Raw genomic sequence first — 72,089 nt, forward strand, 5'->3', positions numbered from 1 at the left:
GTTATGTTTTGAATATCAGTTGTGAAAAAAAGTTTTCTTAGATTCAAATAAAAAATTAAAAGATAGGTTTTTATTAGTTTCAAACAACGTCAAAAAAGGGAACCCTGTTTAGGTTCGAATAACCGATAAGCAACAAAATAAAGCCTTGGTTTCGAAACACGATCGAAAAGAAAGAAAAATGTTTTTCTGTTTCGAAAAATCCCCACCACAACCAATTTTTTTCACCAAAAAAATAAAATAAAAAGGAAAGTAGATCGGAGTTACCTTGGGTTGTCGGAGGCGTCACCGAAATCTGGGGAAACCAAAAGGTTTTGGGGGAGTTTCGAGGGATTTTGAACTGTTTTCGATGATTTTAGCACTAAAAAGGATATATGCTAGTGGATCTACATTTTGGGGTTGGTGTTTTGGGATTTCCGTCCGCCGTGTGGGGCAGTCGGAGCGGGTTCAGGTGGCCGGCCTACTGCCGGCAGAGGAGAGAGTGGAGAGCTCTCTCCGTTTTTTTCTTCTTTTTGCTTCAAATGAAAAAAAATGTTGTATTTATAAAACGAGTTAGTGGGAAATTGTGTTTAGGTCCCCCTAACTTACCCCGTATTTTTACAAAATAGCTACTAGAAGAGACCATTTTCATAATTTTCCTATTTTTGTTTTTGCTTTATAATTTTTGGGATATTTACTGTTTAATCACCCACTTTTAGCGTGTTTTTACAGTTTGGTCACCTGTAGGGACCAAAACTGCTATTTTCCCTTTTTTTTGCATGTCTTTATTTTTTTGGTTATTCGCATTTTGGTCCCCCTATATTGTCTTTATGTTTTATTTTATTTTAATTTAGTCACTATCTATTTTTGATTTAGCTACTGTTATTTTATTTTAATTTAGTCGCTGTTTATTTTTATTTAGCTACAGTTATTTTATTTTATGCAATTTAGTCATTGTTTATTTATGATTTAGCTGTTGTTATTTTATTTTTGTAATTTAGTCATTGGTTATTTCTGATTTAGCTAATATTTTATTTTGTTACATTTTAGTCCTTTATTCAATATTTCAATTTCGACCTTACATTTTTTGTTCGCTTCAATTTAGTCCTTTATTTTCATTCATTGTTTTTATTTTCCCTTCAATTTTAAATTCCTTTTAACTTAGCCCTTGTTAGATCATTTGTCTTTTTAATTAAACTTGTTTTGATTTTTATTTTAATATTTTAGTCCCCATCTAGATCACTTTTATTTTAAGTTTAGTCCTTAAATTAGGAGAAATCTTAATTTGGTCCTCGCCCTTGCTCGAGGTTCCAATTTAATTATTTAAATTTTAAAATTAATTTAGATTAATATTAAAGCCCCTATTTTTGTTCGATTTCAATCTAGTCTTTTAATTTAGAGAATAATTCGAGTTGGCCTTGGCCTAAATGCTCGAGGGACTATCTCGGTTATTCGATTCAATAATTGATTTAAAAATCAAATAGGGTTAATATTAGAGTTTATATTTTTAGGCTTGAGTTACTAGGTTCCTTAATTTTCATAATTTGACACTTTAAGCTAAAAGAAGCCTTAATTTTCCCTTAGCTTAATTAGAATGAATAAAAATTTGTTTGATTCCATTTTATTTTTTAACCTAAGGAAATGTTCACTTATCATGGAATTAATGGTATATCTCCCACAAGTATGCTCGAGGGTGACTACCGGTGATTCCCAAAATAAGTCGACATTCATTTCAAAAATTGCATCATGATTTCTAAAATTACGACAATATTCGGTTATTAGGCACAATAGTTGATCTCTCGCATTTATGCTAGGGGGCAAATGTTATCAACCTTAATAAATGTATACCCTTTTTAAACTTTACATTCGCAATGAATTTTTAAATAAAAAAAGATCAAAATCAAAGTTTCTAATTTTAAATATAGGATAATCAACTAGGTACAAATTTTTGGGCGCTTGTGGGGTGCTAATCCTACTCTACGCGTAACTGACTCTCGAACTTGATTTATGGATTTTCGCAGACCTTAAAACTCGGTATTTTGATGAAAAATGTTTTATTAAACTCACCCAGTTTTTATAGTGTCCTAATTGCACTTTAAATGATTGGTGGTGACTCCTCACATTTTAAAACCATTTTAAAAAATAAAACCCCCAAGTCGGTATCGGTCTTTTCCTGTTCTGGTTGAAAATGGTGTCAACAGCTTAGCTCCACTAGGGACTTTTGTTTTTAAAAAAAATTAAGAGTCACGCCACGAAATGGTTACCCTATATTTAGGATTTTTGGGAAATTATGAGTTCGATCTTATTTTAATTTACAGTTCGTTATGTTATTTCTAATAGAAAGATTTTCTTTCTGGTTATTGCTTACACTTCTGTTAATTTATTTAAGAATGTTGCATATCATAGCTCTAAACCCGATCTCCAACCCGGTTTACCTAAGTAGGGAGAAACGTCATACCTCAAGAGGAGCATTGAGCTTCCTTGTGTGGGTCTGATAAAATATCTTTGGAAAGCATTCTAAGTTGCCTATCCGGATATCAGATCTGAGGTACACTTTTAGTGGTGTGATCCCCTAAGAAGAATCTGATTCATAAGTATGTAATGAGCCAGAATCAGAGTCGACCTTAAGAGGTTGTGAAGATGGCTTGGGAACCCTTTGCTAGAACCCAGCCTCATGTAGAGAATTTAGTAAACCTACCCCGCTAGAGCCATGTGGATAACCTAGGAGAACTAGAAAACATGTGGTTAGGATTATTCATTTTCTTTGTATGCTTTATTTTTCAGTCTCAACTTTGATTCGAATTTAATTGCTAAGATTACATTTCTTTGACTAATCATTTCAACTAACTTGATTCTTTTTGTTTCTACTAACATTGATTTCCTTTTGTCTGGTCTTGTTGTATTTTTGCATGAACATGACATATCCTTCAAAGGTATTGATCCCTTAAATAACTGATCTTTTAAAAGGTTCTAGAAAACAATGCCCACAATAATGTCTTTCACTAGGATCGAAAGAATTTCAGAGATTCTCTACGTAGATCGAGTAGCGTTAAGAGAGAGTTTACGTACTAAGGAGACGAGCCAAGCGTATACATGCTGAGGTAATAAGTTGGACTCGAGAAGATTTGATGTTGAAGCCCACAACTAAATGTCATGAACCAGCTTGAAAGATTTCTAAAAATAGGAAATGAAGTAGAAGATTTGAAGATGATACAATACCCAGATGCTCGCAGGAGCTGGACAACTTACAGATGAACCATATTTTCACTTCCCTAATGTACCGAGACATTGTTGATTTTTCAAGAATTGTTCAAGGAACAATTATTTTGGGATCAATGTCTCTTTGCATACATTCATTTTGCATGACACTTGTATTACTTAATACATTTCCAAATCATACATTAAAACATTCATTCATGAAAACAAAAATAATGAGGTAAGGTTTCTGATCGTAGTGATCCTATTTCATAATAGTAGCAAGAACGATTAGCATTTGCATGACACAAGAAAAATGTCTAAGGAAATAGAGGATAATCTAGCCAGAATTGAGAGAGAACAGAAAGAGATACAAGAAGAAATGAGGAGCAAGTTGGCATAAATTGAGGTTAGTATCACAAACTCTCAGCTCGATATGCTGAACAAGGTAGAAGAAATATTTAGGAGAAATTTGACCATTGGAAAGACTACTGTAGAAGACCCCACACATCCTCTGGGTTTTACACCTGGTCACGTTCCTGAGAACACACCTGTGCATCAAGGAATCCGATCACTAGTCTATTTCACTATCGAGAACCCACAATATCAGGTTGGAGATTCATCTCCCACTGACTGTCTTGCTGCTTCAGGGCTGAATCCAAGTGAAAGTTGTAATGATAATGAGGTCCCTGACCTAAATGAATTAGCTAAAAAGGAAAAGATTACCCAAAGAGTGTAAAATTTAGAAGAGGTGATAAAATCTAAGGAGATTGTCAAGTCATTCTATGGGTTTGACGCCAAAGAGCTAAGTTTGGTTCCCGATCTGGTTCTCCCACCAAAGTTCAAGATTTCAAATTTCGAGAAGTACAATGGGACCATTTGTCATTCATCCCACATCACCATGTAATGTCACCGAATGGCTGGCTACGTGGAGAATGAGAAGTTGTTGATCCACTATTTTCAAGATAGTTTATCTGGATCGGTTTCCAAATGGTATAACAAGCTAAAGCGTACTTAAATTTGTTCTTAGAAAGACTTAGCTCAAGCCTTTTTGGGTCAATACAATCACATGACTAATATGGCCCCTGATCGAACAACGTTGCAAAGCATGGAGATGAAGCGTAATGAGAGCTTCCAACAATATTCACAACGATGGAGGGATGTTGCCTCTCAAGTGCATCCACCAGTGACCGAAAGGGAGTTTGCTACTATGTTCATCAATACATTAAAATATCCTTATATTAATCACATGATAGGAGTTGCCACCAAGAACTTCTCTGACATTTTTATGAGTGGAAAGATGATCGAAACAACTATAAAGAGTGGCAGGATAAAAAGCTTTGACAGTACTGACGTCAAAAAAAGAGCTGAGGTCAATACAATAAGGTCTTATTCAGCTAATCATATGACCAAACCTTATAGAATGACCCGAGAGAAGACTCATATTGGTGAAATTCCAATGACATGTGAAAGGTTTCTCTCACTACTAGTTGAGAAGAATCTTTTGACTCAAGTTATGTCTAAACCGAAAGAACTCTCATTTCCTGAAGGGTTTGATGCTAATGTAATATGTAGCTACCACATGGGAAGCATACTACCGAGAATTATGGGGCATACTACCAAGAATTGTGTGGCCATTGAAGCGCAAGGTTCAGAATTTAATTGATGCGAGGCATGAACATTCGATGAATGATAGGGCATTATGATGCAAACTGAGAAAAATTATTGCAGCCACTAGGAACTTTTGATGCACTCGTGTATTGTCTTGTTTAATTTTCTTTTCTTTCTCATTTCATTAAAAGGTGTAAGTCACTTGACAATCAATAATTTTAAATAAAATGCTATCTTTTGAGGTTATGAGCAATGAGTAATTTTCAAACTTGAAATTATTTAAGTATCCACTGAACTTAAACCTCTTTCAAAAATCAGAGTTATAGATATTTGATAAAATGACAAGATTGAAAATTAATAAAACAAGGACCCTTGACCTTATCCTATATGATACATTCGAACACAATACACTTCTCTTGCAGTGACCATTATAGCCTTCTCCTCGCATGAGGAAATGATCAAGAGGCTTGGCATTTAGGTATGAATAGGAGCAGACAACATGGGGTATCTCTTATGTATGACATTGCAAAACTACCTATACTACACTTCTGTTGAAGACGTTCAGTGGTGATACTAATCTTCGCAAATGGAATGGTGGAGTATACAAATTTAGTTTAGGTCATTTGTTTGGGAACTGAGCTCTAAATGTGAGATTTCCTGACCATCAAAGACACATAGACTATAACAAGTTATTTTTAATGAGCTTAAAAAATTCTAAATCTTAATACTCAAAAGGTTAATAAATTATTATAGAATAAAGCTAATTATTCCACTAAAGCAATTGGTTATAGAGGCAGCTCAAAAGCCCCGACTTTATTAATAGATTGCATTCAAACCATGACATTGATCGGATACCTAGCACTTCGGTGTTTGGTTCACTACGATTGTCAAGTCGAAGACTTTGTGATGAGATGAATCCTTTAGCTATGCCTAAATAAAGGCAAGTTAAATAAATTTCAATAAGTAAAGGCTATAATGCCTATGTTTGATTTAATAATGAGTCTCAATGAAAATGAACTAAGGGAAGTGAGGAACACCTGTTATAGTCGACTTCACACAAGCACTCGGGAATTTTATATTTTAGACTGATGTCCCTGAACTACCTCTGCTAAAGGAAGTCTATGAAGCTTGAACAAATGAAAGATTTCAGAGAACCAAAATAGAAGTGTTCTACCTACCCCATCATGGTATCTACTCAAACATCTTTTTATTAAAATAACAATCCTATTCGGACATGCTTCCTACCAGACATGATTTATTTCAAGAAATAAGTCCTTATGTCTACACGGATGGTTCATAAGGGCATGTACATCGGGAGTGATTCACTAGCCTGTGTGGAGGGCTACTCACAAAGTCACTAGCGTCTCACTTCCACCTAGCGGGTCAAAGCTCAATTATAAAGTTTATGATATGCAAATGCACGTGATGTGTGTGAGAAGGAACTCACACGTCTTTTGGGAAAAAACCAAGACTTATTTTCGAAAACCTTAACAAGTATGAAATCAAACATCAGTACAACAATTTACAAGAGTAAAAAACTGATGCATAATTATAAAAATTGAAATTAAAAGGATCATAATTCAAGTAAAGGTTCAAGCTTATAAAATTCCAACCACTCGGACAATGTATATTCGAATAAGATCTGACTCTCAAATAATCTCTAGCAGAGTTGTCAAGTTTTCATAACCATTTTTAAATAATTAATTTAGAAATAAAATAATTATGACTTTATTTTGGAAATTTTGGACTTTTGTTTAATTTGAAACTTGGTATGAATTTGGAGTCGCCATCGACCTTTGGGTTAGGTAGGTCAAATACATAAATATGTCTTCTAAACTATTTTAAGAAAATCGTTTTTAGACCAGAATTGGTTTGCACTTACCAAAGATTCATTTTTAAGGATTTGAGAGTCGATTACGCATGGGGAAGGGTGAGCACCCCCATAGAGCCTAAAATTGGTACCCTCGATTATATGTCGTTTAAATAGTGGAATTTTATATTCAAAATAAAAAATTTAAAATATGACCCTTTTATTTCGATGAATTTTGAAGCATGAGTGAATCTATTTTAAAACATTTCACTCGATGAACATGATTTAATTCACTCAATTTTATTTAAGAATGATGTCTCTTTACTGCCTAAATTGGAAAATAGTCATGTTGGATGTAATTTCGTTAACTCACAACGCAAGACAACATTGCATTTGATTAGTTAAAAAAACAAGTGTGTGATTTATGAATATAACAGTAATAAATGACATATAAAAGATAAATAAAATATCAATAAAATATAATAAAACTAAACAATAATAAATAAATAAAATAACTAAAGAAGGTAACTAAATAAATACATGAAATAAATATAAGAGAATGTTTTTACATTAAAATAATTATGTAAAAAATATTATATCTAACTAATATATATATACACACACATTAAAAAATAATATTTCTAATAAAAACATTAAAACAAATCTTAATAATAAAACATTTTACATACATATAATAAAACAAAAATGGCATCCTTAATAAAATATATAACTTACGTATAGTACTATATATACATATAATATATTAAAATACCTAAGCTGAAATTACCGTATGATATATGGAATCATTATAAATATATGTTAATTATTAAGGTAAAATAGTAAGGGTAAGTTGAAGTAAAATATGAATATGCTTACCAAATATAACTATTAAATATGGCAGATAATAAATAGCAAGGGCTAAATAAAAGGAAATATATATATACGGTAACACACTTCAATCAATAGGCTAAAATGAGGGGTTCAATTAATCTATGGAATTAAACCAAGTAAAAAAAATGAAAGAATGGTCACAATATAAATCAGTAAATATGGAAACTATTGTTTTGAGCAACAGTAAATATGGAAACTAAATAGTAATAAAAGAGGGACTAAAACGAGTTAAAAGTGAGCATCGACGAAACACGTGAATTAAATCTTCATCCTCAACATTACACAGAGAAAACCGAGCCGAACTTGCAATGCGTCTGCGGTTTCGTTCCAAATTCGTCAGTAGTTTACCGTGGAGGCATAGCCATAGAAAAGTTTTAACCTGGTGTGGTATATTTAATCGCCACATTATTCTCCAACACTCATCCCTTTCATCAGTTATTCTTGGAGTTAGTATTCGGTATGCTGAACGAACTGAAAAATTGTGATTCTATTCCTCCTGCCAAGCCGGAGTATTGTTTCCCAGTTCAGGCTGTGGGGGATATATAGCAGCTATGAGGAAGCATATATGCATAGGGAAGCAAGCTTTCAGCCTCTCACAATCCCATTCTCCAGTCGAGGTTGTTATATCACACGCAGGTACCGGTTGTGGCTCAACATCATGTAAGCAATAATTAGCTAGGGGTCCAGTACCATCCACCCAGACATCGCTCCAGAAGTCAGTATGGTGCCCATTTTGAATAATTCAAAAAAAATGTTGTTCCTAATCTCCCCCCAAATAGAACCGAGACCTTTCCAGAGTCGTGAACACATTTTTGGGGTAATAGACGTTGGAACAACTTCACCAATATTTCGCTTTCAACACTCGAATCCACAGTTTGTTCTCCACTCCAATAAGCTGCATCCGTATCTTCATCATGAACACTATGTTTTGTCGATTCAAATCTTTAATGACCAAGCTTCCGTTTTCATAGGAGCTTTAGTCGTCTCCCAGTCTACTAAGGAAATTTTCCTGGTGTCTCCATTAGAGTCCCACACAAATCTTCTAATCAACTTTTCCAGCGAATTACAAACCCCCTTTGGCAGCCAAGTTGATTACATCGCATACTAGGGAATCGCCTACAAAAGAGACTTAACAAGAGTAATACGGCCTGCTAGAGATAGAGTCTTTGCCACCCAACCAGCTAACCACTTTTCCACTTTTTCAAGAAGATACATGTTACCTTAGTCACCTTTCCATGCAGAAGAGGAACTCCTAGGTACGTCCCGAGGTTCGTCACTTCCTCAAACCCAAATTTTTGAGCAATCAGACATCTCGCATCAGCATTACAATTCTTAGAGAAGTAAATTTGTGTTTTAACATTACTAATTCGATGTCCCGAGCGTGCACAAAATTGTTCCATGGCCTCCTTGGTAACCCGTACTTGCTCCAAAGATGCTTCCGCGAACAGAGCTAAGTTGTCTGCAAAAAAGAGATGAGAAATTCCATGCCCAGTTCTTGACAGATGAATAAGCTACCAAGAACCATTTGCAGCTCTGCAATTTATTGCGTGAGACAATCTCCCCATGCAAAACAAAAAGATATAAGGGGATAGGTGATCTCCCTGGCGTATACCTCTAGTTAACATGAAATTTTCTGACACATCACCATTCCAAATAACCTGCGTAGAAACGAAAGTAATAAACGTCATGATCCACCTAACAAATCTATCAGGCATCCGTGTTGTTGGTAATGCTCAATCCCACGTACTATTGGAAACACTATTGGGAATGGTATTTAAGGCTTGGCTTTCCCACTTCCTTGTTGAGTGATGAGAATAAGGGGGACTCTCGCGCACCGCCGTCGCCGCTGTCAGTCTCGTCTCGGCATGGCACGGCTCGGCTCGGCTCATGGTCGTGGTCGTGGTCGTGGGTAGTTGACACTGGTGCTTCGAAGCATTTCTGCGCAAGGAAGGAGTTTTTCACCGAGTTCGAGGATGGGAACACTGGTGAATGTGTGTACATGGGGAACTCTAGCAGTTCTGAAGTGCTAGGCAAAGGCAAGGTTTTTCTCAAGCTAACTTCTGGTAAAACTCCGACTTTAAATAATGTTATGTATGTACCTGCCTTGCGTAGAAATTTGATAAGTGGTGGGCTTCTGAATAAGGCATGCATTAAGTTAGTTTTTGAGGCAGATAAACTTGTACTTTCCCGAAATTGTGATTATGTGGGGAAAATATATTTAAGCAATGGTTTATTTGTCATAGAAACTCAATTTAATGAAAATAAAGCTACCACTTCTGCTTATATTGTTGAATCCATTGATATTTGGCATGCTAGATTAGGACATGTGAATATTCATGCTTTAAAGAAATTAATGAATATGAATGTTCTGCCTAAACTAGACACAACTAGCTTTAACAAATGTGAGATTTGTGTAGAAGCTAAGCATACTAAACCTCACTTTAAGACTGTTTCTAATAGAAAGACTGAACTGTTAGAACTCATTCATACTGATCTAGCAGATTTTAGAAACACTGAAAGTAAAGGAGGAAAACACTACTACATAATTTTTGTAGATGATTATTCAAAATATACAAAAGTTTATCTCCTAAGAACTAAAGATGAAGCTGAAAACTTCTTTCTTATTTATAAGGCAGAAGTAGAAAATCAGTTAGATAGGAGAATCAAACGGGTTAGATCTGATAGAGGTGGTGAATATGGATCTAATTTCTTAAAATATATTTGTGAAAAGAATGGCATAATTCATGAAACTTCAGCTCCCTATTTTCCTCAACAGAATGGTATAGCCGAAAGGAAAAATAGAACTTTAAAAGAGATGATGAATTCTTTACTAATAAGTTCAGGGTTATTTGATAACATGAAAGGGGAAGCCATTCTATCCGCAACTCATATCTTGAACCGAGTTCCTCATAAGAAATTAGATTCTACCCCATATGATTTGTGGAAAGGATACGCTCCTGATTTACAATACCTGAAAGTGTGGGGGTGTCTGGCCAAAGTGGGTTTGCCAGACTTTAAGAAGTCCACCATCGGACCTAAAACTGTTGATGCAGTGTTTATAGGGTATGCTATGAATAGTGCTGCATACAGATTCATGCTTTTATAAGATTATTCTATTTGTGAGTCAAGGGATGCTGTTTTCTTTGAAAATAATTTTCCTTTAAAGGAACCGAGAATGAATATTGAAACACAAATAGAATATATTCCATCCACTTCTTCTAGTAATCCTGCTAGGTCTTCTGAACAAATTGATTTCGAGCCTAGAAGAAGTAAAAGGCAAAGAGTTGAAACCTCTTTTAGACCAGACTTTATTACTTCCTTTATTTCTGAGATAAATGATTTAGACTCCATTTCAGATCCTATAGCTCAAATTTTTCTGTTAGATGAGGATCCTAAAAATTTTGAAGAAGCTATAAGATCTATCGATGCTAGTTTTTGGAAAAGCGCTGTTAGTGATGAACTAGAATCGATAATGTCTAATCATACTTGAGAATTAGTTGACTTGCCTAAGGGATTCAAACCAATCTCCAACAAATGGGTCTTCCGGAATAAACTAAGGCCAGATGGTTCGATTCAGCGATACAAGGCAAGGTTAGTCGTCAAAGGGTTCACTCAAAGGTTTGGTTTAGACTACTTTGATACATATTCTCCCGTTACAAAAATCTCAACGATTCGTGCATTATTTGCACTAGCCTCTATTCATAAGTTGCAGGTACATCAAATGGATGTTAAGACTGCTTTCTTGAATGGAGATCTAGATGAGGAGATTTACATGGAGCAACCACTAGGTTTTGAAGTACCTGGTATGGAAGGCAAAGTCTGTAGACTCAAAAAGTCACTCTATGGACTTAAGCAGGCTCCTAAACAGTGGTTTGAGAAATAAAACTATTCTTAGTTTTGGTTTTGTTGTGAATGGTTCGGATGCTTGTGTGTATTCGAAGATGTTTGAAACTGAATGTGTTATCATAAGTCTTTATGTTGATGACATGTTCATTTTTCAGTTCTAACATTGAGTCCATTAACAAAGTTAAAAATTTCTTGTCCACTAAGTTTGAGATGACAAATTTGGGATAAGTAGATATAATCTTAGGAGTCAAAGTTACCAAAACTGAGAAGGGATTTTCTTTATGTCAAGCACATTATATAGAGAAAGTGCTAAAGAAATTTGACAATTTTGATGTCGTCCCTGTTCGAACTCCTTATGACCCTAGCATACATCTAGTTAAGAATAAAGGAAGTAGTGTTTCCCAAACTGAATATGCTAAGTTAATCGAAAGCTTAATGTTCTTAATGAACTATACTCAGCCTGATATTGCTTATGCTATGAGTAGACTGAGTAGATATACTCATAATCCGAGTGGTGAGCACTGGATTGCTCTTAAACGCTTACTGAAGTATCTTAAGGGTACTTTGGATTGGAAACTTGAGTTTGTTGGCTTTCCTGCGGTACTGGAAGGATATTGTGATACCAACTGGATTTCTGATAATGATGAGGTAAACTCTACGAGCGGGTATGTTTTTACTTTGGGTGGAGCAGCAATCTCGTGGAAATCATCAAAGCAGACTTGTATTGCTCGTTCTACTATGGAGTCAGAGTTTATAGCTCTTGATCTAGCTAGGCAAGAAGCCGAGTGGCTCAAAAGCTTGTTAGCAGATATTCCGTTGTGGGGAAGACCGACTCCTCCAGTTTCATTATTGTGTGATTCACAAGCTGCGATATGTGTGGCTAAGAACCAAGCTTACAATGGTAAGAAAAGACACATTCGCATAAGACATGAATCTGTTAGACATTTAATAAAGAATGGAGTGCTCTCTTTAGAGTATGTGAAGTCGGAAAGGAACCTAGCAGATCCACTTACCAAAGGGTTAAGTCGGAAGCTGGTCCTAGATTCGTCGAGGGGGATGGGTCTAAAGCCCATTGATTGAGGAATTCATGGTGGATACCCAACTTAGTTATCTAAGTTCCATGTGGTCAAACGAAACCATGGAAAGACTCATAGTGCACATTCCTACTGCCTATCCCTATGATGAATAATGTGCATGCCCAGGATGAGCTTAATTATTCTTAATAAATTCATAGCCCGGGCTTTGGGTGGTCTTAGTGAGAAAGACTTGATGAATTTACCGATTTTGGCTGAATATCTATTCTTAATAAGTTCATAACCCAGATTGAGTGGGTAGGAAATGATGAACTTACCTACAGAAAGGTTGAGTTTGTTAAACTCTTAATAAATTCAAATCCAAGTATTTGGATAGTTCTAGTGAGAATGAATTATTGAATTTACCAATAAATGAGGTTGAATATTTATTCTTAATGACTTCTTAGCCTAGAGTTTGGGTGGTTCATTAATAATGAACTTGAAGAAAGTCACCATACCCTTTATGAGGTTGAGCTATTATAAGCTCTTAATTATTTTATATCCCTTTTTAAAGGGTGGTTTATGTTGAGATAAACTTGATGAAATAACTTATGTAAGTGAGAAGGGTTAGCCGCCTTCTATGAAAAATGTTGGGCCATTTTTCTAGCACACTTACTAGAATCCTGAGGTAAGATGGCCAAATATATACTTTGTATATATATATATATCTTACACATCGAGGACTCAAGTGGATGAAGGGGTTAGTTGTGTGTTATGAGTTTACCCTGATCTTAGAAAGTTCCAGACTAGTTTCACTTATCTAAGAGAAGGATTGCTCATCATTATTATGTACTAGTTCCAGATACGTTCACTAGTGCTTAAGCAACTAATCTCGCTATTGCTCTTCTGGAAAGTTTGTTTTAGAGTTTCAGAAGATTTCTTTCGCATTAGTGGGGGAACGTTGGTAATGCTCAATCCCACATATTATTGGAAACACTATTGGTAATGGTATTTAAGGCTTGGCTTTCCCACTTCCTTGTTGAGTGATAGAGAACAAGGGGGACTCTCGCGCACCGCCACCGCCGCCGCCCGTCTCGGCTCGTGGTCGTGGTAATACGTGTCTTCGACACGTTCGCGCAGATACTATCTTTTTAGAGAAAATTCTTGAGGAATTTCTCTTTGAAAGAAACAAATGGAAAATGTGAAAGATTTCAACTGATATTTATAGGCTGTTGAGGACCGTTTAAATTTCAAATGATAACAGTTGATTTATGAGTTATCAGAAATTAAACAGTTTTTTCCTAAATTAAATAAAAAACGTTAAGATGTATCTGGACTGATTTCCAGCTTTGTACAGAGGAGACAAGTTGTTAATATCAGAAGTTACAAGAGTTATTTAATTTAATTCCAAGGGTTACATGATATAATTTCAGGAGTTATAACAGCTGAATAATGATGTAATGAACTTGGACTATTTTTGAGTCAGGTTCATCTAGACGTTTCAGCTGTTACAAAAGAAGATATTTAATCCTGAAATTTTATGGACGATATTAACCCTATTTCTAGCCTATAAATAGAGAGCTATATTTAGCTTCTCATCTCACTCTCAAACATTCACAATTCACTTACAAAAGTGTTTTATACAGTTCTCTCTGTGAGTTCTCTCTGAGTGCTTTCCAATCAAAAGAGCAATACCACCAGCAGTCCACTCCGGTTTCGAGTGTACGGAATTCGGAGCGACCGTGTTAACCTCGGGGAACGGTCCACCTACTGCAGCGATTACACACATTGGGGCTAATTCGTTTCTAAGACAGTGGTTTTTGCCACGACACGGTTTACGAATTTATTCCTTTTAATTACTGTTTATATTTCCAGTCAGTACTAACGGTGTAGTTTTGCAGTTCATATATCCAACAGGTGTTTCCATAAGAGTCTCCTCCATGAAAGTCCACTCGAATATGTCATAGGCTTTTTCAACGTCTACTCTAATTGCCATCCAAGTTGTCTTACTCGTTTTACTATTCATAGAGTGAATCACTTCTTGGGCAAGGATAATATTATCAGTGATATTCCTTCCCGAGACAAAACTGGACTGGTTTTCAGAGACCCAATTTGGCAGCAGAGGTTTCAGACGGTTTACTATAAGCTTTGTAATAACCTTATATGGTACCATGCATAAGCTGATCGAACGAAATTGTGAAATCTTCTCTGGAATCTCAACTTTAAGGAAAAGGACCAGAAGATTTCTATTAATCTCATCTAATAAGACTCCACTCTCAAAAAATTCTTGAACAAATCGAACAACATCATCCGCCAGAATACTCCAGTTTTTTCTAGAAGAAACCCGCTTTGTAGCCATCCACACGTGGAGCTTTCAACGGATCCATCATAAAAAGAGTCTGACGCATTTCTTCCAGATTATTGGGTTGGTTAGCACATTTAAGTGAGTCATATCAAACAACTTGAAACCCCCCTAAACTTTCTTGTTGCATTTTGTCGAGGTTCAGAGGTGAATAGCTTACGAAAGAAATTCACTACGTGGTTTCACAGCACTTCATGATCATCACACCATCGACCATCCTCCATCTGAAGCATACGAATGCTATTTTGCCTCCTTCTATTAATAGTAGTAGCATGGAAATATTGTGTTGCGATCTCCTTTCGTAATCCACTGACTTCTAGACTTTGATGCCATAGGCTTTCTTCTTGTTCAAGGACCACATTAATTTCATTCTTAAGAGCCTCGTAGAGGTCCAAAAGATATGTGGATTCACTCCGCTCCAGGGCGATTTCAACCCCTCGAATTCTAGCCAGTAACAGAGTCTTACGTCTGCCGATATGACCAAATACCTCATTGTTCCAGTTGCAACATTTACTTTGAAGATTTATGAGGCTATTAAACAAAGGATTATTCTTATTCCACGAGTTGGTCAGAAAATTTTCAAAATCCTAATGCTCATTCCAACCTGCCACAAAACGAAAAGGACGGTTATAATGCTGTACCTCTGGAACCTCGATTGACATTAGAATCAGCCTATGATCGGGTCCCATCTTCTGCAAACGCAAGACTTCAGAGGCAGGGAACGCGCTATACCACCTGTTATTACACAAGCAACGATCAAGCCTCTGACTAAGGTTACCCCGCAGCCAAGTATATTGAGGACCATTAAACCCTATATACAGTAAACCTGCTTCGAATATAAACTCGCCAAAATTCAGACAAATTCCCGTTCTACTGTGCGATCCACCCTTTCGCTCGACAGATTTACAAATAGCATTGAAATCTCCTCCAAGCAACCAAGGAGAGTTTTCATTCGGTGCAAGAGCTCTAATTTGATTCCAAACCAAATTCCGCATACTGCCATTTGGGCTCGCATAAACAAAAGAAACAAAGAAGCTTGTTGAAATTAACTTGTCAATACAATAACCATGGACATATTGATTCGAAGCCACCAAGAAATCCATTGAAATTGTATCATTCCATAGAATCCAAATGCCTCCCGAAAACTCATTTGCTTCGATTCTAAAAGAGTGACCGAACCCAGATTTTTGGTTGAACTTCTCCGCCTTAGAACCACTTACTTTCGGTTCAAGAAGAGCAACAATATCTAGTTTCTTATTTCTCATTAACATTTTGAAATAACGGTTAAACACAAGACTAAGAACTCCTTGGGTATTCCAAAAAATAATCTTAACCATAAGAAAGCAATAAAACTAATGAACCAGGATCAGAACTGTTGAACAACGCTTCATTCACCCTCGAAGGTAGTGTTTTCCCTCCATTGTACAGTTATAGAATTATCAGTTATCACTACCTAATTTCCTCAAATCAGAATCTCTTGTACGTGCTTCGGCATGGTTTGGTCGAGCTCCTTAGTCATGCTAGCAACCAGTCTTAGGATCGGCTTAGTCGGTCCTTGTTATTCTTTCTTCTTAGTTTTAACCCTTTTTTTTAAACCTTTAGCCAATGTCATATTCTTGATGCCAATTTTTAAGTTGTATGTGGCTAGCTTTTGGTGTATTCCTACCATTTTTCTCACGCAACGCACCCCCACGACTCTCATCCATAATGTGGATCGCTGTGTGATTTCCCACGTTAGAATTGTTAGTTTTTGGCAAAAATTGGCCAAATCCCACATTGGAAATGAACAAAGGATGGAAAAATTCTTAGCCTATAAATAGAACATTTGCCTTTGGTTAAATGTATGTCAATCACCAAAATACAAGTGGTGTACTAGAAAGCTATTAGCTATACTAGTAGAGAATTTAAAGGGAAATTCTCTTGGGGTGTACTTTAGTTTTTGGGCATGTGTGAGAGTTAAATATTTTATAGTGTGGTTGTAATAATTTTCCACATAGTAAATATTTTTTTTCTTGGTTGTCTTTTGACAACGTTTGTGGTTTTTTTCCATTTGGGAGTTTTCCATGTTAAATTATTGTGTTTTTCTCTTTTTTATTTTTCAAGTATTTTTTGTTAATGTTGTGATCTAAAGGGATTGTTGGATTACAAGGGGTCTATTTTCCCAACAATTGGTATCGGAGTCAATGGTTTGGTAAAAGATAAATTTTAAGGCGGGGTAAGAATTTCTTTAAAATTCTTAGTATGCTCTGTGGTTGTGGTTTTGTCCGATCTTCTACATCAGAAAAGATTTTTTAGAAATTGTTGTGGTCCAACTGGAGGTCCTTTAAATACGTTATTATGTTTATTGAGTGTGATATTGTGTAAGTAAGTGCAACCAAGAAAGTTTTGTCACAAAGGCTATAATCGCCTAAGGAGGTTGAGACTTAAGAGGTACCATTTGTGTCCCCCCAATCTTTCCTGGAAACTTTCTTAGTGCATTTTGTAGACACAATTGTTCACTCATTATTCACGTGTGAGATCACTGGAGCATTGTTGAGCAAAAATGAGTTTCAGATTTGATATTGAGAAATTTGATGGGAGAATTAATTTTGGGTTGTGGCAAGTACAAGTCAAGGATATACTAATCCAGTCTGGATTGTATAAGGCCTTAAAGGGAAAGCCAGCTTCTTTGTCCGAAGGAAAGGAACCAGATAAACCTAGTGACAGCAGTGGAGACAAGGGAAAATCCAAGATGAGTGAAGAAGAATGGGAGGAGTTAGACATGAGAGTAGCAAGTCAGATTCGTCTCTGTCTAGCAAAAAATGTTCTTGCTAATGTTGCTAGATGGTCATCAACAAAGGAGCTTTGGGAAAAGCTTGAGGAAATGTACCAAGCTAAAAGTCTTTCAAATAGGTTATATTTGAAGGAGAAATTTCACAAATTGCAAATGGAAGAAGGTACAAAAATTTCTGACCACCTTAGTGCACTCAATGGGATTGTTTCTGAACTGGACTCTATTGGAGTGGAGATTGATGATGAAGATAAAGCATTGAGACTTATTTGGTCTCTTCCATCTTCCTATGAGCACATGCAAACTGTTTTAATGTACGGGAAAGAGAATGTGAATTTTTCAGAAGTGACAAGTAAGCTGATTTCGGATAAAAGAAGGCTGAAAAATGGAGAGAACAAATCTTCTGAAAGTGGAGCATTGTCGGTTTGTGGAAATAGGAAGAAGTATAAAGGCTCCAAAAAGAAAATTATCTGCTAGGGATGTGGGCAACCTGGACATCTAAAGAAGGATTGCAAAAACGGTGGAGCTAATTCGGCTAATGGCTCCAAAAGTGATGCTACTAATGTAGTCGTCTTTGAAAATGAAGACGATGAATTTATTTTTTAAAGTAAGATATATATCCTCATGGCATGATAGCTACCAATTGAGTTGCCATAGAAAAGGATGTATGAAAAGGTAGCATGTCCACATTTACACATGGGCATTGGTTGACAGTTGATGCAAGGTGTGTGGTGAAATTGATGTCGATGGCTAATGAACTTCCTAGAAAGTCAATATTGGAAGTTGCACCATAACTTATTAGCAGTTTTTCGACATGAACTGGTCGAGGTAAAAATTCTTGGAGTTAGTGAATTCCAAGTGTGTATACTCTTATGGTGGAGTATGACAATTCTTGTTTTTAGAATTGTGACTATCATAGCTGATGGTGTTATTGAGGTAGCTGTTGTTTTTATGGTGAAGAATTGTATGGAATTTTTGCCAAGGTGGAGATTTGTTAGTTTTTGGCAAAAATTGGCCAAATCCCACATTGGAAATGAACAAAGGATGGAAAATTCTTAGCCTATAAATAGAACATTTCCCTTTGATTAAATGTATGTCAATCACCAAAATACAAGTGGTGTACTAGAAAGCTATTAGCTATACTAGTAGAGAATTTAAAGGGAAATTCTCTTGGGGTGTACTTTAGCTTTTGGGCATGTGTGAGAGTTAAATATTTTGTAGTGTGGTTGTAATAATTTTCCACATAGTAAATATTTTTTTTCTTGGTTGTCTTTTGACAACGTTTGTGGTTTTTCTCCATTTGGGAGTTTTCCATGTTAAATTATTGTGTTTTTCTCTTTTTTATTTTTCAAGTATTTTTGTTAATGTTGTGATCTAAAGGGATTGTTGGATTACAAGGGGTCTATTTTCCCAACAAGAATCAAATTGAATTTTCACCATTTTCTCCCTCGCCGCAATCATAACTAATTCTTTATTTGCTTCCTGTTTCTTCTTGGTTGCTTTAGCAATCCTCCTTGGCTTTGTAGCTGGTTCGACAGCTTTGACTTGAGGTATTGTTCTACTGCTAGAAGGATCCATAGGTCTATCCTTTCCCCCTTCCAACTGCCCTTCTTCCTCCCGCACTCCATGTCTTTTATCTACTGTATTGTGTTCCTTCGTAGCATGTTTATCTACCACATCTGTTGCTACTAACGCGTCAAAAACGTGACCCGTTATGATTATTATTGTTCCCAGCCGACCCTCATTCACAATTAACCACATTCTTGTTCAATATTGCCTTCTTTCGTTTGTTAACCACTTGCATCCATGGTCCGTAGGGATCATTCGGGGCCATTCTCTTCATTGTTTCCTGGTTATTTTCAGCCTGTGCACCAGTATTTTCTTTTCAGAAAGCACCCCTCGGATGTCCATACTTCCCACATAAATAACATGTAGTCGGTAGCCCCTCATACTAAACGCTCAAGTATCTTCCATCTATCATCATGCCTGGGATCAAAGGATTATCCAAGTTAGCAACAATCGCTAGTCTAGCAAACCTTCCTTGTTTACCCTCCGTAGTATTATAATCAACTTTCACTACTGCACCTAACGCACCAGAAATCGTTCGAAATAAACTTTTTGTATAATATCAGTATGGTAATCCTGGGAGCCGCACCCAAACCAATATCATTTTCGAGTGATCCTCCGAAGTTGATAAGCTCAACGAACAGGGTTGAACCGTGAGATAGCACCCATAAATCATCCAAGGGCCACCAGTATGACCCTATGGTAATCTTCATCCAAAGCAAAGCGAACAAGAAAATACTCATTGTCCAGGTCTGCAACGTGTAACTCACCAGACGACCTCCATAATAATTGTATACGGTTTAGCAGCGCTCTATAGCCAATCGACCTTCCTAAGAGCCGCACGATCACATACTTTGATAGCTTTTCGTCTATGGATCGATGTACCCGCTCTGAAAAATGAATGCCCGACACAACTCCTTCCATATCAATTCTAATATCCTCTAGAAGCAATTCAACATCTAACTCTGATACAGGGTTTACCTTTTGTTTCGCTCCACCTTGACCAACGACCATATCCCTAAACGATACCTTGCTCGTATTTTGAGAGGCATCCTCTTCTGGCATATCCCTCATGACCTCATTTGTATCTTGTACATGCAGAACAATCGAATTCTTCTCCACAACCATGGTCGAGTTCTCATGATTCCTTTCTTTTTTATCGGCCGACAAGTCTTCCTCTGGGATCGCATGTCCCCACCGTTCTAGGGTAGTCGCTATGGTGATAAGGTTCAGACCATCCGGCGACCGACCAGACGGAACAATTGTAGCATTACCAATAGGGTTTCCTATAGTTTCGGAGGGAATCTCAGAGAGGGTCAAAGATTCCATAATTTAACTACTGAATTTGATTTTTTTCAACATTACTATTTAGTTAGATCGATTGATAATTTGATGATGCAATACATTCATGCATTGATTATAGTAGAACTTATCATAATTTGTAGGAGTAGATCCTAATAAAATAATTTTAAAAAATTTAAATATATTAAATTGTTTAGAAAAAAATACTGAGAATTTTAAAAATTTCATAAATTAATAATTTAAAAAAAATGAGAGAGATGAAATACAATTTTTTTTAAAATTTTGAAAGGACAAGACCTTCTCTGACCTATTTGGTTCATCACTGACAATATGATAATTGTGTTAGGTACTTGATTCGTTGTCCAACTAACAAAAATTAGTTGAGGATTTAGAGGTGTAAAATGAAGATACGACCTGTAAAACTTACAGAAATTTATTTGAATTAAAATTATTTTTTATATGCGTTGTGACGATCCGAAATCGACTCGATTCGAAACTGATATTTACCTAAATCTGAGTTTGACCTGAAAATTGTGGATCTGAACTCGACCTGCACTCGACATGAGAACGACTTGAACCCGAATTGAACCAAAAATATGACACCCAAACCCAAACTGCATCCGACTAATATGATCCCGAACCCGATATTGACTTGGTAAATAACTGGTATTACCTGACCTGTTTTCAACCTGACCTATTATGAATCTGACATGTAATTTACTCAACTTGTAAATGATTCGACTTGTTGTTGAACTGGTATGATATTTACCTAACTTATAAACAATAAGTTACAATTAATATAATTATGTTATTTTAAAATTATAATAAATTTATGATAATTAAATTAATATGATTACTTTTTGAAATGTAGTTTTTATATTAATTATAATGTGTACATTATAAATTTAGTTATTATATTAATTTCAATTCTTTATATTATTTATAATTCTTATATTATAAATTTTATTTATAATCATTAAATTTAATTTAATTATTTTCTTATTGAACATGATTTTATTAGATTATATAAATTGGATTAAAATATTCATAAATCTAATTTACTTTTAATCTGAAAATTGATTAATAATTTAATTATAATTTAACTTAAAATTTTAAAATATATATATATAAGATGAAATGATGAACTTATTAAAGATTTGAAACTTGAATAACATAACAAATACTAAAACAAAATTTTTTTAAATGAATAAATAAATTTTATCACACTTTAATACACTAAAATTACAATAAAATTAACTAAACAAAATGAATTTATGTTAAATAAATGTTATCAGATCTTATAGCTAAGGTTTTACAAGGCTAAAAGCCTAACTTGACTACCAGAAATCTCATTATCGAGCTTTTATACCTAAATGTTGACAACATGTTTAATTATGGGCAACTTTCTAGCTTTAAAAGCCAAAATGACACCAACATAATTTAACATATGTAACTATTTAGATAAGAATTTACAAGGTACAAAAATTTATTTAAGTCAAACCAATAACAATAATTTACAAGGCATCAGTGAGTAAGAGACAGCAGTAACCGACAAGCATCATTGTATCAATTCAGCAAGCATCATGCATTCTGAAAGCATACAATCAATGGTAAAGCCAAAGGGAATTCGATGCCCAACAGTTCCAAACATTTCTGACTTTACCAAACCCTTACAAATATCAATAAGGATCATGCAATATCAAACAGAAGCAAACAATATAAAACATAATCAAAAAATATCAAGCAGAATCAAGCACCAACTATTGCTTGTTGTAAGGCACCCTACAAAAAAATAGAATTATTAATGAACTATTTGAAACTTATATTAAATAAACATAATAAATATAAAATATTAAGTTACCTTTGAAGGGAAGAAACAAGACAAAATCTCTAATTCCAATGGTTTCACTGACCGTTAGATACCCTAAAAAATTAAAAGGAAAATTAAAATATTTAATAAACAATTTGATAAATTAATGACATTAACATAAAAAACAATTTGGCATATCTTTACATAGAAGACTCATTAACCACATTAAGGTATTCTTCATCCTTATCCTCCGACTCAAAACCATACAACCAATTACGAGTTGTTACAAAAATCTCAACATTTTTAGGTAAGATTTTAGCTCTTAATTTGTTTAAAATTTGAACACACTAAAAGACGATTCAGATGCAACTGAAGTAATCGGAATAACCAATATATCTCTCGCCATGAGAGAAAGTACCAGATATGAAATACTTTGATTTCCAATATTCCAAAATATCAAAGTCAGATTCTCCAATATGAGGGACAAAGGGCAAACTGATGTAAGAATCAACATCAGATCGTCTACTCCTTAAAGTAGCTAAATTTACATCAAAATTCTGAAAAATAACAGACAAAAATTAGTAAATGAAAATAGGAAATAAATAAGATAAAATTCAACTCAAAATTATAATAACTAACCTGAAATATATCTGATTTTCTAAATGTTCGAGTCCGATTGGAACTTGAGTCACTTCTGCCTAAGGATGTGTTACTTTAGACAGAAGAAGAACATGAAGAACTACAAGGTGTTTCTTTTAATAAAATACATGTAACTCAAGAAACTCATTATAAATGAGACTTACTAGGGGTGTATTCAGTTCGGTTCGGTTTTTTACTAAAAATTGAACCGAACCAAAATAAACGGTTTTCCAAAATATAAACCGAAACCGAATAGTTAAAAACCGAATTATGTAAAATCGGTTTTTTCGGTTCGGTTCGGCAAAACGGTTTTTCTTAAACCAAGAACATTTTCAATGAAAACACATATACTCTGCTTTCTATTAATAAAGAAGGTCATGGAGGAAGAAAGATCAGCATTGCTGCTCCCTACACTGTACTGTTGCTCCCTACACCGTACTACAAACATCAATCTATTGGATGATATTGGGAGTAAGTCTGCTCAATTTCTATTGGGTGATACTGATTCCATTTTTGAAATCGGTTAAAAGAGCCATGTTTTTGGTTCTTTAAAGCAGTTTAGATACCAAGACATGGTTTTTGAGTTTGGGTTTATTAAGAACAAGTAATTTGTTTTCAAGGTTTGTGAAGAACAATTATTTTGTTTTTAGATTGTTCGTTTTGGATTTTGAATTGGTATTCATTTGATGATGCAATTGATTGGGTTTTTTTCATATTCTGTTATTAACTATATAAATGAAAGGGTTTGTTTTAAAACTTTCAAAATGCTTGTACAGGGCCTATGATTCGGTTGTTTAAAGTAAAGGAAAAGCATAAAGAACTTGCAGACAACATGCAGAAGCTTCATTTTGAATAAAGTTAAAGATTTCTATCGGCATAAATTGAAAAACAAAGAAGAAATAAAAGACACAGTCCAACGGAGAATAGAGACATACCCGATGGTTGGCAGTCGGACGGTGGCGTGATAGTACTGGTGGCTGCGACTGCGCTGTGATAAGTGCGTGTGTGGGACTGTGGGTAGGAAATTTAAGAAAAAAGGTAGAAAATATTGGGGAAAGTTAGGGATTTGGTATTTGGTAGTGTCGTAGTAGTGGAGAGTGGATAAGAGAACGGTTGTGCTGAAGAGTGAAGAATGTTACAGTTTTCTACATTGTGTTAACTTTAATTGGGCTTATGGGGAGTGTGTAGGGTAACCGGATATTCGGTTTAATACGGGTCAAATGGGTTCCATATGGAAAACCCAAAACGAACCGAATCAATATAATTAATGAGTCAAGAATACCCGAAACCGAACCGTTTAGAGGTAAACCCGAACCGAACCGTTTTGCTCGGTTCGTGTCGGTTTTTCGGTTTTCTCGATTTCGTTGCTCAGCCCTAAGACTTACCCTCCATTGAACATCATCCTCAACATAAAGAACATTGTACAACTCTATCAGAAGTTGTAATTTATATCGAGAATCAAGCAAAACAGCAAAAGACAGAATCATTGAGTGATCAGATCAATATTTCTCATATAGTTCAATCATGGGTCCTGTCATTTCATAAATACCTTCACAGGGATCATTATGAGCATCACACAATAGTTTTTCAATTGCAACAACGTTAGCACAATACAAGTTAGAAGTGGAATACTTAGAACCAGAGAACAGAGTATTAATTTCATAAAAAGGCTTAAGAAAATCACAGATTGTTTGAACAATTTCCCACTCATGATCAGTAATGAAATCCAACTCATTTTCCCTATTAACAAACAAGTTAATTGCTAATCTAGCCTCAAGTGCCCTATGAATCATCAAGTAAGTAGAATTTCATCGAGTATGAACATCTAATACTAACTTACCAGAGAAAGAAGAATTACAGTCTTTAACAGCTAATTCAAATGCACAAAGTTAAGAGTTAGAAGAATCAATAAACTTAACAATCTCACGCAGTTTAATAACAGAAGAATCAATTACCTTCAAATCTCTTTGAACTATCAAGTTCAAAATGTGGGCAACACACTGTATATGGAAGTATTTACCGTTGCAGGGAAGAGGAGAAATGACATTCAAGTCATCTTTTAGTCTCATGACCATATTATCATTTGCAGAAGCATTATCAAGTGTAATGGTAAATGCTTTTTTTTTTTCAAGACTCCACTCACATATCATCTTTTTAACAAACTTAAAGATTGACTCACTATCATGAGGAGTAGGAAAACAAAGAAAATTAAGTATTTTATACTGAAGTTTCCAATTATTATCAACATAATGAGCAGTAAGAGCAAAATAAGAACGTGAAGTCCATGCAGACCAACCATCACATGTAAAACAAACGCGAATTGAAACAAAATGCATTGAATCAAGTAGGAAATTTTTATGCTTTTCATGCTCCAACATGGAATACTTAGTAACAGTATACCTAGATATATCCCTAACAAAAGAATTAAGGTAACGATACAAATCCCTAAGTTTTTCATGCTCAACAATATTATATACATAACCATGACACAAAATAGCCTCAGCAAACAATTCACAGTATTTGTTTTGATCAAAAGAACTTACCAAAGGAGGATTTTCAACAAGATATTCCTTATAAGATTAGCATTTCTCAATATTCCTTCTAGGGTTAGATGTACCAATTTAAGAATCAGCTTTATACCTTTTATTTTTGCAATACTTGTATTCGGCTTAAACAGAACCATCGGCATATTTGATGAAGGTGTAAAGCTCCAAGACAGGAGAAGTTCTTCTCCCGAACTCAGTTGAACATATAGCCTTCCTCTTAGATGATTTATTGATATCAACTGCTTCTGACAGTAGATCATTTACATCTCCTTGCAAAAATAAAACTAGGGCTAGTATACAAAATTAAAATTTTTAAATATATATATATATATAAATAAAGCATATACAAAAAAGGAATGGGCAGTTTACCTCTTTCAAAATGCTCTTCATTCTGATCTGTTGGTTTTTCTCCTACAAAACAAATAAAGAATATATTAATTAGAATATTAAAATAAAAATAAAAAAAATAAAAAAGGAATGAAAAATACATGGATAATTCAACTCGTAAGACAAATTATCCATGAAATCGTAGAAAAAAAATAAAGGTTTCGAATAGTTTGGATTCGAGTTCGGGTTTGAGTTTGGATTTAGATTCGGATTCGGGTTTGGGTTTGGATACGGGTTTGGGTTCGGGTTCGGGTTCGAGTTTGGGTTCTGGTTTGGGTTAGGGTTAGGGTTATGGAAGATGAACAATGGTGGGTTTGATTTGAACAAACAGTTTGGGTTTCGATTTTCGATGTTTGTAAAGATCAAATAAGGATTTTGGGATAAACAAGGATGAACTTGTGTTTGATCGAAAAAACAAGTTTTTAAGTTTTGGCTATTTGTAAGGGTCTGGGGAAGAACACAGATGAACAAGGGTTTAATTTTTGGGTGTTTAATCGAAAAAATATGAATGAGTTTAGGTTTTGGTGTTTGTGAAGATCAAATAATGGTTTGGGGGAAGAAGTGGGATGAACACGGATGAACAAGTGTTGAATTTTTTGATGTTTGATCGGAAAAAAATGAAATGGTTTGAGTTTTGGTGTTTGTGAAGATCAAAAGAGGGTTTTTGGGATGAACACGGATGAATTTCTAAAGAGCAATCATAGATTTTTGAGAGAATCAGAGGGTTAGAGAGAGAGAATAATAATAAAATGAGAAAAGAAAGAAAATGATTGAAATAGGAAAAAAATTGCCTTTTATACGGGTTCGTTTGGGTTTCAGGTTTTGATTTTGACCTGCGTATTTTTAACTTCATTTGACATTGTAGCGTTATCTCCTAGTTTTAAATTTGTTCAATTTAGTCCAAATTTAATGATGCAATGTATTAATTTAAGCTTCATATTTAAAATTTGTTCAATTTAGTCCAAATTTAATGTTGTAATCTATTAATTTAAGCTTAATATTTAAAATTTGTTCAATTTGATCCTTATATATTTTCTAATTCCTTCAATTAATATATATATGTTTATATATAAATTAATATATAGTTTATATTAATAAATTAATATATATGTTATATATACTAATGAACTATATAATATATAGTTTATATATACCATATAGTTTATATATACTATATAGTTTATATATACTATATAGTTTATATATAGTTTTTATATATAGTTCATATGTAAACTATATAGTATATATAAATTATATATGTAGTATATACTATATAAATAGTTTATTAATGTATTCAACTATATAATATTCATACATATAAGTTAGTATATATTGTTTATATATAGTTTATATATTGTTTATATATAGTACATATATAGTATATATAGTTTACATATCGTATAAGTTAGTATATATTGTTTATATATAGTTCATATAGTTTATATAGTTCATATGTAGTGCATATATAGTTCATATGTAAACTATATAGTATATATGGTTCATAAGTAAACTATATAAGTTAGTATATAGTATATACTACTATCTATAAACTATATAAGTTAGTATATATTGTTTATATATAGTATATACTACTATCTATAAACTATATAAGTTAGTATATAGTATATATAGTTTATATAGTTCATATGTAGTACATATATAGTTCATATGTAAACTATATAGTATATATAGTTTACATATCGTATAAGTTAGTATATATTGTTTATATATAGTTTATATACTACTATCTATAAACTATATAGTTTATATATAATTTCATAAACTAACCCTAAACCATATATACTATATATATATATAAACTATAGTTTATATATAGTTTATATTTAATAAACTATATAATTTATACACATTATATATTATTTATAATTATACATAATATATAAATATAAGTTGTATGGTTTTTATATAATTTATATATAAACTATATAATTTATATTAATAAACTATGTAGTTTATATATAGTTCAATAGTTCATATATAAACTATATAGTTTATACATAATATATATATGTATAAACTATATATAGTATATAATAATATAAATATAAACTATATAGTTTATATATAAAGTATATATATATATATATACTTTATATATAAACTATATAGTTTATACATAATATATATAGTTAATAATATATATATATATATTATAGTTATTTCAAAAAATAAATTCAACTTTTGAAATGAACGCAGTTTAGTCTATTTTACAGATTTTCTTCACATTTTACAATTATTTTGATTTGATCCATTTGTGGTGTTTAATTTATTTAAATTTTTATTTGTAATTTCATATTTATTCAATGTAGTCCTTAAAATTATATTTGCAACTGAAATTGGCCAATACTTATTACTTAATTATATTTTTTAATTAGCCCATAACTTTTTAAATGGGTAATTTAGTACTTTTTTGTATGAATTTCAACCTCACATTTTAAAATTATTTCAATTTGGTCTCTCATCAATGAGTGTTGTTTAATTTATTTAAATTTTTACTTGTAATTTCATATTTGTTCATTTTAGTTCTTAATTTTTTTATTTTTCATAAAATTGATCCATGATTATTTATATTCTTAGTAATCTACTCTAAATCGTATACAATTACAAATTGCAATTCAACGTTCGCGAAAGACGAAAATAATTAATCCAAAAATAAAAATTGATCTGATTTGAACTCAATCTGTATCTGATAAAGGTCCGACCTGAATTTTATCTGTCAATGATGTGACCCGATTTAAACGAGATCCGCCTGAAGTCCATCTGAACCTAAATTAACCTGGTCTTTAACTGCTCCGGACTTGAACTGTTTTGACTTAAATTGTACCTGTTGTCAAATCAACCTGAAAATGACCCAACTTGATTTGACCTGAACCAGACCAGAGCCGAGTCGAAGCATTAAATTTATCTGACTTTACTTGTATCCGATTTTACTTAACCTGACAGGATCCGACTGAAACTTGAACGATTACTCGATTTTACATTGCTATTGAGGATTGGTGTAAGGTTGAACAATTCGTTGAAAACCTTAAAAAAATTCATGATGAAGATGGCCTAAAACATTCAAATCCTGTAAACCATAAAATAATTAAAAATGTAAATGAACTGATTATGTATAAATGATTATAAAATCAAAAGATCAGCTGTAAAACTGTGTAATTAACAGCAAAAGGACTTCCTTAGCTGGAATAGCTATCACCTTAATTGGAAATTTCCTGTTACGTCCATAAGCAAATCATGCCAACCTTCAAATACTTTCAAAAGGTTTATATATTTTAGTATCTAAATTTAACCTACCAAAATCCAATAATAAATACTAATAAATTTACGTTATTTTGTTCCTATAAAGTTAAAACCTATTTGTTTACTTGCCTTTTTTTAAAAACTGATTTTAATTAACATCGTAACACCAATTCAATAAAAAAACGCCATTTTTCTTTAAAAGTAGTACAATAAATATAAGATAAGGATGGTATTATTTTTAATGTAATAAGAAATACATACAAAAATCTCTCACAGAAAAGTAATACCAAATTCTAATTTATCATAATCCAAAATTTTGTTCCCTCAAATCAAAAATAAAATGATAAGGCAGAAATTCCATCCGTATTTTCAAAATCGTTCCATCCATTAGTCTTTGAATTTCATCCTTGCTTTTGACAATGATTCAATGATCTTCTTCTTGCCCGGCTAGATATTTTAGTTTCAATTGGCCATTTGCTATTATTTGTTTAAACAATTTCATGGCGCTTCTTCATTTTGTTTTCTTTTTTTGGCTTTTGCCTGTGTGTACTATAAACCTCACCTCCCATTTCCCCCCTATATATCATGATAATTGATATCACTTCACTTCCATTCTCCACCAGTCATAACCCAAGAAAAACAATTCTTTTTCTTTCTCATGCCATAGTCATTTCTCACTAGATCCCTTGTTTTGGTTCTTCATTTCTTGCATCAATGGCGGATTCAAGGAGGTACATTCCAAAACAGAGCTTGAAAGTCACAAGAAGCCTGGATATCTATATAGGGAAAGATCTACGATGTCACCGAATGGAGTGTCGACCACCCTGGAGGGCCAGTCCCTCTGCTGAATCTAGGCGGCCAAGACGCCACCGATGCCTTTGTAGCCTATCATCCGGGTATAGCTTGGCAATATCTCGATAAGTTCTTCATTGGATACTATCTCGAAGACTACTCTGTCTCGGAGGTATCCAAGGATTACAGACGGCTGGCTGCCGAGTTTTCAAAGATGGGTCTTTTCGAAAAATAAATGACATGTGACTTGCATCTTGCTTTGCATCATAGCATTGTTGTTTTCCATCAGTGTTTACGGTGTTTTGTTCTCTGACAACGCTTGGGTTCACCTCATTTGTGGTGGGTTGATGGAGTTTTTGTTGATACAGAGCGGCTGGATCGGACATGATTCTGGGCATTACGTGCTGGTGACTAACCAAAAAATCAATAGATTTGCTAAGCTTCTCTCTGGGAATTGCCTTTCAGGGATCAGCATGGGATGGTGGAAATGGACTCACAATGCTCATCACATTGCTTGCAATAGTCTCGATTTTGATCCCGATCGTCAGCACATGTCGTTTTTCACGGTATTAGAGTGTGGGTAAAGACAACAAATATTATTGAAGTAAATCACGCTGATTACAGAGTAAGGCTGGTATTTATATACAATACACTCAGCTCAATAACCGCACTATAACAGAATAACCATTCTTTAACATCTCAACAACTTTCTAACAGTTTCTTAACAGCTATTGCCAGCATGGCAATGTAGTACGACTTACTTCTTCCCTCATTCTGCTAACATTCTTCTTACTTTTTCTCGTCCTCCAAATTAAACTTGACAAACACATATCTTGGACCAAAATTCTTCAAATGCAGCTCGTGCCAATGGTTTAGTGAATCCATCGGCTATTTGATGCATGGCTGGAATGTAGTTAACCGTTAGTAGATCTGCTGCAACTTTCTCGTGCACAAAGTGGACATCAAGGTTGACATGTTTAGATTGAGCATGGTATACTGGGTTTGCGCTCTTGGCCACTGCACTGGTGTTATCACACCAGACAATCGGGTTATGGTTTTGACAAATACCAAGGTCCGATAGAAGCGCATGAACCCATGTAATGTCAGCAGCTGTGTCTGCTACACTCTTGTATTCAGCCTCCACTGTTGAGCGGGAGACTGTTCTTTGTTTTTTTTAGCACCAAGTAATAAGGGACTTGCCAAGAAACACCCCGTAACCAATGATGGAACGCCTTTCATCAATGTTGGCTCCCCAGTCTGCATCCGCAAAGGCTGTTATGTCTGATCCATGAACAGCTGGTGAAAACACAAGTCCAAAATTAAGTGTAGATGATAGGTAACGCAGTATCTGCTTTACTGCAACAAAGTGAGTCTCCCTTGGTGCATGCATATGTTTAGCAACCTGTCCCATGCTGAATGAGATATCAGACCTTGTATGGCAAATGTACAAGAGTGAACCAACTATACTTCTGTATTCACTGGCATTATGAACTAGTTCGCCCTCCTCATGAGAGAGTTTAGGAGACACTACCATAAGTGTAGCACAGCTTGCTGCATTCCCCATTCCAGTTTTTCGAGTAATTCAACAATATATTTTCTTTGACTTAGTATGATGGAGTTGTTGAGTCGTTTGACCTCAATTCCCAAAAAGAAGCTTAGCTCCCCAAGGTCCTTTAGCAAAAAAACGATCCTATAACATCGAGATAACCTTTTGTATAGCATTAGAATCTTGACCTGTGATCACTATATCATCCACATATACAAGAGCATATACAAAGTTATCATGTATATGTTGTACAAATAAGGACTAGTCTGCTCCAAATACTACAAATCCCATCTGCAGTAGGTTGTCCTTAAGTTTCGAGTGCCAATTGCGAGGCGCCTGTCGAAGACCATAAAGCGCCTTCTCCAGTTTACACATGAGTGGTTGACCAAGTTCATCATTTTGCTCAAATCCAGGGGGTTGTTACATGTACACCTCCTCACTCAACTCTCCATTGAGAAAGGCATTGTTGATATCAACATGCCTGAGTTTCCACCCACTGGAGACTACTATGGCTAGTATTAAGTTGAATGTTGTAAAACGGACTACAGGACTGAAGGTGTCCTTGAAGTCCTGGCCTGGAATTTGTGAGAATCCTTTTGCTACCAGGCGTGCTTTATACCTGTTTATCGATCCATCAGGGTTGTGCCTGACACGAAAAAGCCATTTACATCCCACAGCCATCCTGTCCTTGGGAAGTTTAACTAAAGTCCACGTGCCATTGTTGAGTAGAGCATTGTACTCATCATGTACAGCTTCATCCCAGTGAGGTGATTGAAGTGTAACATGAATTGTAGTTGGAACCTCATCATCCAAGTTGGTTGAATATGCTTTAGGTTTGAAGATGCCACGATGACTGCGTGTCATCATATGATGAACACATGTTTGAGGAGCATTATCAGTAGGCTTAGAGGGCACGGGAACAATATAGGACTCAGGGATATTAATACCTGATTCAGTAACATCACCTTGTAGGCCATCACCTGATATACTACCAGCATCTATATTCACATCTATATCTCCAACAGAAGTAGTTTCTTCTGGCTGAGCATTAGAAGAAACATGTGGCAATGTGTTTGCAGGGATTTGTTGAGATACATTGTTGTCTATTTCGACTTCATTGGGAACCACTGTACCATCATATTCTTCATGTACTGTGGTAGTATTAGGTGAAGACTGAGCACGTGAGTTTCTGGCTGGTGTAACAACTCGCAGAGACTGAGTATGAGTCCTGCAGTTGACTGTTGAGTTCAAGTGATCACAACTACTTTTCCCTACAAATGGAAATATAGACTCGTTAAACACAACATGACGAGAAATATATATACATCTATCAATTGCCAAGCATTGGAATCGCTTGTGCTGAGGGCTAACTCCAAGGTAAGTGCACACTTGTGACCTGAAGGACAATTTGTGTTTTTGAAACATCCTCAAATGAGAAAAGCACTAGCAGCCAAAAACCTTCACCATAGTGTAGTCAGTTTTTTTTCCAAAGAGCTTTTCAAATGGTGAAGCATTTTGTAGGACTTTAGTAGGTAGTCGATTAATTAAATATACTGCATGAGTGACTACATATGACTAATACTTGATTGGTAAACAAGCTTGAGCTAGTAACACCAATGTCAGTTCGACAATGTGGCATTGTTTTCTCTCAACTACACCATTCTTCTCAGAGATGTGTGGACAAGTGAGTCTGTGCACAATTCCTTCTCGAGATAGTAAGGGCGAAACACTGCGAAACTCTCCACCCTAGTCTGTTTGTAGTGCTTTTATGGTGCTACCGAACTGATTTGCTACAAATTTCTAAAACAATTGGAATGCTAGGTATGCTTCACCTTTGTGTTTCAAGAGATAAATCCATGTGTGACGTGTGTACGCGTCCACAAAGGAAATATAAAATTTAAACCCATTCGAAGACACGTGTGGGGGTCCCCATAAGTCAGAATATACAAGTTCAAACGAGGATGATGTCATTGTATTTGAATTACAAAAAGGTAACTTGTGGCTTTTACCTAAATGACATGCCACACATTCTTTATTTACATGAGAATTAACTGGAAAGCTTAGTTAAGAAGTTATTCTTCCTAGAGTTTCAGTCTCTGGGTAGCCAAGTCGTCTGTGCCATAACTCATCTAGTGGGGTTGATTCCAATTCGGCATTTGTTTATGCTACATGAGCTTGTAATGATTCATTATTCATTGCAAATGAGTATAAGCCATCAGTTTCATCTCCTTCAAGCAACATTTGTCCAGTAGCCTCGTCTCGAAGGCAACAATGATTGGCATGAAATTCAATGAAAACGTCGTTATCCCTAACAAGCTTTGAAACCGAGAGTATATTCTTTGTTATTTATGGCACATGCAACAAGTTATTCAAGAAAAATACATGTGAAGAGGTATTGACTTGAGCATGGCCAATCAAGGTAACATCAAGGGGCATTCCATTTCCAATTAAAAGCTTACCTGGACCTCAATATTCAGAAGTGTTTATCACTTTATTAGCATCTGCAGTAACATGGTGCGTGGCTCCTGTATCAACCACCCAATGCTCAGATTGCACAGCAGTAGTATAGGCTTGTGGTTGATCATCTACACCTGAAGTATTCCTTTTCTTTTCACAGCACTGACAACCTTCATCAGCAGGTGACATTGTATAAGTGCCAGAAGAAGGTGCATCTTTGTATTCATATGAATATTGGCCTTGCTGAACAGAGAGAATACAGGAGAAATCTTTATCATATATGTGCTAACATCGATCAACCAGGTGACTAATCTTTTCACACAGTTGGCACTGAACCCTGGGCCTTCCACGACCTCTACTACAAGACCGAGGGTTATATGAATAACTAGTCCTTTGATTAGAACTGTTGTGCATCATTGAATTATTTTTTACTTCACCTTGTGCAACATTTTCAGCCATAGGCAATATTTCAAGCTGATCATCGAAACTTGCCAATTGAGTTTCTGCATTAAGTAGTATTGTAGAAATGTTGTCTAAAGATAGGGTGTCCCTCATTGAGGTGATGATCGCCATGAAAGGTTGATACTATCGAGGGAGTCCTCTCAAAATGCTAGCAATCTGTTCAACTTGAGGAACTGTGTTACCACAAGAAGCTAAAACATCGCATACCTCCTTTACACGCGTAAGGTAAGCTCGCATGGTGTCACCCCCTTTCTTTAAAGATTGAAGTTTGTAGTGAAGGCTCATAACTGCTGTTGTTGAGCGATTGGCAAAGAAGTGTAGAACAATGTTCCATACAATTACTGTTGTTTCAGCGCCTACAAATTGAGGAAGAAGATGTGGGCTAATTATGGACAACAACCACGAGGCTAAAGCACTATCTTGTGCTACAAAATCTTCATAGTCGTTGTTGATAAAAACCGTGCCATCATCATCAACCACTGTCTCCGGTGGAGTCGCTGCTGCTCCTGTAAGTAACCACTCCAGTCGATGGCTTCTGACAATAAGTAGGATTTGATGTTTTCAAAGGAGGAAGTTCATCTCATCGAGGACTACATTTTCCTTTTTGTTTATAAATGACTTCGATCCCATGATAGACTCCATCAAAGGTAGCTCAGGCAGTAGAAAAGAACCTTGAAATCCCAAGGTCAATGGCGAATGATACCATATTAGAGTGTGGGTAAAGACAGCAAATATTATTGAAGTAAATCACGCTGATTACAAAGTAAGGCTGTTATTTATATACAATACACTCAGCTCAATAACCGCACTATAACAGAATAACCATTCTTTAACAGCTCAAAAACTTTCTAACAGTTTCTTAACATCTATTGTCAGCATGGCAATGCAGTACGACTTGCTTCTTTCCTCATTCTGCTAACACACGATATATTCCAAGTTCTTTAATTCAATCACATCTACTTTCTATGGAAGGAAGATGAACTTTGATTCTTTCACTAGGTTCTTGGATAGTTACCAGCATTAGACATTTTATCCTGTAATGCGTTTTGCTAGGATTTATCTGTGTTAGGATTTTCGGAAGCTCGAATCGACAACCGGAACGGTTTGCAAAGAGGGGTCAGAACGGTTTTGTGTTTAGAGAGTAAGGAGATTGAAAGATAGAGAGTTGCACAACGATTTATAGTGGTTCGACTTTCTCAAACAAAGTCTACGTCCACTACCTTAGCTCCTCACCAAGGATTTTTCAACAAATTCACTAATTTGTTCTTTCTTTTGAGGATAAAGAGTAACCTTACAAACTCCATAGTTTTTTCGGGCTAAACTAGAACCTTTCCCTAGCTTTTACACGGGATTAGCTAGAACCTTTCCCCTTTACAAAAGGATAAGAAATGTAAACAAGAAAACCTCTCTAAGATAGGTGTTTACAAGAATTAAGCTCACAAGAACAAAATATTTACAAGAGAAAGATGAAATAAGATTGAAAAACTCTTCTCTTGTGTTTGATTGCTTGGATAGTTGTTCTCTTGCTTCTTCAAGTGTCCTTAGCTTGTATTTATATTTTGGAATGTGTTTGAAGTCGTATATAGTCGTTGGAGATGTTTTGGAGTCGTTTGGGGATGAGAAACAATTAATAAAACAGCTTGGAGCGTGGGGGGAATCGGTACCCCCTCATGGGGAATCGGTTCCCTAAGTTCAATATGTTTTTGACCGTTAGACAGAGGGGAATCGGTACCCCCTGGGGGGATCGGTACCCCCTGGGGGGAATTTGTACCCCCTGGGGGAGAATCTGTACCCCTGGACAATCTGATTTTTCTTGAAATCTTTTAAAAAGAAAATATTTTTGGCTCGATTAAGGCTCGAAATACTTTGTAAAATTGTTTTAAAATAGTTTAAGTATAAAACACAATTTTACACTTTAGTATGGATTAAAATGAACTTTGAAACACTTGGAGTAATATTTTGATATTCGAATAATTACATCGAATATACTTAGAAAATCTTTTGTAAAATCTTAAAATTCATTTAACTTAATTTGTTATATCGAAACTTCAAAATATTTTCAACAATTTGTTTGCACAATCTTTCTTCTTGTTGTTCTCTAAGAGGAAGGTCCCAAATAAGGGTCACGAGATTTTGGTGCTCCTTGTTTTTTGGACTTGGTATCCACTGCTTTTCTCTTGCTTGCCTAATTGGTATGAAAGAGTGACATTTGTGGTTGCCAGTTTTGCTGTAACCGGAATCCAACATGTTCAGTTCTGCCTAAACCATTTTTCGTCCAGCTTTGTTTACATCGGACTTCTGAGTGGGACCAATTGGTTCAAGAAGCAAACTGACTGGACGCTCAACATATCATGTTCATCATGGATGGATTGGTTCTATGGTGGCCTGCAATTCCAGGTTGAGCAACATTTGTTTCCAAGGTTGCCAAGGTGCCATCTGCGGAAGATCTCACCATTGGTCAAGGAGCTATGCAATAAACACAACCTGGCGTACAATTGCACGTCGTTTCGGAAGGCTAATGCGATGACTATCGAGAATCTTAGATCAGCCGCCTTACAGGCCAGGGTTCTTAGCAATGCAGTCCCAAAGAACTTGGTATGGGAAGCTGTCAACACTCATGGGTCAGAAATTTGAGATTGAAAATGTGAAAGGTCTATGTTTTGTCATTGCTTCGAGGTCTTCAATTATCTATGCTTGTGTGTGTCTGTGTGTTTTTATGATTATAGGTGTTAAAAGTATTCAGGTTCCTTTGCTTTTATGTCCGTTACTCTGAGATTCATAGACCAAATCTAAAATGGGTTTTAGTATCAAGTTTTGGTTTATCAAATTCTTGTTTCATTGGTAGCTCTGGTTTGCATTTTCCATCAATAAACAGACAATCCGATTGGGAAAGTGGACCCTAAAAAGGAGCGTTGCCAGCGTAGGATGTGGACCAATGCTCAGAGTCATGGCTTATTTGGCAAGACACTAGTGGATGAGTGATGAGTGGTAGGGAGGACCCAAACCTTTAGCAATCACTTCTTGTTTACATTGCAGTGTTCGCCACTAATAAACAACGAATTTGTACTAAAGTTGAGTTGGGTAAGTTAACATACTAAAGAAAATGATAATAATATATTGAAGGCGTGCATAAGATTTGTAATGAACGGCGTATGAACTAAGACAAAACCCATAGATAGATTTAGGGGATGTTTTGCTGTGCGGCGTCTGAAAAACGGTTAAAAAACGACGTGATCGGTTAAAATTTAGACCGGTTATATTATATCATTTAACCGGAAATATTATCAAGCACAATAACATATTATGTAGTGCTTATATAATGTAATAGGTAGCGCTTATATAATAAAATAGGCATTTAACCGGAAATATTATCAAGTACAATAACAAATTAGGTAGCGCTTATATTGACCTATTTTCTCATAAAACCGGTAAATTTAAACCGGTTACATTATAAATTGATCTATTACATTATGTATATTGGTTTCGATGTTTTCGGGATCGATACAATTTTAAATGTATCGACACTTTATGCATGCAACTCGTTTGTGCTTTATTTTAGAAAAAAGTATCGACACATATTTAAAGAGTGTCGATACGTAATGTAGACCTATTTGCTAATTAACCGGTATATTTTAACTGGTTACATTGTAAATTTACCTATTACATAATAATTATCGATTTCGATGTTTCGAGGATCGATATTTTTTACAAATGTATCGACACTTTATGCATACACCTCGTTTGCCATTCATTTTGGAAAAATTTATCGACACAAATTAAAAAGTGTCGATACTTAATGTTGACATATTCTCTCATAAATCCGGTATATTTCTATCGGTTACATTGGAAATTTACCTATTACATTATAATTATCGGTCTCTTTGATTTTGGGATCGATACTTGTTATAAATGTATCGACACAAAATCTAATAGTGTCGATACTTTATGTTAACCTGTTTTATGATTAAACGGTATATGTATACTGGTTACATTGTCAATTTACCTATTACATTATAATTATTTGTCATTAAAATAGTCTAATTTTACCACCTACATTATAATTTTACCTATTACTTTAAAGTTATTGAATTCTGTAGTTATTGTACATACCTGAATATGTCTTGCAAATTTAATGTTGTAACCACCCTTCAACTACCACCACTACCAATACCACATCCTATTGAAAGCACCACTGAAACATGTTGTTCAATGAACCTTTACTTACATACATCTCCATCAACTCCTGTTGGGACCACTGAAATTGCACAACAAAATTTTTGCCATGGATCATACTGATGCAGACAATGTTAAGCCAACCGAGGAATGCCATAAAGTACATAATGTTGATGAATCTGACATATTGGTTGGTAAGCTCTTCTCTTCACGTGATCAAGCTTGGTACTTTTACAAGGAATTCGCACGGGAACATGGGTTTAGTGCACGTCGGGGAACAACACGACTTGACATGGAAGGGAATATGAAGACACAAGAATTTTGTTGTTCCAAATAAGGGTTTTGAGTATCAAAAGTCAATACCGTTGATCGTCAACGTGCTCATACGCCAATCACAAGAACATAATGCAAGGTTAGAATCGTAGTTACAGCAACAAATACAAACGATCAGTGGGTTATAATTAAGTCTTATCAGAAACATAATCATGCATTGTGCACACCTGCTATGACACCATTTATGCGTTCTAATAGAGCTGTAAGTAAGGCTGATATCGATGAGGCAACAGCATTGAAAGAGGTCAGTGTTGGCACGTCACAAGTAATGAACTATTTAACGCAGCAGGCAGGGGGCTATCATAATGTTGGATTTACACATAAAGACCTCTACAATGCACTTCAAAGAGGCAAAGCAAAGGAAATCGTCGATGGGGATGTGAATGCGCTTATTGCTTACTTTGATTATAAGAAACATGATGATCCCGGGTTTTTTGTGACATACTCGGTAGACGAATCAGGGGCGTTGCATAATCTTATTTGGTCAGATTCTACATCGAGATCAGATTACATATGCTTCAGTGATGTAATTGCGTTTGACACAACGTACAAAGATAATTTGAATGGTCGACCAATTATGCCTATTGTCGGTGTCAATCATCACCATAACACAATTGTGTTTGCTACTGCCATAATCGCTTACGAGACGTCCCAATCTTTCGAATGGGTGCTACAGAATTTTTTAGAAGCCATGATGAAAAAATCGCCTATTTCAGTTGTCACCTATGGGGATAGGGCAATGCAGAGGGCTATCAAATCTGTTATCCCTAGTGCTAAGCACAGATTATGTTCTTGGCATATTTCTTGTAATGCACAAGCTAACATTGGTGACCCAAAATTTACAGCAGTATTCTCAAAATGCATGGTTTCCTGGTGGACAACCGACGAATTTGATATTCAATGGCATTCAGTTGTTTTAGAGTTCAACGTCGAAAAGCATCCATGGGTGATTGAGAAGGGAAATACTCGGCACTTATAGGCACAAGCATATCTAACTGGTCATTTCTTTGCTAATATTCTCTCAACACAAAGGTGCGAGTCTATGAATGCTTCACTCGCAATTGCACTGAAACACAAGAAGACATATTTAGATGTTGTTTGTGCAATTGAAGATGGAATTATTAGAATGCGTCTGAACGAGTTGAAAGCGGATTACTTAAGTTCCCAGACGAAGCCCTTCATGATCATAAAACTGGTTGAATTTGAAAGTCATGCTTCTGAGATTTATACGTGCGAATCTTTTCGTGCGTTCCAAGAAGAACTTCAACGGGAGATATTGTACCGGATTCAGGAAGAGATTCAGTCCTTATCAGATGAATGTCAATATTTTTATTTGAAAAAGTACAAAGAAAAAAATAGGACATTTGAAATTAGTTTTCTCGTACAGAAACCCTAAATTACTCATACAGAAAATTCGAGACAGTTGGACTTCCATGTCGCCATCAACTTCACATTTTGAAGCACTTGGATTACACATATTTGCCCGGGTCTTTGATTCAAATTAGGTGGACTAAGGATACGAAGGCCTCTGCACCTAGTTTTGTTGATTTGAATGTGCCTCCATAAATAATGCAAATGGCAAGGTTTGCTTCTCTACATACAACAGCAAGTATGTTATGCTATGCTACATCAAAGACAGACGCATCTTTCAAAACCGCAAGAGATGAGATGAAAAGATTAACAGAAGAATTTGAGAACTCGTTTGGTTTGAATGATTCAGTCAATCGGAGCAGTGTATTAAACAACGTTCGCGACCCTCAACGAAAACAACGTAAGCGAAAAGAAGTAACAAAGAACAAGGTCGAGAAGAAAATTAGGCGATGTGGGTTCTGCAATGATGAGGGACATAACAAACTAACATTTCCTCAAGTTAAGCTGGGTTTGAATACAAGCCCGCAACCTACTTCAACTGATTTTTTTGAAGACGGAATGAACTGGTCATTCAGTCCCGTACATGATGTTAGAGACATTTGGAATAATGCAGACAACGATCCAACTATATCCTAAGTATCAACATGACTCCTACTGTGTATAAGAAACATGTACAACAACCTTTTGTTATTGCAAATAAACCACATCATTCAATCATGCTTGAACATTACAACTATATTTGTATAAAATTAAAAACAATTCTTCAACAACTGAATACAACTATTATATGTAATGTTCAATCATGTTCTCCTTACGTTGTAGGGATTCAGTCCCTAAACCCTCAAAAAAATCTTGTCTTACCAATTCGCAGCTTACCATTTGGACCCTGAAAGGGTGTTTTATTGGCTATACAGTCAACATGGATTATGAGCTTCCTTTATCATTTTGCATTCAGTCAGAATGTAGAGATTTGAAATTTGTAATCAATTAAAAGATCTTAAACACTTGAATCCAATTACCATTTCAAAAACAATTACATGAATACATTGATACTTACTGGTCACTTTCGATTTTCTTCAATGTTGATACGCTGGGGCTCCATTTGAAGGTCATCACTGTCGGACTGCCTTTAGGGTTTTTCTATTTGGGTTTTGTATATATAAGAAAAAAACACGCGTAATTTTAAAAAGTATCTACACAAATTTAAAAAGTGTCGATGTATTATGTAGACCTATTTTCTCATGAAACCAAAAAATTAAACCGGTTACATTGTAAAGTGACCTATTACATTATAATTATGGGTTTCGATGTTTTTAGGATCCTCACTTTTTCTAAATGTATCGACACTTTTTCGTGAACTTGTTTGGAAAATTTATTATGGACATAAAGTGTCGACACAAATGTATAAAGTATCGATACATTATGTATACATTTTTTTAATAACTGGTATGTTTAGACCGGTTACATTGTTATGTTACTTATTACATTATAATTATGTGTTTCGATGTTTTTGGGATCGACACTTGTTATAAATGTATCGACACTTTTTCGTGAACTTGTTTGGAAAATTTATTATGGACATAAAGTGTCGACACAAATTTATAAAGTATCGATACATTATGTATACCTTTCTTTTTTAATAACCGGTATATTTAGACCGGTTACATTGTTTTGTTACCTATTACATTATAATTATGTGTTTCGATGTTTTTGGGATCGACACTTGTTATAAATGTATCGACACTTTTTTCGTACACTTGGTTTGGAAATACATTCTGGACAACATGTATCGACACAAATGAATAAACTGTCGATACATATTGTAGACCTATTTTCTCATAAAACCGATAAGTTTAAACTGGTTACATTATAAAGTGATCTATTACATTATAGTTATGGGTTTCGATGTTTTTGGGATCGACACTTGATATAAATGTGTCGACACTTATTTGTGAACTTGTTTTGGTTGGAAAATACATTATGGACACAAAGTATCGACACAAATGTATAAAGTGTCGATACTTTATGTATACCTCTTTTCTCATAAATCGGTATATTTAGACTGGTTACATTATTATTTTACCTATTACATTATAATTATGGGTCTCGATGTTTTTAGGATCGATACTTTTTATAAATGTATCGACACTTTGTTCATGCACTTGGTTTGGAAATACATTCTGGACAACATGCATCGACACAAATGAATAAAGCAAATTCATTATGCACATTATAATTAGTGTTGATATTTCAACAATCCTCAAATGTATCGGTGTACAAAGAAGCAAATATGGATATAAAAGCTCGACCAATCAACCATTAACGATTTGGAGATCAAATGTCGTTATATATTCAGAGCAATCAACCTAAATGAAACACGAGGGAAATCCCGACCATCATAATTTTGAGTAACAAGCAGGCAGACTGGATAAAGGTAAGTTAATAAGTTAATAAGTTTTGAAAAAAGGTAAGTTGTTACCTTAGCAATGGAATTTGATGTTATCTCCCAATGCATCCATTGAGTAAGTTATTTTTTGGATGGATGGAATTTTGGTTTAGGACTAATATTTATAGTGGAGCCGAAATTTACATTTAAATTCAAACTCAAATTGAAATTTAAATTCAAACTCTAATTATAAATGAAATGAAAATGAAATGCAATGTTAGATTGAACATGGAAATTGTATAATTGATTCATACTGTTCAATTAACATACGGATAAAGCCGGTAAAAGACAATATTTCGGTATAAAGCTGAGTTGTGAGTTGATGGGATTGTCACAGTGGTCACATGGAATGAAATATTTACTGTATAAGTCACATGTTATAATGTAATATTCATATTAAAAGACACAGTTACTGTGTTATATGATTTAGTTTTTTTAAATGGAATGAAAATATAAACACAATATAATCAAACCATAACATACATACACAACAAATTTCTGGATTACAATGTTCAAATAATGTACCTACAACGAAATTAATCTGATGGAAAAGGGTTATCGCTAACGAAGTCCGGAACATTAGGCGCCTTCAACAAATTTTCCAAATACTCGCGTATGGTACCACCTTTGTCTGAGGACATATATAAATAATTTCAATAATCAAACTAATCAGGTGTAATTTTACTAACAAGAAACTAAATGAGCATAATCAGGAATAAATTTGTGTCATACTTAGAGCATCGTCGTCCGAATGGGAAGCAGCGTCGAAAGAATGTGGACATATGTAATTGTTTATCTAATAAAAAACATAAATTGTTAATCAATCAATCTATGAACAACTGTTTAATTAGAAAAATATGGCATAACTGTAACTTACCAGATTATGAATCATTTTTTGCGGTGAATCATCGACCAACAGTGTATTTAGGACAGTAAAATCAGTAAACTCGTTCCAAACATCATTGAGATTTTTACAGTATGTAAACTTATATGATGTTTTGCACTTTCTTTGATCCTGTTTACAAACAGTCGAACATAAATATGTAGGAATCTTAGACAAATTAAAGTTAGCAAAGTGTAATGACAATCATTTTACCCAAACGAATAGAAAGTGGTCAGAGAACGAACGTAGTTTATCAAGTACACGGTCCATGTTATGCCTGGGATTGTAATCAAGTTTGAATGTTAACATTTAATTGTATATTAACAATTTTGGCTATAGTAATTTGAATTGCTCAATAGTTCTAACCTCATCTTGGATGACCAAATGGCAACAACAAATTTCTGTGTACAAAATTGCATAAATTCACATAATCCATTTCTGAGGATAACATCTGCAACATGAAGAAAATGAGATTAAAGTTGTACGCTTACATGTTAAAATAATGGATACAAATTAACAGAATTGAAACCTTCTGGATGTCTTGGGATGTAAGCAAGGACACAATTGACATAAAAAATTACTAGTTTTCTTGCAGGCGGCGTTGCAGACACGATATACTTGTTTGGATCATCATCATCATCATCATCGTCATATTCATTGACCGCTTGGTTGTCCACATCTGTTAAAAGAAAATAAAATAAATTTCAGAACGTGTAAATGTTTAGAAACATAAATAATTAATTACCTAACTCGTTTGATGTCGTTTACGTAATTCGTCACGCAACATGGAGTCTTCATTGCGCAATGATGAAATATCGGCTTGCATTCCGCTCACAAGGGAATCAATATGCTCCCAAAAATTGACCATGTATTCCATCACTGTCGTAATTGTGATATCCTGTCCAACTTGAGCTTCTGGAGCTTCTTCCATCATTGCGTCTCCTCCCCCGTCTCCCATTGCTTGGTCGTCTTCATTGTCCTCCCTCTCTAGATCTAATCTGAAATACTTGACACGCTTCCAACCGATTTTTTCAACAAAATCATATCCCACTTTTTTAATAAATAACATATCAATCTTGCGGGTTAATTGAACAGGGGCGTCAAGGAAAAAATCAACTTCTTCCTTTTTCAACAGATGGGTGATGACACATCTATATGGTAGTGAAGTTGAAATTGATGCTCCCTTTGTGACCATATATACAAATGTTTTAAACATCAATTTAGAAATGTTTGGAGCCGTTTTGGATCTATACTTTGCTATCCACCAAGAATCGCTGTCTCGAATCGTTGAATGTTTTCCCCCAGAAGGCCGAATAAACCAAGTCAGCATTTTGTGAAACACTCTCGCCTCTACATCTAGGTTAATTGGGCTATTTCTATCAACCTGTTTTATTGTAGTATCTAAATCAGTTTCTTCTGAATCCCCTTTATTCTTGACACCTATACCCGGAGCAATAGTCTCCGGAGATATATATATATATCATTCCCCATGACATGAGTATTAATTCCCATTATATTACTCTTATTAGGCTCATACTGGAAGGAAGCATTTTTATAGAATACTCTAACTAGGTTGGGGTAATATGTTGGTTCTACACCAAGGAATTCAAGCCAACCCCATGATGTAAATGTGGATTTAAAACTAAAATCATATTTACCATCGAACAAGAAACCCAGGTCAATGACACTTTCGGGACGAATCTTCCTTACTTTAAAACTCCTTTGCCATCTTTCTTTCTCCGCATCGGATCTAAATTTCTCAGTGTCGAACGACCTGATTTCCTTAGAAGAGTTTGGTTGAGAAGAGGTGGGTTGAGAAGAGATGGGTTGAGAAGAGCCCCGATTCTGACGCTTACGTTTTGTAGTCATTTTTTGGTGTGGATGCTGTTACATTGGAACACAAACACATTAAGGAAACAAAAGTGACCAATCTGCAAATCAACCAAACCCTAATTTATGGCAAAATATCGACAAATTTACTTGAATATCTGATCGTAATTGTTATGAACGCTGGTATTCGTCGGAGTCGATGAGTTTTCTTCTGCCTTTAGGTTTAGGTATAGGGTTTTTTGATTTGGAGTTTGTATCATATAAATAATGAATGAAAAAAAATGCGAGTAATTTAAAATCGACAAAACTATAAAATGTGTCGATACATTATGGTGACCTGTTTCAAATTAAATAGGTATATTTATACCGATTACATTGTAAAATGACCTATTACATTATAATTATGGGTCTCGATGTTTTTTGGATCGATACTTTTTACAAATGTATCGACATATTGTGGTGACCTTGGTAAGGAAATCATTCTGGACACAAAGTATCGACACAAATTCAAAAAGTGTTGATACTTCATGTACACCTGTTTTCTCATAAACCGGTTTATTTAGACCGGTTAGATTGATAATTTACCTATTACATTATAATTACGGGTCTCGATGTTTTTTGGATCGATACTTTTTATAAATGTATCGACACATTGTGGTGATCTTGGTAAGGAAATCATTCTGGACACAAAGTATCGACACAAATTCAAAACGTGTTGATACTTCATGTACACTTGTTTTCTCATAAACCGGTGTATTTAGACCGGTTAGATTGATAATTTACCTATTACATTATAATTATGGGTCTCGATGTTTTTGGGATCGATACTTTTTATAGAGGTATCGACACATTATGGTGACCTTGGTAAGGAAATCATTCTGGACACAAAGTATCGGCACAAATTCAAAAAGTGTCGATACTTCATGTACACCTGTTTTATCATAAACCGGTGTATTTAGACCGATTACATTGATAATTTACCTATTACATTATAATTATGGGTCTCGATGTTTTTGGGATCGATACTTTTTATAAAGGTATCGACACATTATGGTGACCTTGGTAAGGAAATCATTCTGGACACAAAGTACGGGATCTACACAAATTAAACAAGTGTCGATACTTTATGTACAACTATTTTCTCATAAAACGATATATTTAGACCGGTTAGATTGATAATTTACCTATTACATTATAATTATGGGTCTCGATGTTTTTTGGATCGATACATTTTATAAATGTATCGACACATTTCCATGCACTTGGTAAGGAAATCATTCTGGACACAAAGTTTACTTGGAATAGCCATTCAGTCCCGCACATGATGACAATTATGTTAGTGACACTTGGAATAATGCAGAATCATACTGTGTATAAGAAACATGTACAACAACCAATTCATAACTTTTCCCATCTCATACATAATTACATTCACATACAAAATTATAAATCGTATACAAAATTAAAAAACTTACACAAAATTAACCCTACATTTACATCATCGATTCCTTTTGTTATTCTTGTGTAGCATGACAGCTTTTGTCATCTTCTCTCTTAGTTGATTTTGATTGTGGCATACGAGATCGTTTAATATTCGCATACGATCTCATTATCCAACAACCTATATTCAAATTGTCAGTACGTTAAGTATTGTAAACCACAACATTCAATTTACAACTTTTAACAATGTAACGGCAAAGTAATTTTTAATTCTACTTACAAAATCACCAGTAGCCCCGCTAGAACCGATCGATTCCATCCACATCATCACATAGATGCTGCAATCATATCCATTCAATTATTCGGTCATCTTATGCTCCACGAATTTTAATCTTTGCAAGGGGACTTTTCCTAGAGAGCCACATGCTTCTACCCAAATGTGTTTCTCATTAGAACTATATAATATTTTCATCTGCATTAAAAAATATGAAGTTATGATCCAAACAAATTATGCATTATAATTTACATAATTTCCTTTCATACATACCAATCTCTTAGCATCATTCACTCTCTGTTTAGCTGCTTCAGATTTAAACAGACTCTCATATACAGTTCCAACACGATTTTTCATATCCAACACCAACAGATACCAATGTGAATTATTGTAGTTTATTGTGATCATGATCTGCAACAAATTTCACACACAATTTGACAAAATTCAACATTATATATCCAAAAACATCATTTATGCCTATTCGTATGGTGTCTTACCTTCTCACAGTTGGTGAATTTCATATAGTTAGGCAACATGGCACCCCAAAAGCTCGCAATACCCTCAACATTACCGTTGTTGTCCAACGCTTGTCGCTGCAATTACGCGACAATCATTATTAATTTACCGTTTATAACATTACTTTTCAATATTTATTAATTTAACTCACCGCTAAGTGGTATGAAATGTAGCCAATTATCCGGCCTGACTTTTTAGAATCGTAGCATACTGTCCAGGCGAGCAAATCAATAATCTAACAAAATTAATTACACAATCAGAATATATTCAATAGGTTTTGTCTTTTAATTGATTTCTACTTACCACACCGCCAACCCATTCCATAGGCTTCAACGTTGCAACGTCGGATACTTGTGCGTATTGATTTCCCATTGAGATTACAGTATATTTGTATGAATCATTAGGAATAATATCTTTTCATGAAATATTTAAATATCACTCACAAAGCAATATAAGTGACTTACCCCGATTCTAACCCACTATTCCATAAATAATCACAAATTGTAGCTTCGACCGGTTCAATTCCGATTGGAATATTCGCTTTTACATCCTACAGTTTTGCATACAAATTTGTGTCACAACAACATGATAAAAATCAAATTAAGTTATCTTTATTCAACTTACCTTCTGCTTCTTCTTCTGGGGTGCAGGACATTCCGAATCCAAATCTGCATCTATAACACTCTCCGGTGTATAGATGTTAGTGACATCCTTTCTCCTCATTTCCTCCATCTTTTCTTCTTCCTCCATCTTTTCTTCTTTAAATTTTCTCAGTTCATCGTATTTTTTCTCTACATAGCTCTTCATCTCTTTTATTTCACCCTTCAATTTCCCCCCTTCATCCAAGTTTTTCTGAACCACCTCCTTCACCCCCGAAAGTTCACTCCTTATTTCCACAACCTTCTTGACAACTCCATCAATTTTTCCACCCGTCAACATATTAACTTCACCACTCAACACCTCAACTTTTTTCACCAATTCATCTATCTTTCCTTCCACTTCCATCTTATGCCTTTCATGTATCTCTTCGACTCTTGATTTTCTTTGATGAATATCAAAAATGATTTTTTTAATATCAGCTAATTCAGACATCAAAATGTCAAATTTACTCTGTTTTCCCTTACCGTAATCCCCCTGACCGTCATCCACCCCTCCAACCATCTCTTCTTCCCTCTCCTCTGCCTCCTCTACGTCCTTGAAAATAACCTTCAAAATTAAATTTGTATTAAGACATTTATTATATTCTTAATATTATTTAATTTCATTTATTACCATTTCTAGCTTCCTCGGTCTATCCACCTTCAACTTCGCCATCACTCTAACCACCTCTTCCTTCCCCCATGCACGGATGCGTGCCACTCCGTGTCTTTCATAAGCCGACAAACTATCATAGTCCGACCAATAATCGAACAGTGCAACCTGCATTTATAATAAAATTAATCATTTTATATAATAACTATACCATCATTTTATATAAAAAAACAAAAACATTCATCAACTCAGTTACCTCTAAGATTGCTATGCACCCTTTAAGGTATCTCTGGCTGCCCTTTTGAAAGGTGATTATTGATTCAATCAATCTCGAATGGACATATTCAACCCAATTGAATTCACCCTTCAAGCCTTCATCGCAAATGAGCTTCATATTATCCTTGTTCGTTGACGTATCACCCGTTGGACAAAGAAATATCCCGACAAGGTATAATAGAACTCGGGCCTTCAGCTCATCCCCCTAGTAAGATCCGCTTTTGATATCCTACAGACTTCTACAACACTTTTGCCTTTGTTTTCTACCCCCAAGACGGCTGCAGCAGTTGATACCCCTAGAGGGAATGAATAATCGCCATATTTAGCAATACATTGTTTGACATCAAATTGCTCCATCAAGGATCGACACAATTCCGTCCGAATTGGTCGATCCTTTACTCATTTCAATGATCCAAACCCCATTTCACTCAGCACATTCAACTGATCATTCTTTTTAAGGTATTCAATTAATGAATACACCCTTTTTATGCTGCACCTTGTCGACACATCCTACATTTTTTAACAATATATAATGTTATTGTTTTTATATATCTTGTATCAACGTATTTACAAGTTTAATGAATACCTTCTTTTCATGTGCTTTCCTCCGTTCTTTGTATTCTTTACTATCATTCCTTGACTGTGTGATGTAAGGTTCCTTTTGAGCATCACTCATCGAATTCCATTTCGACCTCACATTTTTTGTCACCTAATATTAAGCATAAACGTTTCTTAATCAATACATTAACGCTAAATAATACTCAATGTCAATTTCATTTTACATACCGAACCGCTGTGTGTGCCATCTTCCTTCATCCTTTTGCATTCGTCCATACTGTCAACATTTAAAATTTGTAATCAATTTAAAGTTCCTAAATACTTTAATCCAATTATCATTTCAACAATAATAACAAAAAGAAATTGATACTTACTAGAAGTACATATATCCACCCTTTGGTTGCTTTCCACCCATTGACTTCATTTTCCTTTATATATTAGTTTACGCAAATCAAATCAAATACTTGTATACAAAAATCGATAACCACTCTTGTGGTAAAACAATTGGTCTTCAATAGAATTTGAATGGCCACTACAACAAGTGTCGGCACATTTATACAACCTAAAAAATCATTTTCTACCTATAATATTATATACAGGTATCCATATTTATTTTCTACCTATAATATTATATAATATAATCGGTCCCAAAACCTCCTTATTTCCTTTAAACGAATGGGAACACTCAATACTCCAAGTATCGGCACATTTATACAACCTATAATATCATTTTCTACCTATAATATTAAATAAAAGTATCGGTATTTATCATCTACCTAGAAGATCACTTTCTACATGTAATCGGTCCCAAATGATTCTTTACTTCGAAAACCCCAAACAATAACACATAAAAACCCTAATTACTGTAATAATAAAAAAAACTAGGGTTTCAACAACGTACATTTCGATTTGAAATACAACAACAAATAAACAAACTTCAACGTAGAAACGCCTTCTGAAATGCAGCAACAATTACGCTTCGATTTCAAAAACTCTATCTATTTTCATAGGAAATTTAGTTATGCCTTTATATTTACACCAGATATGTTATTTATATTTAATTGATACAGTTACCTAAGTGTCGATACTTTTATGTGAAGTGTCGATACTTTCGATAGGATATTTACCTATTTCTTTTAAAGTGTCGATACTTTTTTACGCGTACTTATTAAAGTACCGACACTTTCAACATAACCGGTAGCGCTTTACCGGTTTCCGGTTTTGTCATTTCGATACCGATTTTATCATATTTTTACCTATTATATTGTTATGGATCGATACATTTTCATAAAGTATCGACACTTTTTAGGCATCATAATTTCTTCTCTTTTAAATTACGAAAGTGTCGATACTTATATTAATTTATCGACACTTTCAATATATCCGGTAGCTTTTTACCGTTTTTATCATTTCAAGACCTGTTTTGTCATATTATTACCTGTTATATTGCTATGGATCGATACATTTGTATAAAATATCGACACTTTTTAGGCACTATAACTTCTTCTCTTTTAAATATAAAAAGTGTCGATAATTATATTAATTTATCAACACTTTCAATATATCCGGTAGCTTTTTACCGATTTTATCATTTCGAGACTTGTTTTGTCATATTATTACTTGTTATATTGCTATGGATCGATACATTTGTATAAAATATCGACACTTTTTAGGCGCTATAACTTCTTCTCTTTTAAATATAAAAAGTGTCGATAATTATATTAATTTATCGACACTTTCAATATATCCGGTAGCTTTTTACCATTTTTATCATTTCGAGACATGTTTTGTCATATTATTACCTATTATATTGCTATGGATCGATACATTTGTATAAAGTATCGACACTTTTTAGCCGCTATAATTTCTTCTCTTTTAAATTACAAAAGTGTCGATACTTATATTAATTTATCGACACTTTCAATATATCCGTTATCTTTTTACCGGTTTTATCATTTTGAGACCTGTTTTGTCATATTATTACCTGTTATATTGCTATGGATCGATACATTTGTATAAAGTATCGACACTTTATAGGCGCTATAACTTCTTCTCTTTTAAATTAAAAAAGTGTCGATATTTATATTAATTTATCGACACTTTCAATATATCTGGTATCTTTTTACTGGTTTTATCATTTCGAGACCTGTTTTGTCATATTATTACATGTTATATTGATATGAATCGATACATTTGTATAAAGTATCGACACTTTTTAGGCGCTATAACTTCTTCTCTTTTAAATATCAAAAGTGTCGATACTTATATTAATTTTTCGACACTTTCAATATATCCAGTAGCTTTTAACCGGTTTTATCATTTCAAGACCTGTTTTGTCATATTATTACCTGTTATATTGCTATGGATCGATACATTTGTATAAAGTATCGACACTTTTTAGGCGCTATAACTTCTTCTCTTTTAAATTACAAAAGTGTTGATACTTATATTAATTTATCGACACTTTCAATATATCTGGTAGCGATTTACCGGTTTTATCATAATGACACCGGTTTTGTCATATTATTACCTGTTATATATATTGCTATGGATCGATACATTTATATAAAGTATCGACACTTTATAGGCGCTATAACTTCTTCTCTTTTAAATTACAAAAGTGTCGATACTTATATTAATTTATCGACACTTTCAATATATCTGGTAGCGATTTACCGGTTTTATCATAATGACACCGGTTTTGTCATATTATTACCTGTTATATATATTGCTATGGATCGATACATTTATATAAAGTATCGACACTTTATAGGCGCTATAACTTCTTCTCTTTTAAATTACAAAAGTGTCGATACTTATATTAATTTATCGACACTTTCAATATATCCGGTAGAGATTTACCGGTTTTATCATAATGACACCGGTTTTATCATATTTTTACCTGTTATATTGCTATGGATCGATACATTTTTCATTTATATCGACACAAACCGACAAACTAAGTTTGCCGGTTGCCAATTTTTTTAATATTTTCTTCATGATTTTCACTTTCAACATTGTTATTACTCGATATTTCAAGTAGCGCTAAACCGAATTTGTTAAATATATTATAATGTATCTGGTAACGCCGTATATTAGCCAGCCTTTCCTGAGACAATCCGAGATTTAGGTCGACATCTCAAATTGTGTTTTGCCAGATATCAAATGGGAGCCACTGGACCGGCAAAACCACCCCTTAAATGGTATAGCTGGACATACCATGTGAATAGAAGTTGAGGGTTTAAATTATAAGAAGAAAATTTTATTTTCAAAAAAAGAAATTGTATATACATTGATTTACGAGTATATGATTCAAATTAAATAAAAAAGAAATCAATAGAATCAAATTTTACTCAACCTACAAAGATAGATGAAATGAAAAGGGGTGCTTGTAGAGTGGGGAATATAGACAATTCCAACGGCTATCGTGTAGGCAGAACAAAGACTAACGTGATGTTGTTTTCACTGTGCAAGCTCTTCAAACTACTTATGTCTGCGTCGCGCAGATCACGCACAGACATTAGGCTTCGCAGACTGTTTGTTTTTTAGAAGACAGAAGCTCTTCAAACGTCTGTGCGAGCTCTTCTTGGTGCAGACTTGATTTTATGTCTTCAAAGGTCTTCAAACCTCTTCGAGAACAATTATAAAATATAGTTATTTATTAAAATAATTTTAAATAATTTAATAAGGTTATTTATTTTAAAATAATTTATTTTAAAATAATTTATTATAAAATAATTTATTTTAAAATAATTTATTATAAAATAATTTATTATAAAATAATTTATTTTAAATAATTTATTAGTATGGATTGATTTATTTTAAAATATGGATTGATTTATTTTAAATAATTTATTAGTATGAATTGATTTATTTTAAAATATGGATTGATTTATTATTGTAGTTGAATGAATTGATTTATTTTAAATAATTTATTAGTATGAATTGATTTATTTTAAAATATGGATTGATTTATTTTAAATTATAGATTGATTTATTTTAAATAATTTATTAGTATGGATTGATTTATTTTAAAATATGGATTGATTTATTTTAAATAATTTATGGATTGATTTATTTTAAATAATTTATTAGTATGGATTGATTTATTTTAAAATATGGATTGATTTATTTTAAATAATTTATGGATTGATTTATTTTAAATAATTTATTAGTATGGATTGATTTATTTTAAAATATGGATTGATTTATTTTAAATAATTTATGGATTGATTTATTTTAAATAATTTATTAGTATGGATTGATTTATTTTAAAATATGGATTGATTTATTTTAAATAATTTATTAGTATGGATTTATTTATTTTAAAATATGGATTGATTTATTTTAAATAATTTATTAGTATGGATTGATTTATTTTAAATAATTTATTTGTATGGATTGATTTATTTTAAAATATGGATTGATTTATTATTATAGTTGTATGAATTGATTTATTTTAAATAATTTATTAGTATGAATTGATTTATTTTAAAATATAGATTAATTTATTTTAAATAATTTATTATTTTATTTTAAATAATTTATTATTGTAGTTGTATGGATTATTTAAATTTCAGCATTGTAAAATTAAAATTATTTAAATCTCAGTATTGCAAAACTCTTTTAAGTTTAAAAAATCAGTTTATTTATATTTCAGTTCATTTTAGCAGTCTGCAGACGTTAAAAAATAAACAGTCTTCTTCTTATAGACTGCAAATTTTTAATCCACCTCTTCTACTGCAGATGCCTACAGACCTTTTACCTCTATAAAAACAAACAACACCTAAGTGTACGTCATAATAGAAGTAGGACTATAAAAAAAATAACACGTTTGGAGTTAGTGCTGTCCTATTAATGAATTAATATCCAATTAAACTAAGTTGTAAGAATTGTACCGACACAGGTCGAGCTTTCAAACTAAATGAAAAAAGAACACATGGAAATTAAAGCCGTCTAATTTTCTGAATGGAACTGTTTGATTCCAGACTCAAGCTCATAAGAAGAAGAAACCATTGATTTCAGTAGGCACATTGATCCCCACGCAATTCCAAGCACTTTATTTTACTAGAAAAAGTCAAAAAGTTAAACCCCTTTGTATCAGTTATCAGTTACCTTCACACTTTGTAATGGCTTCCTCTTCTCTCATAGAAGATTTCAACAGCTTGAGCTTGGCAATTGCATTGAGGCAAAAATAAACTGCAATTTAATTACTTATAACTGATGGTAATTCTCTCAAGCTATTATAACATTGCATTGACCATGAAGAACAAGAAAGAAGTGTTTCATGATTTCTTTTTGGAATTTAAGATAAAACAATCGGGATTCAAAAAAACAAAAATCTAAACTTTGTTCTCAAAAGGTCCAGTTCCAGATCTTGATCCTTATATCGACTTTACATTTAGACCCAGAAACGTTACCCAACGACGGCGACTTACCTTTGGGAATACTCCCTTTAATCCCATCGCAGGTAACCCTAATTCCAACCTTCTTGCTCTCCGATCCACCCATTTTCACTATCACTCTGGTATCCATTTCAATTTTCAAGGCCACCCCATTTTTCTTCTTCAGATCCGGTCTTAAGCTGTTCACCGTATCCACATCCAGATCACTCGACGTCGTCACCACCACTCCCCTGAAAGTGGTGTCGTTTTTTCTGTCACTGATGAATGCCGGCAATGCTCCGTGGCCTAAGAACCCGTCGCTGTTGCTCGACACGCATGAGACGACGAAGGGGTCGTAAGAGAAGGAGAGATATGAGTTCGGGTTTTTGGAAGAAAGGGTTAGGTTGAAAAGGGTTGAGAGGTGGGAGGAGGAGGAGTCGGCGGAGGTCGTTAAGTTCAGGCGGTGGATGTGGAGAGAAGCGAGGGTGAAAGAGGGTCGTTGAGGGCTGTAAAGGACGTAGAGCACGGTGCCGGTTATGGCACCCAAAAGCATGAGTACGAGAATTACGAGGATGGACCAGCAACAGAAGCAACAACAATAGTTCCGCCGAGGACGGTTTTGGTGACGGCGCTTATAGGGTTGCGGACGGTACGGTGGGCGTGAAGTGGGGTTGTAAAGGTGGGATGTTTTGGTACCGCCGTTTGTTGTAGCTGTTTTGCTGGCTGCCAGTCCACCGGCGCCACCTTTGGCGGCAGGTGGAGCAGCAGCTGTGGCGGTGGGTTTGGAGGAAGGGATTTTCTCTGACATTGTGAAAAAAAAGTGTGGAAGGTGTCGATGAGAGAGTGAATTTGAAAGGCACGAAAATGAAGGGAAAAAGGAAAGAAAATGGAAAGGTGCAATCCACCCAAAGAGAACGGACGCCACCTCACCAGATTCTATAATTTTCTTTTATTACAATAAAAAAATAGCTATATTCAATGTATTATTAAATCATTAAATTGATTTTACTGTTCTAAAACTCTAGCAGTTATAAAAGTCTGTTATTTACCCATTGGCTTGGCTTGGCTTGGCTTGGCTTGGAGCATGTACTAGACATGTTCCAGTTAAGAGTCACCATTGATGCCTACCTATATGAATTTTTCAGGGCGTGGGTTGTCAAAATTCTATAAAAATCATTCTTAAAACTAATAAATTTAATGGTAAATTATACTAGTGATCATTTAATTATTGCTACACTTCATTTTAATCATTGATATTCAGATTTAATCAATCAGATCACTTAATTATTTAAATGATTTAATCAAATCACCTCCTATTAACATGTGACATGAGAGATAAAACATTTTGGTATAGTTACACAAGTGGTCTATGTTACTTACATAGTATTGCAATTTGATCCTAATTTTAATAAATTAAAATAAATTTAACCCTCGAATCAGGTGGTGTCATGTGTTATTAGTGATACGTATCATCATTTGATTGAAACACTAAATTTATTTGTAATTTAAAAGTTTTATTTTCCTCAATGTGAAATTTATCACCCTCTGATTAAAAGAAAATAAATCAAAGCACATTTTATTTTTCTTAACTTATTAAATGTATTTTATTTTTATTTTAATGTAATATATATATATATATATAATCTATATCTTCACTTAAAAATATATTTTACTCTTACCTTAATTTTTTTAAATATCTTAACTTAAAATATATTTAAATATTTTATTCTTATTTTAAATTAAAACATATATATATATATATATATATATATTTTAAAATTTTTAAAAATATATATTGAATTAAGTTTATGGTGCTCACCCGATTCCTCACGAAATAACAACTCATTAGGCACCGAGGTTGTTAGGTTCATACATAAAAAATTTATGAATTAAGTTTTTATAATTTTATGTTTCTAATAGTTTAGGGTAATTATAAGATAATATTTATTCATAATTTTTTGTCATTGACAACTTATTTACATCGTATAGACAACTATTTAAGTCTATTTTTTTAAAAATATCACTCCTTTTTAATAACTAAACACTATTAATAAATTTAATATATATAAATAAATTATACTTATATAGAAAAAAAATAATGCATAAAATTTTATAAATTTTCAGCGTTAAAGACTTGAATACATTTTTTAGTAGTGGACTCTAAAGTGGCGTGTCAATCTCACTCGTGATATTTGGCGTGTACAATTTGAAGAGCGCGAGGATCGGGAAATGGAATGGGACTCAACTCATAAACAGATCCGTTGAGTTCTTACTTTATTTTCTATTTCTTTTTTATTTTAATTTGTAAATTTCGTATTCCGTTTTTATGATATTATTGATATTTATAGTTTTATAAAATACGTACGTTCCTTGCCTTCTACAAAATTGAAGAAAAATCTTAATTTTGGTATATTTTATATAATAATTTAATTTTAAATAATTAAAATTTAAAAAAGTTATTAAATTAATCAAGAAATTTATAAAATTATGAAAATTTAAATATAAAAACAAAGTAAATAAAAATATTCGGTTAAAAACAATATAGATATATATGTACTAAAATTTATTTCAAATGAATTACTAATTTACAAAAATAATATAACTTTATTATTTTTTACACACGATACAAAATAATAAAAACTTGATATAACACGAAAGAAGACATGAAATGAACAAAATAAATAATTTCAAAATTAAATTGTCGGAATGTTCTTTAATTTTTATAGGTGTGAAAGCAATCCAATTTAATTTAAAAGATAAAATTTGAAAAAGAAAATAAATTTGAAGTCGACATCGACCTTAGGTTAGGTAGGTCAAATACTTAAAATTATCTTTTAAAAGAATTTTAAAAAAAAATTATTTTAAAGAGGTAAAACGATATGTGTTTAACAAAAACTTACTTTGAGAAGAATTGGGGAATCAATTGCGTTATTTAAGCAATTATACGTCATCTAAACAATGTATCTTGCAAATTTGAACATGCATTTAAATTATGATTTTTTTTGAAAATTTTTAAAAGGGTATTCTTTTGTAAGATCAATCATCGAAAACACGGTTATTGTTAGTCAAGACGTGTATCCATAGATTCCTCTCATAAAATCAATGCTTTAATTTTTAACAAATATATTTAACATATTTAAAAAAAAACATATTTAAAAGCTCACCTGAACATAAAGAAATATTATTTGTATGAACAATTATTGGAAACACACTCTTTATCAATCAAGGCGCGTTTCCATAAATCCCTCTCACAAAATAATTTTTAACTTGTATTTTGATAAATTACATATATTTAAAACTCACTAGAATATAAAAATATTATTTTATACGAACAATCATCAGAAACACACTCCTTATTAATCAAGGCGTGTTTCCATATATTCCTTTCACAAAATAATTTTTTGTCTTGTATTTTAATAAATTACATATATTTAATATATTTAAAACTCACTTGAATATATAAAATATATTATTTTGTACGAACAATCTTCGACAACACAAATTTTATCAATCAAGACGCGTTTCCATGTATTCCTCTCACAAAATGATTTAAGAAAACATTTACCATCAAACCCAATAAAGTGTATTTAATACATTATATTTACATAATACCAAAAAAAATACTTGACGAAATAACCCAAAACATGATGGGATTATAATATATACATAAAATATTTTAGGCTTAATTATAAAATAACTACCCAAACTATGCCACTTTTTCCAAAAAGGTACCTAAACTTTTTTTTGAATCATCCAGGTGCTTAACATTACAAACGTTACCACTTTATGTGCCCAGACCATAATTGTCGTTAATTTTTTTCGTTAAGTAAAACATGTCACGTTATGGTAATTTTGAATTTTTTTTTAAATTTAAAATATTATTATATTATAAAAAGCCATAATTTCTCTTATGTTACAAAAAATCATAATTCCCTAAAAATCATAAATCTCTGACCTTAACTTGTCGACATCATCCTTGCCGGCCACGATTACCGTCGTCGACGTAATCCTTGTCATCTTCTTAGTTATACTTCACTATACTTGTCGCCGATTGGTCATCTGATTTGCATGGGGTCACGATTTGCAGCATAGGGTTCATCGGGATACCAATGTCGATTGGACACGATTTAATAGGGTTATCGATCATCGAGAGGAGGTGAGGTCGGGTAGAGCTTCGACGATGGAAAAGGACGATGGTTGACGTGGGTTTAAGGGTTGAAATGAGGGTTTTCAAAGATTTGGGCCCTTTTTTTAAGTATTTCAAAATTTTGTGTTTTTAAATATACTTTTAATTTCTTAGTTTTAAATTATTTTTAAAATTACTAGAACATGACACGTGTCCTTTAAAGGAGAAATTTAATGGCATTTACAGCCCGAGCACCTGAAGTGACAACGTTTGTAACGTTAGGCACATGGATGATTCAAATAAAGTTTTGTGCACCTATTTAAGAAAAGCGGTATAGTTTGGGAACTTATTATATGTGTGTGTGTAAAGACTTACATGAACTAAAAAGAAAAAAAATATAAACATGGCACGTTAGAAAATAAATAACATAAATTAAACAAACTAGATAAGTGAGGGACAAAATAATAAAAACTGTAACTTGGAAGGCAAAATAACAAAAATTTTAAAAAAATAATGAAAAAAATCAAATATCAGACAAAACGAGTACAAGAAATGAAAATAAATCATAAATGATATTTAGAATTAAAATGAAACATAATAAACTTATATACTAAATGTAAAATAAACGAGAATAGAGGCAAAATAACCTTAAATGACTAAAATACAACACACGTAGGCTGAAAGAATAAAATTAGAAACTTTTAAAAGGCACAAATCGAGGACTAAAATGCAATAATCTCAAAATGGGCGGAGCCCTTACATGAATAAACCCGAAACTTGAAAAATGGGTTGCCCTAACCTAGATACAAAGCGATGCCATTTTGGGTATACTTAATAAAGCCTTGCTTAGGCTTAGGCTTAGGCTTAGGCTTAACACTAATTCCCTCATTTGTAAAAAAAACCTCTCCCCTAGTCATTTTCCTCCTTACAACTCCTCTACTTATCTTATCTCCCTTGGAGATAGGACTGACATAAGACCCACGATCGATGTTTGTTAGAGTTGATAATAGGTAGAATAGCCCCCCTAGAGGTTTCATTCAAACCTAATACAAGACTAGAACTAAGCTTAGCTTTAAAGGAAATGAAGTTACCTTCGACGAGTTGTAGATGTGGTGGCTCCAATGAGCAACAACCGTGAAGGAGGTAAGCATTTTTAAGGTTTTTTTCTCTTTTTTCTTTATCTTTAGGTATTGTTTTGATCTTTAAAAAAACCCTTTCTATTTTTCTATTTTTCGTTTATATAATCTAGAATGATAGAAAGGCCTCATTTTTAATCTTTGTTTTTGTTTCGCTTGCATGTGAGATGAGGGGAAAGAGGCTTATTTCCCCATTAATCTTGGCTTCATGGATTCATCCGAGGGTTGAGAGAAGTCCTTCACGTCCCTTTTGGAGTTTTATGGCAACAAGGCTCTATTATGGCAGAGGAGGGCTGTTAGAGCTCATACGAACGATCGTACAACAAAGTGGCATCATATGAGGGGAACTATTTTTGGGTGCATCGTAGTTGGGGAATCAAAAATGGTGGATGAGCGAGTCGATGAGTCTCTACATGCACCGTACATGCGAGATCAAATGCTTCACGTAACAACTTGAATATCGATCTAGTAGTTTTATGTTGACACAAAAATTTATTTAATAGATTTATTATTGCATAGAGGTCAATTAGTCGAATTTAAGTTTAATCATGTAAGAATTTAACATTATAGAAGATAAAAGAGGATTTTTAAGCTTACAAATAAAATAGGAGGACCTAGAGTGTGATTTACCCATTTTGGAAAAGCATAGTTGATTTGTGGATATTTATTTTTCTTATAGTTGTGGGGTTTATAGGAGAGCTAAAAGATTTTCTTTCCTTTCTCTCTTCTCTTTATCATTTTCATTATTTTTCCCTTTCTTCCTTCTAGAGTAAAACAAAAGAAAAGACTTCAGCTTTCTTTATTTCATTCTTCAATTCGAAAATCTAGAGGTAAGATTATTAATCTAAAGTTCTTGAGCTTCATGAGGTTTTGGGACGGTTTAAGCTCCAAAGGCTTCTCCTATGGTTTATATCCAATTTTTATATATTATAATCATTGTTTAACATCTAGTCTCATTTATTTTCATGTTAGAATAGATTCATGTCTTTTCGGTGGTGGAAGAGTGGTGTAAGAACCCCTAAAAGAGTAAGAAATTAAGAATGTTGGTTCTTAGAGGATATAGAAAGATATTTGGATATATAGGACTTGAGGTAAAAAATTAAATCTTCCATAGTACTTGTAGTGTATATCATCTACCATGGCTTGCTTGTATTAGGTATAAAAACATGTGAGGGCTTGAGTGATTGATTTGTTATTATGGATATTTTTGGTATTAGATTGGTGTAAAAATGATGTATGATGGCCTCTAATAACTTTCATAAGCTTTAATAACCAATTTAGACCTTAAATCAAATGTTTGGATGATTTTAAGGGTGTTTCCCATACAAAACATTGTATTTTTAGGTTGTAGTATAGATATTGTATGAACAATGTTGATATTGTTTATATTCTTGGTGAAAACTAGGTTGTCTAGGTCACGATATCAATACTGGATGAACATGTATAGAAATTGGTATGTTGATATCAATACCAAGGGTTATGGTATTTATACTAGAGGCTTGATATGGATATTGGAGGGTTGGTATCAATACTGGATGAACTAGTATCCACATCGGATGAACTAGTATCCATACCAAATGAGTTAATATCCATAGCGAAGATTAGGTATCCGTACTAAAGGCTTGGTATCAATACCCAAAGTGGTTGAATAGCTTCAAGATGTCAAATAGACTTAAGAGTGAGGAGTTTAATATCGAATGATATTGGACATCTAGCTAGTGTATAGAAGATTACTAAAATAACCTTAATGGGCTGAAATTACCAAATTACCCTTATGGGCCTAAGTGAATGAAATAACCTATACGAGTAAGAGTCAGATGCTTATCTCCAAACGAGAGTTTAATAATGAAGACTCAATAAGAATATTAGAAACAATTGATATTGGGGTTTTTGTCCGAGTAGTATCGATACCATGTTCATAACTTATTGATATTGTTCTTTGGGCATCGATATCAAGAGGGAGTTATCGATATCATTATTAATTTTGAAATTCTAGTAATCAATTTTGGTACTGATACATAGGTGGTATAGGTACTATAAGAGGGTAGTATCGATACTGGGTTAATTTTCTAAACATCGAATGTGAAAATGGTATATGTACCAATGATAGGTACCGACTGTCAATGATCAGTATCGATACTAAAGGGTTTAGTATTAGTACCCTTCAAATAATATAGGAAAAAAGTCTTATTTTAGTGTAAGGACTTAGGAAGGGGTCTAAGACAATCAAAACCTTTTAATAAAGCTTACAAGTGAAAACATTGAATAAATTGTGTGATAATCATAAGAACCTTATGAAGTTAGATACCATAAGACTTATAACTTTGTTTGATACTAGGGAAATAACGAAGACACCTTAGTTACTCGTATATGACAATGCTGTACAAGTTATTCCTCCAATTCAAGGGTGAGTTGAGGGAATGTACAATGAGAGCAACTAGAGAGTTGTTATCAATTAACCAACCCTAAATCATGTTTTGGGTAGTAATAATATATACTAAGTGGATAGTGATAAGTATTAATTAAGAGCATAAAGCACTAAAAGACTAATAAACCCTTGCTTAACATTTTAGCAGATAGAATGAGTGATATAGTAGTGAGTGAAGGGATGACCTCACTCAATTGTGATGAACTATATTATTGAGTAGCCAAGCTACTTTAACTGCCCTTGTGTAGCATTGATTGATGTGTTTGGCCTATGGGCACCCTTGTATGTTTATAAGTATAAAAAAATCATCTTGTATGTTAAAAATGTTGAAACATGTTTTTATAATATTTTGATATAACAAATTAAGGTAAAATATTTTTGGACTTGAATTAAATTTGTTCAAGGTTTTAAAAAATAATTCAAAGTTCATTAAAAGTGAATTTGAGCATAAAATTGATTTTTATGTAGAAATTACCGATACTATTATTAAAGTATCGATACTATATGAAATTTACCAATGTTGATCATGTGGTACCGATACCCTAGGTAAGATAAGTATTGATACTCCCAAGGTAGTACTGATACTACCAGCTTGCTCAAATTCCAGAATGCAAAATAGGTACATATACCCAAAGGGTTACCGATACTACTTTACATAGTAGTATTGATACCATGGTCACAGTATCGATACTGTCAGGCCCAACGACTAGTAACAGCTAGTTTTATTTAAATATTACAAAGGTAATACCGATACTCCCTATAGGAGTATCGATACCTGTTGAGTTAATCGATTGATGGAATTGGCCAAGAGGGGGGTGAATTGGCAATTAAAAATTTGGTGGAAGCTTTTGCAAAAAATTGAAAGTAATTGCACAGCGATTTAGAGTGGTTTGACTTTCTCAATCAAAGTCTACGTCCACTACCTTAGCTATTCACACTAAGGATTTTTCAACAAATTCACTAATTTATTCTTTCTTTTGAGGCCAAAGAGATAACCTTACAACACCCTCAAGAATATACCCCAATTCTTGAGAACACTCTTTCCCAAAGAGAAGATTACAAATTTGCAAACTTACAAGGAAAATCTCACAAGGTAAGATGTTTGCACAATTCTAGAACAAGAAAAGAACACTCGCAAATAATTACAAATGAGCACAAATGGTGTTCTTTGAAAGCAAGATGAATATTAAAAGGAAAATTGGCTTGATTTGCACAAACTCGGTGTTTGATGCTTTCTCTCTTGTTTCTCTATAATTTGTTGTTGATCAAGGGCTTCAGAACTTGTTTAAATACACCTTGAATCACTTATGAACGTTGGGGATGATTAGTGAAGATCATATAGCCGTTTTAGTGTGAAAACAATTAATAAAACAGCTTGGAGCGTGGGGGGAATTGGTTCCCCCTCATAGGGAATCAGTTCCCTAAGTGTAAAATTCAAATATTTCGATCGTTGAACAGGGGGGAATCGGTTCCCTCCGAGCATTCTGGAAATCTCGGAGTCAAATCATTCTGGGGGGAATCGATACCCCCTTGGGGGGAATCGGTTCCCTCTGAGCAATATGGAATTTTTGGCTTTGAAATGGTTCGAAATACTTTGAAAGATTATTTTGAAATTGTTTTAAGATTAAAACTTAATTTTACACTTAAGTAAGGATTAAAAATGATTTTTGAAATATTTGGAGTAATGTTTTGATATTCGAATAATTATATCGAATATACTTAGAAAATCATTTGGAAAATCTTAAAATTCATTTAACTTAATTTGTTATATCGAAATATCAAAATGTTTTCAACAATCTCCCCCTTTTTGATATAACAAAACATTTTAGTAATTTGAAGATTTTGAAATCAAGTTTTGAAATTACTCCCCCTTACTTTAACACTTCTCCCATTTATCATTAAAAACACACACTTCTCCCCCCTTTTTGTTAAATCAAAAAGATTCAAAGAAACGTGAAAATCATTTAGCCAATTGATTAGGTATATGTATGCATAAGTTGCTAAGATCACAATCAAGAGAAACGTTAGCCATTAGTTCCATAATCAATATTCATAAACAATGTGATATGGCAAAATTGGTCATATTGCTAATAATGATGTAAATGATGCAATAATGAATAAATCACACCAAACATATAAGTTCACACCATCCATAAATCCAAACAAATTCACAATCCACAAATTCAAACATTCCAAAATATTCAAAATGTTAAAACAATAAGTTTGGAGTTCAAAGCAAAATATAGAATCAAACATCCGTAGGAGGATCGGGAGGAGGAAAACGAGCTCGCATAGCGGCCATCTCGTATGAGAGTGCATCAATACGTTCATTCATTGAAGTGTTGTTTGTGCGCATCTCTCGGAGAATCTCTAATTGTTGAGCTCTCATTGTGGATAAATGGGACTCTATAGAAGTAAAGCGCGAATCCATGGTCGCATATCGGAAATCAAATGTCTCCATAAAGGATTGAAAATATGGAGACATTTGAGTCAATTGTTGTGCGTGCTCCTCGGGTTGCTCAGGCTCATCTTCGGCTTCATCGATATCCCTCATTAATTGTTCAAACTCTGGATCTTCGTCAGCTTCGAGTGGAGCTCGTGAAGAACTAGCTCCCGGAGTAGTTGCAGAAGAACAAACCCATTCACCGGTTTCTTTATCTTTGACCCATCCCGCTCTTGTTAAAGAAAGAAGATTGATTTGTTTCTTCCAACTCGAAGCTCGGCTTTAGAAAAGAGATTACTAAGGATACAGCCGTAAACTAGTGAAGAACAGAGTTTCTTATTTGGCACTAGGTTAACGGTTTCAACAATCTCAGCAAAGATAATCTCGGAAAGGTTTATTTTTATATTGTGTTCAAAACAATGCAACCACCAAAGATGTAAAGCTCTGAGAGTAGAATAACGACCCCCGGATGGTCGAAACCACCAAGTGATCATGAGATAAAGAAAACGGTCATGAAGATCTAGAACACTTGCACTATCATTTCGTTTATATCGAGAGCCTAAAACTTGTTTTTCATTTGATAAACCTTCATTATCCAAGCCTAAGGCATTGGCTATGTAAGCCGGATCAAGATGGAAATATTGACCTAGGAGGTAGGAACGTACTCCTATGGTTTTGGTTTTGTCACAATTTTTGATACAAACGGCATTACAATAGAAGATACGAACAAGTTGATGATAGACAACGGGTTCAAGTTCAAAAAGTTTATCAAATTTCCATTCGTGCAAGATAGGGAGATATTTAAAGTTAATAGCAACCATAGCTTGAAGAGATGGGATACGTTCTTCCCTAATCTTATACGAGTCAAAATATTGGTAAAACCAAAAACGATAATCTTTAGGACCCGGTTGATTGAAACAAGAATTTTGGATAGTCAAGTTAGGATCAAGATTTGGAATAGGATTTTGAGGAATAGGAGGAGGATTTGGAGGTGAATTTGGTTGACGACTAGAACGACTAGATGAAGGCCTAGCACGTTTAGGATTGGACATGGTAAAGGAAATCGGAATAGATTGGATAACCTGTAATTTTAAAAACAAATGTATGCAATTCAATTAATCCCAAAACTCAATTGAGTCCTCAATATTTCAAGGTTCGCTAAATCAATCCTATTGGGCAAAGTTTTTGAAATTTTTTTGACAAATATGGTTTCGAGAAACAATATATATATATATATATATATATAGTTTTCATAACAACATAATTTAATCAAAACACAATAATTTGAAAATTAACATTTTTTTTAATTTCGAAAATTTTAAAATTTTGTAAAATTCTTGTGTTTTTGATGAAATTAGTTGTAACATCTAGTTTCTAATCATTAAACAATCAATGTCCGATCACTATTTCAACCTAGAACTAATTAAAACTAATCCTATGTTCAAAATCAATGAAATAGAGAGTTTAGAAAAATTTACCTTGAAAGATGAAGATTGAGGGGATTTAGATGTTGTTTGCACGATTTTAATGATTCCAACAGGTTTAGAAGATGATATTTGATTCGAATTTCGATTAATATCGTTGATTTGAGGCAAGAATGGAGATAGGGAAAGAGTTGAGAGGGAACAACGGCAAGAAAAAAATAAGAGGGTTTTGGGGTGTTCTGCCCGATTTTAACAGAACCCCAGGGGGGTATCGATTCCCCTGTGGGGGGAATCGGTTCCCCTTCAAAGGGGGAATCGGTTCCCTTATGGTGGGGATCGATTCCCTCTGCACCAAAATGCTAAAATTCGATTTTTAAGCACACAAAATGCTAAATTAATCTTCTCTAGTGGTATAGACAACTCATATATTGAAAAATAATTATGTTCAAACAATTAAATTAATCTTTAATCCATATTTGAACATAAAATTAATTTTTAATCAAGAATCATAAACTCCCCCTAACTAATAGCAATGAATGCAATCAAAAATTACTATTATGAGCATTTTTCAGTATTTATTAAAAGTGCTAAATTATTTTAAACACTAAGTGAAGATAGGTCAGTTAAACCTAATTCTCTCCTAAGTGTCCAAAACCTTTCCTTATCTAAGGGTTTTGTAAAAATATCCGCTAATTGATGCAAAGTATCAACAAATTCTAGAACTACATCTTCCTTAGTGACATGGTCTCTAATGAAGTGATGTCTAATTTCAATGTGTTTAGTTCTAGAGTGTTGGATGGGATTTTTAGTGAGACAAATAGCACTAGTATTGTCACACTTGATAGGAATAGAACCTACTTCAATTCCATAATCAAAAAGTTGTTGTTTCATCCATAAAACTTGTGCACAACAACTTCCGGCTGAAATATATTCCGCTTCAGTGGTAGATAATGCAACACAATTTTATTTCTTTGAAAACCAAGAAATCAACATATTTCCAAGGAATTGGCAAGTACCGGAGGTGCTTTTCCTATCTAATTTACATCCTCCATAATCCGCATCAGAGAAGGCATGCAAGCTAAAACTAGAGTCTCTAGGATACCAAAGTCCTAAACTAGGAGTGTCCTTAAGGTATCTAAAGATTCTCTTAACAGCTAGTAAATGTGATTCCTTAGGACATGATTGAAATCTAGCACATAAGCAAACACTAAACATAATGCCCGGTCTACTTGCAGTTAGATAAAGCAAAGAGCAAATCATTGACCTATATAATTTAACATCTACACATTTACCTCCTTCATCTAAGTCAAGCTTTGTTGAAGAGCTCATTGGAGTCTCATGAGGTTTCCCATTTTCCAGTCCAAACTTCTTGAACATATCTTTGACGTACTTAGCTTGATTAATAAAGATGCCATCTTTTCTTTGCTTGATTTGGAGTCCCAAGAAAAATGAGAGCTCCCCCATCATGCTCATCTCAAACTCACTTTGCATTAGCTTAGAAAATTCTTGGCAAAGAACATCATTAGTAGAACCAAATATTATATCATCAACATAAATTTGAACTACTAATAAATCTTTACCTTTATGCTTTAAAAAAAATGTAGTGTCAACCTTTCCTTTTGAAAAACCTTTTTCAATTAAAAAATTTGACAATCTTTCATACCAAGCTCTAGGAGCTTGTTTTAAACCATAAAGAGCTTTTGTCAATTTAAGAACATGATCTGGAAATTTTGAATCTTCAAAACCTGGAGGTTGTTCCACATACACTTCTTCTTTTATAAAACCATTTAAAAATGCACTTTTAACATCCATTTGATATAATTTAAATTCATGAAAACATGCAAATGCTAATAACATTCTAATTGCTTCCATCCTAGATACGGGAGCATATGTTTCATCATAGTCTATGCCCTCTTCTTGAGTGTACCCTTGAGCAACAAGTCTAGCCTTGTTTCTCACTATATTACCACTCTCATCAAGCTTATTCCTAAATACCCATCTAGTACCTACAGTAGATTTATTACTAGGCCTTTCAACTAATGTCCATACTTTACTTCTCTCAAATTGATTTCATTCTTCTTGCATAGCCATAATCCAATGTTCATCATTTAATGCTTCTTTAAAATTATTAGGCTCTATGCATGAAATAAATGCAACATAATTACAAATATTTCTAAGAGAAGATCGAGTTGTTACCCCTTTGGATGGATCACCTATAATCTCACCACCCTTGACATAGTTGTACTCTCTTGGATAAGATACTTCCCTTTCTTCAATGGTTGGATTCTCAAGAGGATCATGAGTTTCCTCATTTTTCGTTTCTTCCTTTGATGATGATTCTCCAACTTCATGTCTAACGTCATTTGTATTTATAACACCTACATCATCATTTACACAAGAATCCTTCCTCGGAAGGGGATTATCATCGAAAACAACATGTATAGACTCTTTTACAACTAAAGTTCTTTTATTAATTACACGATAGGCTTTAGAATTTAAGGAATAACCCAAAAAAATTCCTTCATCACTTTTAGCATCAAATTTGCCAAGATTTTCTTTACCGTTGTTTAAAACAAAACATTTACATCCAAAAGGATGAAAATAGCTAATGTTAGGCTTTTTATTTTTGAAAATTTCATATGGAGTTTTCTTTAAAATTGGCCTAATCATTACTCGATTAACAACATAACAAGCAGTATTTGTGGCTTCCGCCCAAAAATAATTTGGCAAATTATTTTCACAAAGCATGGTTCTAGCCATTTCTTCTAAAGTTCGATTTTTCCTCTCAACAACTCCATTTTGTTGAGGGGTTCTAGGTGCTGAAAAATTATGACTAATACCATTAGAATTACAAAATTCAATAAATCCAAGATTTTCAAATTCAGTGCCATGATCACTCCTAACACTAGTTATAGAGTAACCCTTTTCATTTTGGATTATTTTTGAAAATGTGATGAACTGTTCTAATGCTTCATCTTTAGTACTTAAAAATAGAACCCAAGTATATCTAGAATAGTCATCTACCAAGACAAATGCATATTGTTTTCCACCCAAGCTAGTAGTCCTAGTTGGCCCAAAAAGATCTACATGGATCAATTGTAATACACTACTAGTTGATACGTCATTAATGGATTTAAAAGAAACACGCTTTTGTTTTCCTTTAGCACAAGCATCACAGATTTTATCATTATCAAATTTAAGCTTAGGCAACCCTCGAACTAAATCACATTGAATTAGCCGTTGCAAAACACTCATACTAGCATGTCCTAGTCTCCTATGCCATAACCAACTATCATGTTCATCCTTAGCAACTAGGCACAAATTAGTCATATCAATAGAATCTAAATGCACCATGTATATGTTTCCTATTCTATGACCAACAAGCATAATCCGATTAGATGCAATGTCAATGACTTTACAACCATTAATTTCAAATAAGAAATTGAATCCTTTATCGCACAATTGACTAATACTCAATAGATTATGCTTTAATCCATTCACATATAAAACATTTTTAATTTGTATGGAAGAGGTATTACCTATTGTACCAATACCTTCAATGTGACCTTTTGAATTGTCTCCAAAAGTCACTTCTCCTCCATTTTTGGCGTTAAGTTCAATGAACCGGCTTTTGTCTCCGGTCATGTGTCTTGAGCATCCACTATCAAGGTACCATGAATTTGAATTTGTTTCCCGTGCCTTGTAGCAATGCTCCTTTCCCTACAAACATAGATTAATTTTTGATTTTTGGTACCCAAATTCTTTTGGGTCCATATTCATTAGTTTCCAAAATCCTAGTCCCCTTAGGTATCCATTTGTGTAGGATATTTTTATCTTTAGTAGTAATGAGTTCTTTAGGAACCCACATACTTCTAACGATTTTTCCATTAGAGGTTCTTTGAGGACCTCTATGATTGTAGTTTCTAAAACTTTTTCTAACAAAGTTGGATTTTGAATTTCCACCTTTTTCAAAATGTTTTGTTCCAACTTTATCAAAAGAAGTTTTAAGATCATCAATTTTCTTTTGATGATCATCATTGATCTTTGAAAGTAAATTTTGCAAATCTAAATTTTTCTTTTCAAACTCTTCTAGTTTGATTTGCAAATCTTTGATTTTACTTTCAAGATCGTTGTTGGTTTTGGATATGAGTTTGTTTTCATTTTTCAATTTTGAAACATCATTTTTATATTTTAAAAATAATTTCTCATAATCCGAAGCCAACCCATTATATTTCTCTAATAACTCATCATAGGATAAATCATCAAAATCGAATGAGTTAGAGGTTACCTTAGAATCTTCCCCAAATGCCATCAAGCACAAGTTAGCTATTTCTTGTTCCTATTCATTGGAACTTTCTTCATCGCTCCATGTAGCCACATGAGCCTTGTGCTTATTCTTTGATTGACCCTTTTTCTTCAATTGTGGGCAATCATATTTAACATGCCCTGACTTTTTGCATTCGTAGCAAATGATTGGGTCATTATCTTTCGGTTCATTTTTGAGGCCTTCATTTCGTTTGAATTTTCTTCCTCGATAAGGTCTCATCATTTTTCTGAACCGTTTGGCAAACAATGCCATTTCCTCGTCATCATCATCGTTATTCGAATCACTCTCATCTTTTGTAGATTTGAGAGCAACTCCAATGTTTTTCTTATTCTCCTTCTCTTTTGGTGTCTCGTCAATCTTGTCGAGGTCCACCTCATCTTCGAGCATCATTTCATGAGTGAGGAGTGACCCAATTAGCTCTTTAAGAGTTAAGGACGTTAAGTCCTTAGACTCGATGATTGCCGTATTCTTTGATTGACACGATTTTGGGAGGGAGTAGACTAACTTCCTCACAAGCTTTTTATTTGAAATGATCTCTCCATATGATTTGAGACCATTGACAATCGTTGAAAATCTATCCGTCATAGCTTTGATATCTTCATTTGGTTTCGTCCTGAAATTTTCATAGCTATGCGTTAGAATACTAATTTTAGATTTCTTTACCTCATCGGTACCTTCATGAGTGACTTGAAGTTTGTCCCATATTTCTTTGGCGGTTGTACACGATGAAACTCTTCTGTATTCATCTGGTCCAAGAGCACAAAAAATGATATGGATGGCTTTGGAGTTGAGCTGGAACATTCTTGTCTCTCATTCACTCCACAACCTTGGATGAGTGAGAGGTTTGATGTATCCTTCTTCTACAGCATTCCATGCTCCCATGTCACTTGCTTGAATGAAGTACATCATTCTATTCTTCCAATAGGCATAGTTAGATCCATTGAAGAAAGGAGGCTTGTTGACGGGCATCGAGTCGAGACCGGAGTCGAAGTTTGAAGCGGAGGCCATTGATGACTTTGATTATCGATATAACTCTTCCCGAATCGACTCAAGAGGCGATTAAACCTTCAAATGAGTTAGGCTCTGATGCCAATTGTTGAGTTAATCGATTGACGGAATTGGGCAAGAGGGGGGTGAATTGGCAATTAAAAATTTGGTGGAAGTTTTTACAGAAAATTGAAAGTAATTGCACAGCGATTTAGAGTGGTTCGACTTTCTCAATCAAAGT

General features: G+C 33.8%; 2 protein-coding genes and 1 pseudogene across 2 annotated transcripts; 1 reads left to right on the plus strand and 2 right to left on the minus strand.

Annotated features, from left to right (window-relative positions):
• Positions 1-14,886: 14,886 nt before the first annotated feature.
• LOC120144739 lies at positions 14,887-15,969 on the minus strand. Its single transcript, XM_039158730.1, has 2 exons — positions 15,346-15,969; positions 14,887-15,255 (listed from the first exon to the last, which is right to left on the minus strand). The coding sequence occupies exons 1-2, from the start codon at positions 15,967-15,969 to the stop codon at positions 14,887-14,889; spliced, it is 993 nt and encodes a 330-aa protein (XP_039014661.1).
• Positions 15,970-29,699: 13,730 nt separating this feature from the next.
• On the plus strand, positions 29,700-36,919 carry LOC120144589 (annotated as a pseudogene).
• An 18,029-nt stretch (positions 36,920-54,948) lies between these two features.
• LOC120144740 (NDR1/HIN1-like protein 13) lies at positions 54,949-55,785 on the minus strand. The gene has a single exon (XM_039158731.1). It carries the CDS (start codon positions 55,783-55,785, stop codon positions 54,949-54,951), a length of 837 nt encoding a protein of 278 aa, XP_039014662.1.
• Between the last annotated feature and the right edge of the window lie 16,304 nt (positions 55,786-72,089).

Source organism: Hibiscus syriacus, unplaced genomic scaffold (genome assembly GCF_006381635.1).
Source record: "Hibiscus syriacus cultivar Baekdansim isolate YM2019G1 unplaced genomic scaffold, ASM638163v2 tig00110890_pilon, whole genome shotgun sequence".
Lineage (NCBI taxonomy): Eukaryota > Viridiplantae > Streptophyta > Magnoliopsida > Malvales > Malvaceae > Hibiscus > Hibiscus syriacus.

What these genes read in the sequence shown, in the direction of transcription:
- LOC120144739 (XM_039158730.1), bottom strand. Translation starts at nt 15,969, where the DNA reads ATGAGAAATAAGAAACTAGATATTGTTGCTCTTCTTGAACCGAAAGTA. An exon ending in TGTCAATCGAGGTTCCAGAG is followed by an intron (nt 15,256 to 15,345) that starts GTACAGCATTAT and finishes TCGTGGAATAAG; the next exon opens with AATAATCCTTTGTTTAATAG.
- LOC120144740 (XM_039158731.1), bottom strand. Translation starts at nt 55,785, where the DNA reads ATGTCAGAGAAAATCCCTTCCTCCAAACCCACCGCCACAGCTGCTGCT.